Source organism: Trichomycterus rosablanca, chromosome 12, assembly GCF_030014385.1.
Source record: "Trichomycterus rosablanca isolate fTriRos1 chromosome 12, fTriRos1.hap1, whole genome shotgun sequence".
Lineage (NCBI taxonomy): Eukaryota > Metazoa > Chordata > Actinopteri > Siluriformes > Trichomycteridae > Trichomycterus > Trichomycterus rosablanca.
In genome coordinates, this window is record NC_085999.1 from 711,884 (window position 1) to 772,831 (window position 60,948).

The window sequence follows — 60,948 nt, forward strand, 5'->3', positions numbered from 1 at the left end:
AGCATGTACTCGTGGAACACGATGATGAGCTCAGGTAATTTAAATGAAACCAGGATGAGTGTGGAATTATTGTGACAGAGGTTATAACAGCTCATAATAACTGGGTTCATTTTATTATGAGCTGCTCAGGGTCTCAGATTTAGGGCAGTGATTGTAATTAGGTTTGGGCGCCGCAAATCACCGCAAGAGGCGTCTGGGATGGTAATTCAAACCATGGTGCTGAGGGTACAGCTGACACAACACCGGGCTCTCTGGGACCCCAAAGTAAAGTCAGTCAAGAGAACACGAGGGTTAATCTGTTTGGTTTTATTTATAGCCACTTCATCAAGCTAATCTAGTACTGATGCCTTAATGGTTTAGGATGACATTTGAAGAACAGCAGCACTAACGTTCCTTAATTCTTGATCATTTGTCAAAAACGCAAAGCTTAGGATCTGCAACACCCTCATAAAGCTTTACGTGTCTCTACAACTGTTCTTTCGGGGTTCTTTATTGAGCATGGTGTGGACATAACTATAAAAAAAGACTTTTATTAAAAAGAAAAGGCTTCGACTCATCTGTTATGAGGATTAAATGAGGATCTGGCAACATTTAATGATTCAAAAAGGTTCACAAATATTTTCTTGCATGTTAACATTTAACTAAAAACTATGAATTTTTATTTGTAAATCAGTCACTGAGAAAAAGAAAACGTTTACTAATGCGTTAGAAGACTTTGTTTTTAGTGCACTGTGTAATAAAATTAACATTTAGGCTTCAGAGACGCTCGTTATGTTAACGGATTAATCACGCCGTGCTGCAGCTGATCATTTATACTGTATTTAAGCATGAAAACCTGCTTGAGAAACAGTAATATTTGCTACAGATGTGACCTATAAGCATTAAGTAAAACAGAATGATATAAATTATGGTGTAAAACATGGACTTGTCCATCATTCTGTGAGTTTTAGCTTCTCCTGCTCCAGGCTTTTCAGATTCTGTATTCTGGCTCTTCACTCTGACATTAATGTTCCTGAACGAGTTTCTGGATTATCGAGAGCCAGTGGACAGAAATACGGGACAGTTCTGCAGGCGAGCAGTGATAAACTCTGCTTACGGGTTATTTTTAATTAAAATACACATTTAGATTATTGTTAGATTTGTGTAGAAGCTTTCTCATGTATACAAAGTGAAAATACCTGTTTGAATTATAAATCAAATTTTTTTATGCTACCAAACAAGATCCACGTTCAGTCCTATTGGTCTGGAGAACGTGATGTGTTCTACTGGCCCTCGTACCTTCAAGAACTTCAAGAAGTTCATCTGTCCAAGATGCAAAAGCTGCAGACTTCAGGTATAAAGTGCACACATAGATGTTTTTAGTTTGTTTCTGGACTGAGACTCTGCAGATTCCCTGAATCTTTCCACAATATCATGTACAGTAGATGGTAAAAGACTAAATTATTTATAATCCTGCAATAAGAAATGTTCTTTTTGAACTGACTGATTCTCTGATGAACTTTGGAACACGGTGGTGAGCCACGCCCCATCGCTGCTTGTACAGACTGATCCTGATCCAGGTGGATCCTTTCATACTGTGGAACAAACACTGGAACTTCAACATTCCATCAACTTTTCACTTTTATTCTGCCTCTGTCCCAACTTTTTTTGGAGTCTGTTACAGCATTAAATTCTAAACGTGTTTCTATTTACAAACTACAGTAGAATGAAGTTGATCAGTGAAACATTAATAAATATTTTCTTTCTACGTTTATCAGTTAAATAAAGACTAAAGAGAATTACCACGTCACACATTCTTCTTTTTACTGCCTTTTACTAAACGTGCCAACTTTTTTGGAAATGGCGTTTGTATTTGGACATGCTATTGCAATATTCTAATGATACAAATTCGATGTATGGGTTTTAATTTTCACTCTGAATTAAATGCCGATACCAACAAACTGGTTTAATCCTGTATTATCAAAAAGCAATTACACTGTAATAAATCATTTATTGTCCTATCGGGACACAGAAATTAGTTTTATTCTTGACTTCCCGGGCGTTTTTGTGGTGAAGTGCTGGAGCATCTGTCAGGACCTTTAGTTCCATATAAGAGTGGACGGTATTTATAAAGCTGGAACTATATTTGTGTTCTTCTGAGCTCCTATAGACTTTGTTTCAACCTTCATCCTGACTAGACTTGTAGGGCAAGCTATACCTCAGCGGTTAAGGTATTGGATTAGTAATCAGAAGGTTACTGGTTCAAGCCCCTCCACTGCCAGGTTGCCACTGTTGGGCCCTTGAGCAAGGCCCTTAACCCTCAGTTGCTCAGACTGTACACTGTCACAGTACTGTAAGACGCTTTTGGATAAATGCGTCTGCTGAATGCTGAGAATGTAAACGTAATTCATTCGTACGAATCCATGTGTGTATTTTTAGGAAGAATCTTAACATTTATTTTTTGTTACTATTAACATTTTGTGTCTTCATCTCTTTATCATCTATATTCATTTACATGTTCAGCATTTAGTGGACGCTTTTCTCTGAAGCGACTTACAGTACTGTGACAGTAAACAGTCTGAGCAATTAAGAGCCTTGCTCAAGGGCCCAACAGTGGCGACATGGCAGTGGTGAGGCTTAAACCAGCGACCTTTCGATTACTAATCCAGTACCTAAACCACAAGGCTACACCTGCATTACATAAAAATACTTTATAAAAATGTATGGCAGACCTGTTTTTGGATTTATGTCTGACCAAATATATATAATGAACAGGGCCAGGGTCCTTTGTGTGAAGTTTTGCATGTTCTCTGTGTGGGTTTCCTTCGGGAGCTCCGGTTTCCTCCCACAGTACAAAGATGTTCAGTTTGGGTCACTGGAGATACTAGAAATTACACAGTGAAAGTGTGTGTGTGTGTGTGTGTGTGTGTGTGTGTGTTTGGCCTGTGATGGACTGACGACCTGTCCGTGGTGCTTCCTACTTTTTACCTAATAAATCAGACCCACTGTGACCCTGACCAGGGTGAAGCGGTGGTAACACACACAATGAATGAATGAACACAAGTGTAGAACTTCATACAAACAGGGTGTGAATGAGCGCAGTCAAAGATTCACTCGCCTAAATAATATGAACGATTGGAAAATAAGCAGTTTATTTAAAATACCATGTAGTGACTGATAATAAATATTATAAAGTGTTTTAGAATTATATAAAGGTTATTAAAGTGCACCAGTGGAGTGGACTACAAACCTGATTTGTAGTCAGTAAATATGATTTATAAGCCATTAGAGCTTTTAGAAACGTTCAACATCAGCATATACAAGCGCAGTTATAATGATGTATAATGAGCGTGGGCTTTATTGAAGGACTTAGCGGCCGACGCTTTTAGCTTTCAGGATCTTCAGGATTTAATAAGGATTCATAATTTATGAATAAATTGAAGCGGTCTGAAGCGACTCCACCAATTACCTGCTTCGTTTTCACTTTTATTTTTAAAAGCTCGACTGATGATTCCAGGAATCTCGTTAATTATGCAGAAATGTGGTATAAATTACTGACGCTTAATATTTATTTCCAAGCTACGTCTGAATTCTGTGTGCGCTAATCTTTACTTGGACGCGATGTTTCTAAAATGGTGTTTAGATTAAAAACTGCCGGGGGAGGACGAGGAAACGGGAGCGTCTGACTGCATCGACCTCCGAGTGTTTTCATTTTGGATTGTTATCACGTATTAAATCTATAAAACAGAAATATAAACACGTCTCACTCTGTTAGCTTGTATTAATTAAAATTCCAGTCTGCAGCGCTCTGGGTGAACGCTAATGCTAATGCTAATGCACGGCGCTGTGGGATACGAGTCTAACGCCGGCCTGCAGGACCACGGAACTGACCTCCGTCCTCCAGTCCTGACATTTAGATTTACACCTCAGGTATGAGGCGCTGACGTCAGGACCGGGCAGCCCTGCGCTCCCCATCATGGCTCATAAATCGCCAAGGCTACAAGCGTGACATCCCATAATGGCATTAATATTGCGCCAAGGCACCGGCGGGTCACTAATTGACTTCCAGTTATCACGGCGCATGAGTTAGGACGAGACGTGTCCGAGTCCCATCCTAACCCTGGGTTGGGAACACACGAACACACAAAGATAAATCATACTGGCTCTCATAGGTCCACCTCGGGGCCTGGCACCCTGAACGCACATGAAAATGGAAGCGCTGGCACCTCTGTGGTGCCCGAGGTCCCATCAGACAGTCTGAAGCGCCTGGAGTGAAGCGATAATGGGAACAGCGGTCAGGGAGAGCTCGGCCCGCCGAGTATAAAAGCAATTACCTTTCAGCGTCAATGTTGTGCAACAATCGCTTACGAAGCTTCGTAAAGCTCGAGAGAGAAATGATATGTATGTATGTATGTATTTATTTATTTGTTTGTTTTTATTTATTTATTTATTTATTTATTGTTTTTATTTATTTATTATTTTCTTTTTATTTATTTATTTATTTTTATTATTTATTTATTATTTATTATTTATTTATTTATTAGTATTTTATCATGATGTTTTACACTTTGGTTCCATTCATGACAGGAACGGTAGTTACTCATTACACAAGATTCATCAGTTCAGGTTTAATATCAAACACAGTCATGAACTATTTAGTATCTCCAGTTCACCTGACTGCATGTTTTTGGACTGTGGGAGGAAACCGGAGCTCCCAGAGGAAACCCACACAGAAAGGACCTGGACCACTCCACCTGAGAATCAAACCTTTTGGCTGTGAGGCCACAGTGCTACCCACCAAGCCGCTGTGCCACGCCATGTGCTCTAGATTGTTATTATAATAACTTCAGGCTCAGAGGACTACGTGGCTATGATAAACTGGAAGGAGAAAATGCATCAATAAAATTAGCAAAATAATAATAATCATAATAAAACTTCCACGACAAACACGTCCCTCAAAAGTACCTGTGAAATTTTGGCCTTTATTATTATTCACTGTACGTTTCCTCTCCAGATCTCACAGACGACCTGCTGATCGTTCTCTAAAGTGTAAATGAAATGAAGCACCGCTCATCTGGGATCATCAGATCACGAAGGATATAAATCAGCCAGACCGGGGAGACAGGACGGTCGCAGCAGAGGTGATAATTTATAGAGAGTAATAGAGAGCTCTGCAAGCACCTCGTCTCCTGCAGGGGAACCCGGGAGAGACGCTTTATCACTCATCCCCAGACGCCGCGCCTCGGCTCGAACCGACTGTTCCACTGCGGTGTGTGTTAGTGACGAGGATGATGGGAAATACCACTGCTCCTGTGGGGCCGGCGAGGAGCAGAAGTGCACTTTACTGACGTTACCAGTTCCCCTTTTGCTTTTAGCAAACTGCTGAACACAGATAATTAAACCAAGTGCTGAGCGGTGGATCCAGCAGAGGGGATTTTACAGGATATTCATTAATGCGTTAAAGCTGCTTATGAGTGTATTTATGCTTCCTTATAATAACTGGAGGAGCTGATTAACTACAGGAAGCTGGAAAACCTAAAGTGACACTATTAATATTACAATTCATGCAATATCATTAAATAAACATCAGCAGTGCAATATTTACTGAAGAATATTACAGTGTCATACTAACTATCCTTTAATATACACCGATCAGCCATAACATTGAAACCACCTCCTTGTTTCTACACTCACTGTCCATGTTATCAGCTCCACTTACCATATAGAAGCACTTTGTAGTTCTAAAATTACTGACTGTAGTCCATCTGTTTCTCTACATGCTTTGCTACCCCCTTTCACCCTGTTCTTCAATGGTCAGGACCGCCACAGGACCCCCACAGAGCAGGTCTCAGCACTGCAGTGACACTGACATGGTGGTGGTGTGTTAGTGTGTGTTGTGCTGGTTGAGTTTTTAAACACCGTGTCCACTCACTGTCCACTCTATTAGACACTCCTACCTAGTTGGTCCACCTTGAAGTCAGAGGCGATCGCTCATCTATTGCTGCTGTTTGAGTCGCTCATCTTCTAGACCTTCATCGGTGGTCACAGGACGCTGCACACGGGGCGCTGTTGGCTGGATATTTTTGGTTGGTGGACGATTCCACTATATGAAACACATCACAGATTCTTTTTTTTTTACTGTGTTTAACTAAACATCCCAACTTTTCTGGAAATAGGGTGTGCACAGAAAATATTGCACCCTAGAAATGTGGACATTCCGATCATTTTCTGCTGTAGTTTGTAAGGTAGTTAAAGCTGTCTGAGCTTGTTGGCTTGCCGGTCACGTCTTTTGTCTCTGACTTCTCTGGAATTTCTGAAAACATTTTTGTAAGATGTAAAACTTCCCCCCTATAAATAATAATCCATGACAAACATTTCATCCTGTGTGATTGATTTCTTTTGTTTCTCGTCTTGAATTAATGGAGATGTTGCACTGCTGAATTTCTCACTATAATCTACAGCGACTGTGTGCTGGCTGAGATGTTCTGCAGGAATTTGCACTAATAAAGCATGAAATTGCAGTGGAATATTAAATCTTCAGCAATATGCATGTGTGTATATTTGCATTTTTGTAATTTAGCTCCTGTTTTCTGTAAACAGCTTAAAATTGACTCGGCTCACCCACACTTTTATAGTCTGGATCCAGTTAACCCGTAGCACCATTTCTCCCCCCAAATCTGAGGTGCTGCACAAAAAACTAATTCCTAAACATAACTGATCTCTATCTCCCTGATCTGGGTTGTTGGTGCGATGCTGGTTTATATTAGTATTTAAATATTAAGTAGAAATGTTGGTTTCTGATACAGTTACTGACTGTAATAAATCATAACGGAGTTCAGCTCATTTTACAGGTTACAAGGTTTCCCTCTAGTGGTGCTCAGTGGTGCTGCATTTTACTGACCAAACATCAGGCCGGTCAAGTTTATTAAATTAACTTTTAATTTACATTCCTTCTTTAGCAACTTCATTATACAATCCACGTTTTTCAAAAAAAGATGGGACATTTTGTAAAATACAATACTAAAAATCTGTGAGTTGTTTATTCTCTTGGTCTTTTATTAAACTGACTAAAGTATTAAGGTCCATAAAAAGAAAAAGATAAAATTGTAATCATATTTAAATGTTTTCCAAATAAGTATTGTATAAGAGTATTTTATTCTTGTTATTGTATATTATTATCATCATTATTATTTATATAACCTGTTGCAGTAAAGGCTAGTATAGATAAGGGTTTTTTCAAACCCTGCCGTGGCCCTTTAATTAATAATAATTAAATAAACTAATTTAAACAGGCACATAAACACAAAATGAACTTGTACATGAGCGCCCCCTTGTGAAGGCTTTACGTTACATCTTGTAAACTACAAGGGGACCAGATTGCCACCAATTTTATTAATTAAGTTTATTTCGTTTTGTGTTCCATTTCGATGAATTGTTTGTGTTGCCTGGCACGAAAAATGTGGGTCGCTTACAAGAAACTGACCATTACTGGTAAATTACTAGGGTAATTTAAGGTAGTAGAATCCAAGCCTAACAAAATATCATATAAAAAAAACATTAGCATAGTTGATAAAAATTATAATGATGGCATTTATTAATTAAGCCAACATAGCTGAGCAGCTGGAGTCTCATATCGAGCAAGAACGGAGATAAATTCCACTCACAAACCTGCAACCATTAAAGTCCTCAGTTCCACACACATTAAACAGTAGAAATTAATAAGAACATTGATGGAACACAGGGGGGACACAGGAGGGAACACGCCCCCGTCCTGACGTTGGTCCACACCAGATGACTGAGTTTATCTACAGTTTAATATGTTGAAGGTAGCCTGAAGGTAAAGCAACACCAGAGCTTGTGGAAGTAGTCCAGTTATGAATGTGAAACTAAATCTGACATTATTGAAATTTTATGGTGCTTGTGACCCAGGATTTCTCTCCTGTTAACATGCACAGTAGTTTCATTATATAAACATGTTTCTCAGTCTTGGTCTTCATGCAGCCCTGCTAGTTTTTATTGCTCATTAATGTTATTTCAGCTCTTCAGCTAACAGACCTGATTTGCTTGACGTGGGTGATGACATTCTCTATCTCCTATTTATATAGTCTCTGATCTATTGCATAAATGCACTGAAATTTAATTGAATGTGCTTTAGATGTGCTTCACCAAGGTCAGAATGGAGCGGTAATATTCTTTAAAAACCCATCATAAAAACCCTGATGATAAAATGGTTGGCATTTTTAATTATCTGTAAGTAATGTCAGGATAGATCATGTACAGCTGATACTAAAATAATTCCTGTTAGAAAAAAAGACACAAACATGCGGCTGATGAAATGAACCTATTCAACCCACAAGGCAAATATCATGAGGTTCCATAAAGAGAAACAGAAATGTGTGTGAACAGTGATGGACTACACAGTGTCTATCATTGTCTATCATTTATAGACAAGCAATTTCCATGCAGGGTTATTTTTAAGAGGAACACGTGTCTCATTTGTGGGCAAATTGGGTTTTCATACACCCTGTAGATACTAGCTCAGGATCAGAGATGCCCACACAGACGCTGAGCGGTCAGCAGTTTGGGCGACGAGGAGAAAAGTCACTGCGGGTGTGAATCTAATGTAAGGCCTCAAACTTTTCTCCACACTGCTGATCTTGTGTTTCTCAGTAGTCCTAGAAAAATAATCAATATTGTCTTTATATTTAGGAAGGTAAATAGAACGAGCAGGAAATAATGATGAGTTTGCACATGGTGTGTACTGTATGTCCTGTGCTGCTGTCCTGCCAAGAGACGATGTTCCAACTTCCAGCATCAATGAATCTCATTGTTCTGCTTTAATAACGTCCCACAGGATCATACAGCAGTCGTGTGTGATTAATCGGCTTTATTAAGAAAATCGTTTAGTGTGCAGAACCAGCATTAATCAATAATGTATGGACAGATACTTCTTAGATCACTGGGACACCCCTTATCATTTTAAATGTGTGCTTAAGTCACAAGAGTTGGTAAGAGGTAATAAATCAGTTATATGAAGGAAATGGTATGGTTCTGATTGTGCGGAGTCTTGACCTCAACCCCATTTAACAGCTCTGGGATGAACCAGAATACCTACTGCTCAATCAGCGCCCAGCCATACAAACACTGCCATCTTCTGACTGAACAGGCACAAATTCCCACACACAGACACACTTTAAAGACATAAAGGGGACTCGATAGCATTTAATAGCATTTGTTTTGGAAATGGGACGCCCAACAAGCTCACGGTCAGGCGTCCAATTAGATAAGGGTCATTCCTGGGATTTGGTTCCTTTTGGACATTAAAACTTGATGAAAATAAAATTGTTTTTATGTGTTTTTCATGTTTTATTATGAAACTAAAACTAATACTGGTCGAGCTAAATCACACATGAACCTCATATACACTGTGACGTCCAGCCTGTTACGTATTAGGTGATAACAGGGTGGACCATAACAGGGTGGACATTCTGACATAATATTAGCCATTAGTTAGCGAGTGAGCAAAACCATGCTAGTATAAAAGTGAAATCAGACACAGAAGCCTTGGCTTTTTAGTGTGATTATTTTTGAAATGATCAAATCTTTTTGCTTTTTGTCATATATCCCGTAACAGGGTGGACATGTTATGGTCGAGCATATAAGACTTTAAGGATAAAATGTGGATAAAACAACATTAAAACGAGAAGTTTAATAAGTCACTAATCGTCCACACTTGTATTTACCTCCAGGAAATGATGTCAGGATGTAAAACAGCTCTTCATTTTAAGAGACAGTAGTAAGAAATAACAGGGTGGACGGTAACCTGAGGGACGTGTGAGGAAAAACCCTTAAAATCAGCAATAAAATCAAACTCATAAAGAAAATAAATCCAGGGTTTAGAGGGACGTAATCAAAGCTGTTAAACAGTACTGAAAGACTGAGATATTTTCATGATTAAAGCTCATAAGTTTGCGGACGACACAACAGTGGTGGGCCTTATCAGCAACGACGATGACCTACAGAGAGGAAGTAAACCAACTCGTTGTCTGGTGTGAAAATAACAACTTTTTTTAAATGTCAACAAAACAAAGGAAATCACTGTTGACTTCAGGAGGACACACATGGTACATGCTCCGCTTACAATCCATGGAAACGCTGTGGAGTCAGTCAGAAGCACCAAGTTTCTGGGGGTGCACCTCACAGACGACCTGACATGGACTACACACACCACCTCCCTTGTCAAGCGGGCACATCAACGTCTTCACTTCCTGCGACGGATGAGAAGAGCAAACCTCCCCCCTCCGATCCTCACAACTTTCTATAAAAGTGCTATAGAGAACATTCTCACCAACAGCCTCCCAGTCTGGTATGGAAATTGTACAGCCTCAGACCACAAATCCCTTCAGAGAGTAGTGAGGACAGCGGAGAAGATCATCAGAACCTCACTCCCTTCCATACAAGAACTATACCAGTCACGCTGCCTCAGAAGAGCCACCAAGATAGTTGGTGACCCCACACACCCGACCTATGGACTGTTCAGTCTCTTGCCCTCTGGCAAACGCTACCGCAGCATGCCATGCAGGACCGCCAGACTCAGCAAGAGCTTTTTTCCACAAGCCACCAGATTACTCAACTCCCTATAACAGCACACACAGCATACCTGCTCACAATTACTTTTTTTACTTAATGTATATCTTTTTTAAAAATGTAATGTATATTTTGTCTTGTATATGCTCTTTTTTTTCATATTCTGCACACTGGAGCTTGAGAAACGCAATCTGGTTCAGCTGTGCACTCCTAGCTGTATAGTCTGAATGACAATAAAGTTCACTTTGACTTTGGTATATATTCTCTATATCGGAATGTACAGCACTGGGGACATGGAAGAACCTGCTATCTAACAGATAATAGCAGTATGTATACAGTAGTTTTATGGGGGGGGGGGGGGGGGTAGAAAACATTGTGTTTAGTATTTGAAAGTGTTAATTATTTCAGTAAGATGTTTAGAAAATTTTATTGTTTCAAATGTACTTCATAAATACAATCATCAGTACTGGGGACACAAATAATAGACAGGGTTAAGGGCCTTGCTCAATCACCCAACAGTGGCTGCAGAGCAAAGCCTGGATTTGAACCACCAATCTTCCGGTTGATAGCCCAAAGCTCGACCCACTAGGCTCCCACTGTCCCTATAGCTAATAAAAGTTTTTAATTCTCACACAGGTTTATTCTGAATAACAGTAATAAAGGATTCAGTGATTCAGGTTTGAGTAAATGTGTCTCAGCCTGCACTGCTCTGGCCCGGGGGTTTCCTCTTAGGGTTGCCAGATTCCTTTCAGAAATCCCACCCGTTTACCTTAAATTAATTTGATGACCAAATAGATCCGTTTGTATGGAATTAAATTCTGGACACTCCGAGTTCGAATCTCAGCTGTGCTACCTACCGGTCGGCTGGGCGCCTCCTAACAGGCACAATTAACAACTCCTGCAACAAACAGAATTAGCAACTATCTGCTGGGTGGGAAAAGAACGGACTAAAAAGTGGGCGCCGTGTAAGGACCCTGGTTAGTACCCTGAGGGGCCCGTACAGAAGTGGAGGAACGTGGAGTTGAGCGCGTGACTCTCCGTGTGAGAGACCGAACTCACGATGATCCACCGAAGTACAGGCAAATAAAGAGACGAATATACCCTCCCTGGATGCCATTGGGATCCCCAGCAGCAGAAGACTAATTGGCTATGCTAAAAATTGGGAGAAAAGACAGAAAATGCAGAAATAAAAATGGAAAAATAGAAATCATATCAAATCCGTAACATAATGAAGTCAACTAGGTCATCTGACGTGGAAAGTTGGCTAGTGGAATCAATAAGTAAGCAAATTTCAGCAATGCAAATAAACTACAGCTTACACGGGACATTGCACACCAACTCTCATGATCTGAAAACGAATGTATATAATATTTAAAGATAATGTTGATGTCCTGTTATACACAGCCACCAACATCAGAAACCAGCACAAAATAATTCTGCTCCAAATTTCCCCAACTTTGAAAAGCTGCACAACTGGGCGGGATAACAGCAGAACTGGCAACCCTAGTTCTGACGTCTATTTCCTTAAAGTGAAAGCCGGCTTTCAAGCGCGAAATTAGGAATAAAACTCAGTTCTGACGGTGAGTTACTGCAGAATAAAACTTTATAAGTGTGAGATGTATTTATTATTATTGTTATTAAGTAAGATATAATGATCATTCACATCATTAATGTTGCACGTTGTGAAGCAGCCTGCAGTATGTACACATGTACAGTAGGAACAACTTTGTTGGGGTGAATTATAGCACTATAAGTTTGGACTTTTATATTTGACACTTAAATATGATATTTTCTGCACAATGTCTATTCATGAGCTACATTAGACCATCGCGGTAGTTTTATATCGGACAATCAGTTCACCAGACTGCGGTGATTTGTGTGGGGTTAAATACTAAAGGTGCCATAACTTCATCAGCTAATTATCACGTGTTTTGGTAAATAATAATAAAAATAATAAATAAAATATATTTGAGGATGTTTATACTGATACTGGTGAAGTACACAAACAGCGAAACTGCGCATGCGCAAGTCAATGTGCCTTAAAGTACTGTCAGTAAGTCCAAATAGCGACTGGTTTATAATACTAATTACTTCCATAATTACATTAAAATAACCTTTTTTGGCAGTATTTTGTGCATTTTAAGACAGTACTTTTAACCTTATACGTCATTGTGTATAACATCATCCTAAACCTAAAGTGTTCACACCAATTAAGAAACATTCAAACACCATCCCTGTTACTATTCAGATTACTTCTCATAAATAGACATTAAAAAGTGTTATTAAACATACAAAAGGTGCACTGTTCTTACTTCTATATTCTATCCAGCATTAGCTTTGTAGTTTTGCTATTATTAGTTATTTAATGCAAGTACCTGTGATTATTACCTACCCTACTCATTACTTATCTGTTGGTCTGCATCTTCAACTTTAGGAACAATGGAAATAATCAAGGCGAATAAACCAAAGCTCATCAGGTGGTTACGCGGGGACGAGTTAATTTTGCAGCATGTCCAGTCCAGGAATCTAATTACTGCGAATGAGTACGATATGGTGAACAGTATCCCAGATCCTAGTCAGAAAACTACAAAAATCTTGGATCTGATGTTGGGAAAAGGTGACGGGATTTGTCGGGCCTTCCTGGAAATGTTAAAAGATGATGATGTGAATGAATCCAGCCCAGAGCTCAAGAAATGGATAGCTACAGTAGATACCTCCTCATCCGCCCACTCATCCGCCTGCTCCTCCTCAGGTACAGATTTTGGTAATACTCGGTAACAGCCATGGTTGAATTACAAGGTTTATCAGGTTTTAGGCAAAAATTGTTAGCATACATCAATATGCTGTTGACATAATCTAACTAAGAAGCTCAGACAGCATTAAAGTTTATTAAATAAGCTATATAGCTACTTACATTAATATACAGTGGCTTCACTGGCTTACACAACTGCAACCTCAGTAAAGATGCGACCAATAATAATAGTGAAGGTAGGCAGATGAGACGAGACATACCCAATTGTCCCAATTGTCACTGAATAATTAGGATACTGGTAACAGCTTTAAAATGAATAATGAGTGTGGTGGTGCATCGTACTACTGTACAGCATTGGTCACTAAAATATGACAAGTACATAAAAAGGTCAACCAAAGACTTTTTAATAATATTGTGGATTGAAGGGGGGGGGGGGTTATTGTAGTATAGAGTACCCTGCCAACTGTTAAACATGAGGGTGGATCTATTATGCTTTGACAGCCAGTGACAGTGGTACAGGATTTGCATTGGCATTAATGTATTTTAAAGATTTGAACTGTTTTTAGATCATTATTACATAAACCATACTTTTCTATTCATGCAACTGAATTGTTCACTCTATACAGTAGCCGAAAAAGCTTTATAAAATTAAGAGAACAATAGTTTAGGTGCTTACATATGGAACATTGCATATAACACCACAGGCACTTATAAGTATAGTGCAGAGTTAAAATAATCAATATTTTTTCAGTGATCACAGTTTAACCTTTTACATTTACGTTGTGTCTTCGTTTCTCTTTCCTCTATAAACAGTGGCAGTTCCAAACAACACTGGCCAAAGCACAAGTAAGTACCGGACCTCACACTGATGTTATTATACTTAATGTAGTCACAAATACTTTAAGGTAATTAGCCATCCCAATTTAGATGTTTAAAGTTTTATTCAATAATAATAATACCTGTTTGTGAGCATATGTATGAGGGTTACCAAATGAAAACTGCTGTTCTCTCTCCACAGGTACTACAGTGAATATCCAAGCACATGGTGGCAGCAACGTTAATGCTCCTGTAATGTGTAGCAACAACATAAAAACCCTCAACACCAATATAAATATGAATCCAACTTCCCAAACATCGCTGGATGACAAACTGATTAGTGGTAAATAATGCACTTCAATTATATCGAATGTTATGCCGACTTTGTTCATTTACATCTTAAACACCGTAGCAACTTACTCTAGTACAGGGGGTTTCAACCTGGGGGGGTGCAAGTACCTGTCCAGGGGGTGTGACATTACAAGCTTTGAGCTTTGCCTGATCTGACCCTGGATTTTATATAAAAAATGTAGGATCTGTTATCTGGGTAGGGCACATCACCCTGGTAATTGGCACTGCCAGTCTAAAACTGTCACCAGATCAGTTTCAGCTCACATAGAATCATTACCTGTTAGACCACAGTAGCTTTTATTAACCAAAATATGTTTAGATGGACACTTCATAAGAAAAGAGTGTTTAGAAGTTATTTTGGCTTCCATACTGCAAATGTAAAGCATATTCAGCAATGCACTGTCATTCAGCAGATTTAGAAATGAAAAGGATGATAGTTTTATATTAAAACTTAATTTAATCAATAACATATTGCAGTATCAGTACCATCAGATAAATCCAAATGCATTCGGTATCAATAAAATGTTATCTTATCTCTTAAACAACCATAAAATATATTTAACCATTTTACACGGTATTAGATTGAGCAGTGCTTTTTGAATAGAACCTACAAATTCCAATCAGCTGTTTATCTTTAGCCCAGTTTAGTTAGTATCTTTTATATTTAGTAAATGTCATGTTTACTTGTGTTCACTTCTGTATGTACAAGGAATAGCTGTAGCATTTGCATTGTGACTCAAGTAGGAACAGCATCCTAGACCATACAGCCGCGTGCACAAACATAAAAACCCAGATTCACATACTCAGATGTTTACAGTAAGAACTAAATATCTTAATGAAACTATATTGTGTAAATGCGGTAATAAAGTCGGTTCCTCTCTTTCCCTCTTCTACCCACTTTTCCTTTCACAGACAGCGAAGAGTTTTTGAGAAAGAACCAATATAACCTCGTTCAGAGAGTAAAAAATGTGGCCGAAATCGTCGATCAGCTCAACTTCAGGAGAGAGATGATGGCAAACGTGCAGGCCGAGCCAACAGACCAAAAGAAAATGAGAAACGTTTTGGAGTACACCAACAGCAGGACCGCTAGTGATCTTCTGATCGAGGTCTTGATGAAACATGATCCTGATCTGATGAAGGAACTGACCAGCACCTAACAACCTTATTCAGATATTTTTAAACTGTAAATGATACACAGCTCTCGGGTATGAACTGGTACAGATAGAAATGTAAATCATGTCAAATGTCAAGTGCATTATTATCACATTATTATTATCGGTGCTAATATGTAGATCAGGTACATGGTAAAATTTTACATGGTTTTACTCAGGCATATCAAAATCATTTTTTTACTTTTTAAAATTATTAATTTACTTAATAAACTGGGTGAAATTTTGCATGAAAATCTTTTTATACAGATAAATTGTATTTTCTTAATTTTATGAAAAATTAAATAAATGAATAAATAAAACTCATAATAAATCTTATTTGCCTAAAACAAAAACAAAAATTAGCTATCCTTGTGATATGTGTTTGTGTGTTTACATACAAAGAAATGGAGGGTGAGGGTGGGGGGGTCACCTTTTACAAATCTGGCTAAAAATGCTGAACAGGAACAGCTGAGGACATGGATGGCAGGAGCTTCAGTCAGAAGGTTTAGAGGTTCAGTCATTTTAGAGCATGTAAGGTTTACCTAAATCAAATGTTATGGATCTAAATATTGCTCTATTAACTGGTTACCTATTTGTATAGTGACACAAAACATACAACAATGAATGGTTCATTTCCTAAGCACTACACATATAAACACAAACTGTATATACAATCATGTATGTATGTCCTATGATCCTGGGTTACACACTAAACTGTTGGCTGTATAGAGCGACCTACCGACCGCTTACATTCAAGAGTTTTACTGGCTCATGCACAGTAAACAGTACATGCAGTTACACTGTACATCATTTATTTACACCAAGTATAAAAACTTTGATATACAGTTAACATAATTAAACTCGAGAACTAAAGATACAGGTAAAAGGCATATACAGAGCTAGATATAACAGGTGGGTTATTCTGTAAGCATTGCTGTTCAGTACTGTGAGAGGAGAACAGCAGTAAAGTTACTAGAGCAATATTGTGCAACATGTGGCGCCACATAGTGCACTGTGCAAACACTAGTATAGATGCACCAACAAGGGTAAGTGTGTGCATGGAGTTGAGTACCATGTGATTTAACCAATCAGATTTTAAATTGTGTGACACGTGTAAGTCCTTATATCAAGTGTAACCCCACCCCAAACCCAGAAAGGAAGTAAACCACCTCATTGTCTGGTGTGAAAATAACATGTCACTAAATGTCATTTAAATACCTACATCATGCTGCTACTCTTCTATTATATTCTGTGCAATATATAAGTGTTTAACACCAGGCATTTTATTTATTTATTACACCGGCACCTCATCACTGCAAATTATGTGCAATATTTCTTACTTAATGCGTTTATATTTTTTACTTCACTTAACGTGTATTTTATGTCTGTCTGTAATGTCTGTGCAATATAAATATATTATTTTTTTTTACTTAATGTATATCTTTTTTAAAAACGTAATTTTATAGAAGAGAATAAAGCAATCTGGTTCAGCTGTGCACTCCTAGCTGTATAATCTGAATGACAATAAAGTTCACTTTGACTTTGACTTTGATATATCATCACTAAATCAGAATGTACAGCACTGGGGATCACGGTGCTGATATCTAACAGATAATAGCAGTATGTATACAGTAGTTTTATTGTGGGGGAAAAAACATTGTGTTTAGTTTTTGAAAGTGTTAATTGTTTCAGTAAGATGTTTAGAAAATTGTATTGTTTCCAATGTACTTAATAAATACAATCATCAGTACTGGGGACACAAAAGATAGACAGGGTTAAGGGCCTTGCTCAAGGACCCAACAGTGGCTGCATAGCAAAGCCTGGATCTGAACCGCCAATCTTACGGTTGATAGCCCAAAGCTCCACTAGGTTACCACTGTTCCTATAGCTAATAAATGCTTTTATAATAAAGGATTCAGTGATTCAGGTTTGAGTAAATGTGTCTGAACCTGTACTGCTCTGGCCCGGGGGTTTCTGTGGTACCAGACCAACAGCCACATTAATGAGGATGAAGGAATAAATGCTGAAAAACATAAATTCATGCTGTTAACTGGCAATAAAACTAATAGATCATGTGTGTTGTTATGATCAGGGCTTTAAAGTCAGAATTATTTACATTTCTGTTATATTATTTATCTCAGAAACTTAATATTCTCTCAGTTTCACTGTGACTTCCTTCTGTTATGGGGGGGGTTTCAGGTGAACCCGTAGCAGAGGGGAACCCAAACAATAGATGCACAAAAAGGTCAGAACCACAAGTAGGTAATGGGGCTTTTATTGGAATTAACAAAACGAAAGATAATACTAAATGAACCAAACAACGGAGAACACTGGGGAAGCGGCTGGGGCGGTACTGATGGTAGAAGGCGCAGGGTGTCTGAGAGGTGAACAGGGGGAGCCGTGGTGTTCATCCGGGTGTGCAGGAAGGTGTCCCAAGCAGTCCAGGGTCTGGAGGAACACGAAGAGGCAGGTAGGAGTGGAACCAGGACACAAGGAGCGAAGGAGCCAAATCCAGGAGACGATAGGTAAGCCGGGAAGCCAGGTGGTGTGGGGATCGCTGGGCTGCAGACAGCAGAGGAAAAAACAACAAGGTTTAAAGGCTTGAATAGCAACAAGGTACTAAACTCACAGAGTAATGTGTAGTTCAGGAGTCAGACGTCACGGTACCGCGGTGGCAAGCAGACAATCTGGCGAAGAGCAGAGGAAAAGCCGGCGTTTATATGCAGTGGTTGATGAGGTGGTAAACGAGGCACAGGTGAGTAGAGTCCGCCCTCCAGCGATCTATTGGCTGGCTTCCGCAGCGAACTCCGGGAACAGTACCGCTCCAAGCCGCTAGGGGGAGAAGGGAGCCAAACAGGAAAAACCAACGCAAACACTAACAAGAACAAAAACCCGACCGGACTAACGGGGAATAAATAAACGCGGATGAAAACAAAACGCCAAAACGGGGAAAAACGAAAGTAAAAAGGTAAGAGCTGGGCGAATCCTAACAGTACCCCCCCCTCAACGGCCGCCTCTAGGCGGCCTACTGGGTCTATCAGGGCGTAGGCGGTGGAATTCTCGGATCAGGTTGGAGTCGAGGATAGCAGATCGGGGGACCCAGGACCGTTCCTCTGGCCCGTAGCCCTCCCAATCCACCAAGTACTGGAGACCTCGGCCACGCCTACGAATGTCCAACAACCGGTGAACCGTGAATGCTGGGTGCCCGTCGACGAGCCGGGAGGGTGGTGGGGGGTCGGACGGAGGGTTCAATGTGGACAAAGCCACTGGTTTAAGCTGGGAGATGTGGAAGGTGGGGTGGATGCGCATGTGGCGAGGGAGTTTCAAGCGCACGGATGTGGGGTTTATGATGTTCTCGATGATGTAGGGACCAATGTAGCGGGGGGAGAGTTTCTTGGATTCAGAGCGCAGGGGGATATTAGTGGTGGACAGCCACACGGCCTGACCAGGAGCATAGGTGGGGCCAGGTCTCCGATGGCGGTCTGCCGAACGCCGGTTGATGTCCCGTGTACGGAGGAGGGCTGCCCGGGTGGTCTTCCAGAGCCTTCGGCACCTACGGAGATGGTGCCCAACCGAGGGAACTGCCACATCAGCCTCTTGCTCGGGGAATAGTGGGGGTTGATAACCTAGGGAGGCCTCAAATGGAGATATGCCTGTGGCGGAAGAAATCAGGGAATTGTGGGCGTACTCGACCCAGGCAAGGTGAGCGCTCCAGCCCCTGGGGTTGCGGGCGGCCATGCATCGTAGGGCGGCCTCCAGGCCCTGATTTGCTCTCTCCGCCTGCCCATTGGACTGTGGGTGGAAGCCGGACGAGAGACTGACAGTCGCTCCCAAGGCTTTGCAAAAAGTCCTCCACACCTGGGAGGTAAATTGGGGTCCACGGTCTGACACGATGTCTGCAGGGATCCCATGCACACGGAACACCAGATTGATTAGCATCTCGGCCGTTTGGAAGGCTGTAGGAAGCTTGGGCAGGGCCGCAAAATGCACAGCCTTGGAGAACCGGTCCACCATGGTTAAGATTACCCTATTTCCATTAGATTCCGGTAGACCAGTGACGAAATCCAGGGCTATGTGTGACCATGGGCGACTTGGGACCGGAAGTGGGTGTAGAAGCCCCGCAGGAGGTTGGTGGGAGGCCTTATTACGTGCACAGGTGGTACAGGCAGCCACAAACTCCTTAACGTCCGTCTCCATGGATGGCCACCAATAATGTCTTTTTAAGAGCGACAGTGTGCGACCACTTCCAGGATGGCAGGCGATGCGAGATCCATGGGCCCATTGTAGGACGGAAGAGCGAGCTGTGGCTGGGACGAAGAGACGGGTTTGGGGTCCCGTCCTGGGATCTGGCTCCTGTGCCTGGGCCTCGGTGACGACCCGGCGAATGTCCCACGTGAGTAACCCAACGACTCGACTGGGCGGAAGGATAGTTCCAGGGCAGGTTGGGGCTTCTTCTGTGGAGAACTGGCGAGAGAGAGCGTCCGGTTTGACATTACGCGACCCAGGCCGGTAGGTCATCGTGAAGTCAAACCGGCCAAAGAAAAGAGCCCATCTAGCCTGCCGAGAGTTCAGCCTCTTTGCCGCCTGGACGTAAGACAGATTCTTATGATCCGTCCAGACAACAAAGGGCTGAGCGGCCCCCTCCAGCCAGTGCCTCCACTCCTCCAAAGCCAGTTTCACAGCCAGCAGCTCACGGTCGCCGACGTCATAGTTGGTCTCGGCTGGGGATAGGCGACGGGAGAAGAAGGCACAGGGGTGCAACCGGTTATCGGGCCCCGCCCGCTGGGATAGGACTGCCCCTATCCCAGTATCAGACGCATCAACCTCCACAATAAACTGCCCGTCGGGGTCCGGTTGAATGAGAATGGGGGCAGATGTAAACAGTGCCTTGAGCCGAGAGAAGGCTTCTTCGGCCTCTGGGGGCCAGGTAAAGGGGATCTTGGTGGAGGTAAGGCGAGTGATGGGTGCCGCGACCTGGCTGTAATTGCGGATAAACCGCCTATAGAAGTTGGCGAACCCGAGGAAACGTTGGAGCTCCTTGCGCGAGGTGGGAGTTGGCCACTCGGTCACCGCACAAATCTTGTGGGGGTCGGCCCTGACCCGGCCACTCTCGAGAATCACCCCCAGGAATTCCACAGTGTCAGCGTGAAACTCACACTTCTCCGTCTTCACGAATAGTCTATTCTCCAAGAGCCGCGAGAGGACTTGGCGGACATGTGCTCCGTGTTCTTCCTGAGACCTGGAAAAGATTAGAATGTCATCTATGTACACAAACACAAACCGGTTGAGGTAGTCCCTGAGCACGTCGTTCACCAGCGCTTGAAATACCCCAGGAGCATTGCACAACCCAAATGGCATCACAAGGTACTCGAAGTGGCCCAAAGGGGTGTTGAATGCTGTCTTCCACTCATCGCCCTCCCGGATCCGCACCAGATGATAAGCGTTGCGTAGATCGAGCTTGGTGAACACTGTGGCCCCCTGCAGGGGTTCAAAAGCAGAGGAAATCAGGGGCAGAGGGTAACGGTTCTTAATGGTGATTTGATTAAGACCCCTATAATCAATACAAGGCCGCAGGGTCTTGTCCTTTTTCTCCACGAAGAAGAACCCCGCCCCCAGGGGGGAGGACGATGGGCGGATGATCCCGGCGGCGAGGGACTCGGAAATGTAGCTCTCCATCGCACTCCTTTCGGCACGAGAGAGGTTGTACAGCCGACTGGTAGGCAGTGGGGCGCCAGCCAGCAAATCAATGGCGCAATCATAGGGTCGGTGAGGGGGTAGGGACTGGGCACGGTCTTTCCGGAAAACCTCACGGAGGTAATGGTACTCCAGGGGCACGTTGGATAGGTCAGTGGTTACTGCAGGAGGAATGGCGCGAGCCTTGTCCCCAGGCTGTGGAATGGCTGAGACCAAACAGTTGGCATGACAGAAATCGCTCCAAACCACCACTCGTCCTAGGGCCCAGTCGATATGGGGATTGTGGCGCGCCAACCAAGGGTAGCCCAGGACTAGGGGGGTCTGGGGGGCCTTGATAACAGCAAAAGAGAGAGTCTCCCGGTGGTTTCCCGAGAGGACAAGGGTTAAAGGCGTAGTGCGGTGGGTAACCCGGGCAATAATTTGCCCATCCAGGGCGCACGCGGTGACTGGGGGATCCAGGGGTTGTAGGGTGCACCCTGTCTGGGCCGCCAGCCCCTCATCGAGCAGGTTGTCTTCAGCACCCGAGTCTACTAAGGCCTGGAGAGGGACCGAACAACCGTGCCAACAAAGGGTGGCCTGAATGCGGAGGTGGAGTTGCCTGGGTGGTGGGGGTTGCTGAAAGTTGCCCGCTAGTACCCCCACGGCTACTGACGGGCCACCTCTTTTGGCCGAGCAGGGCACGTCCGCAGAATATGGCCCGCCTGACCGCAATAAAGACATTGCCCGGTCCTGAAGCGCTGAGCCCGCTCCTCGGGGGCTAGCCGGGCACGCCCCAACTGCATGGGTTCAGGCTGTGGTGTAAGGGATGAAGGGGTACAAACAGAGCCACCAGGGGGCTCCAGGGGACTGGGCAGAACAAGGGGTAAATGAGACACAGGACCGGGTCTGGTCGTCTTTTCACGGCGCCGGCCACGGAGGCGGTTGTCCACGCGGATCGCCAGAGCGACCAGGGAGTGAAGGTCAGGACTATCCTCCCTTACCGCCAACTCGTCCCTCAGGGGATCGATGAGGCCCCTCTGGAAAGCCTCCCGAAGAGCCTCCTCGTTCCACCCAGAGTCGGCAGCCAAGGTCCAAAACTCAATCGAGTATTCAGCTACGGACCGGGAACCCTGACGCAGGGAAAACAGACGAGCGGATGCGCTCCCCGAATGATCCGGGTGGTCAAACACAGTTTTGAATCGGGCAAGGAAGTCAGAGAACGACCCTGCCCGAGGGTCCACCTGCGACTGAACCGCCTCTGCCCAGGAGAGGGCTCTGCCCCTTAGGTGACCTATAATAAAAGCCACCTTACTGGCATCAGTAGCGAATGTGGTGGGGCGCTGACGGAAAATGGACTGGCACTGGAACAGGAAGCCTCGGCACCTATCCAGGTCCCCATGAAAAGGCTCAGGATTAGGGATAGGTGTCTCCAACGGGACCTCAGGGATCGCGGGGTCCGTCGAAGCCGCGGACGGTCCCATGAGGGCCTGAGGGTCAATGGAAGGAACTGGATTGGGAGGGTTTAGACGGGCAACCTGTTGGGTCAGGTCCGCGAGCCGCTGGTTGAGTGTCTCTAACATCTGATTGTGGCGGCTCAGGATCATTCCCACTGTAAGGTCCTCACCTGTTTGTGCATCTGAGGGTTCCATAGTGGCCAGATTGTACTGTTATGGGGGGGGTTTCAGGTGAACCCGTAGCAGAGGGGAACCCAAACAATAGATGCACAAAAAGGTCAGAACCACAAGTAGGTAATGGGGCTTTTATTGGAATTAACAAAACGAAAGATAATACTAAATGAACCAAACAACGGAGAACACTGGGGAAGCGGCTGGGGCGGTACTGATGGTAGAAGGCGCAGGGTGTCTGAGAGGTGAACAGGGGGAGCCGTGGTGTTCATCCGGGTGTGCAGGAAGGTGTCCCAAGCAGTCCAGGGTCTGGAGGAACACGAAGAGGCAGGTAGGAGTGGAACCAGGACACAAGGAGCGAAGGAGCCAAATCCAGGAGACGATAGGTAAGCCGGGAAGCCAGGTGGTGTGGGGATCGCTGGGCTGCAGACAGCAGAGGAAAAAACAACAAGGTTTAAAGGCTTGAATAGCAACAAGGTACTAAACTCACAGAGTAATGTGTAGTTCAGGAGTCAGACGTCACGGTACCGCGGTGGCAAGCAGACAATCTGGCGAAGAGCAGAGGAAAAGCCGGCGTTTATATGCAGTGGTTGATGAGGTGGTAAACGAGGCACAGGTGAGTAGAGTCCGCCCTCCAGCGATCTATTGGCTGGCTTCCGCAGCGAACTCCGGGAACAGTACCGCTCCAAGCCGCTAGGGGGAGAAGGGAGCCAAACAGGAAAAACCAACGCAAACACTAACAAGAACAAAAACCCGACCGGACTAACGGGGAATAAATAAACGCGGATGAAAACAAAACGCCAAAACGGGGAAAAACGAAAGTAAAAAGGTAAGAGCTGGGCGAATCCTAACACCTTCTAGGGTTGCCAGATTCCTTTCAGAAATCCCACCCGTTTACCTTAAATTTATTTGATGACTAAATAGTTTCAGTATATAAGGAATCAAACGTGATTACAACTGATACAACTAAGTGTTAATTAAACTAAAAAATGAAACACAGAAACCATATCCAGGGTGCACAGGTGGCGCAGCAGGATATTCCACTAGCGCACCAGCCCTGGGATTCTGGATTGTCCGAGTTCGAATCTCAGCTGTGCTACCTACCGGTCGGCTGGGCGCCCCCTAACAGGCACAACTAACAGCGCCTGCAACAGACAAAATTGCCAACTAGTCTGCTGGGTGGGAAAAGAACGGACTAAAAAGTGGGCGCCGTGTAAGGACCCTGGTTAGTAGACGAGGCGCCTGTACAGAAGTAGAAGAACATGGAGATCAGCGCGTGACTCACGATGATCCACCGAAGTACAGGCGAAAACAGAGGGGTCGATAGATGGTGCAGACATCAAAGGGAGCATGGGGCAGACGAGCATATACCCTCCTCAGATGCCATTGTGATCCCCACTAATTGGCTACGCTACAAATTGGGAGAAAAGACAGAAAATGCAGAAATAAAAATGGAAATCTGTTGTGTCTTGGTACATGAACTGTAAAAGCAAGTTATTAAAATAATGCACACGACAGCAAGCTTGATCACTCTTCTTTATTCTCCGCCATACTCCTTCCTTTTCCTTTTCATCTCCTCTTTTCCTTTCTAACAGTGCCACCAACTGGTCAAACCAAGTAACAGTATTTATGAACATGTACTTTTCAGAATGTAACTCAATACATGAATACTGTATACAGAACACAACATTTTCCCCCTTTGTAAAAAATTAAAGTATGTATCATTTAAGCATTGTCATAACATAAACTAAATATGCAGTTTTGTTTTTTTTCTAACTCAGCACTGTAAACAACATAAAACAGGAACAACACACTGTTAAACAAAACCTGGTTCTTTACCACAACTTTCTATCATTTGTATTATTACTTTGGGTTCAGGTGTTATAGTCTTTTAACCAGGCTGGTGGTCTCCGTTTCCGCTGGTTTACTCTCCGGTTGTCTACTGCAGTCCTGGGAGATGAAACAGAACTGTGCTCCTCTGTTTGTGTAGGTATTTGATTAGGTAGCATTGCTAGGTGCACTGCATCCCACGAATGTCCATCACTTAAATTGTAGCTGTGTTTTCCTTTCTTTTCCAGGATCTTAAGTGGACCTGTGAATTTCGACTGTCCTTTGTTGACATGAGTCGGTTTTCTAACTCGAACCATATCACCTTCTTTAAACAACGGTGTTTTGGCACAATGTTTAATGTCTGTATAGGTTTTCATCTTTAGTTGTCTTTCCTCAACTCTGTGTCGCAGTTCATTATCTGCACAGCCAGTTTTGCTAAGGATGTTGAGCTTGGTTCTCATTTGTCTCCCAAAGAGAAGTTGAAAAGGGGACTTGCCTGTTGTGGCATGAGGTGTAGCTCGGTAATTCTGTAGGAATTCAGTCACAAAAGCTTTCCAAGGAACCTTCTCCCTCTCAGCTGTTAGGATAGTCTCTTTCAGCACTTTATTCCAACGCTCTACTGCACCATTTCCCTCTGGATGATATATAGTTGTACGGATATGTTTAACATTTCTTTCTTGCAGGAATTGTTGAAACTGTGAAGACCGAAATTGTGGGCCATTATCCGTTACTATCTCCACTGGGTTACCTTTTTGGCTGAAAACGGACCTTAGAAAGGACAGAACAGCATTAGTCGTCACTTGTGGTGCAAAAGCTACTTCAGGCCATTTTGAATAATAATCCACTAAGGTTAAGACAAATTTGCAATCGGTTGGTCCTGTTTGGAACGGGCCAACAATGTCCATGGCTATTTTCTGCCAAGGTCCATCAGGAAATGGAACAGGTGTCAGTGGTGCAGGTGCAGTTCTCGCTGTCTTATCATTTAGTTGGCATGTCACACACATTGTAATTATGGAATTAACCATTTCGTCCATTTTAGGCCACCAGTACAGTTCTCTTAGTCTTTGTTTGGTCCTTACGATACCTTGATGGGTCTCATGAGCAAGATTTACTACGTGTCTACGCAGATGTACAGGAACGAGCACCCTGTTACTTCCTCTCATTACACAAGCGCCATGAATGGAGAGTTCATCCCTCAACTTGAAATAAGGGATCATTTCAGCTGGTAAGGTTTTTGATGTTGCAGGCCATCCAGTCTCCATGTACGTCCGTAGTGTAGTTATCTCTGGGCAGGAAGAGCTAGCAGCAGTAAAATCAGACACTGGTATGGCAGCAAGAAACATGGTGACAGCAGCCACAGTCTCTGGTTCAGTATCTACAGTCGTATCATTGTGGTGAGGTAACGGTAAGCGAGATAGGCAATCAGCAGCACGATTATCTGCGCCTCTTCTGTACATGATGTCATAATTGAAACAAAGTAGCCTAGCTGACCAGCGTGCTACACGCAAACCCGCACGTCCCATGCCTTTGGATGTCAGCAGTGTAGTTAAGGCTTGGTGATCGGTCCGCAAGGTGAACTTTGTACCCCACAAATATGTCCTCCATCGTTCTACAGTCCAAACGCATGCTAGGGCCTCTTTTTCGACCACGGAGTACTTTCTTTCAGTAGTCGTGAGAGTACGTGATGCAAAAGCAACTGTCTTTTCCATGTTATTTGGGTGTATCTGTGTTAAAACACCACCTATTCCATAGTCCGAAGCATCTGTTGATACTATGGTAGGAAGGTTTGGATCGAACAGAGCCAGTGCAGAACTCTCAGTCATCAGGTCCTTTACTTTCTGAAAACTTGCTTGTGCAGCATCAGTCCATGTGTATGTAGTGTTCTCTCGAAGAACAGCTCGCATTGATTCAACCACAGTAGCATAATTGGGTATGAATTTAGCGTACCATGCTGTCAGACCTAGAAACGACCTGAGTGTAGTTGCGTCCAACGGTGCTGGAGCATCCCGAATAGCCTTAAGATGAGTATCATCAGGTAGTAGACCTTCTTTGCAAATCACGTGACCTAAGAAACTGAGTCTTTCTCTGTGAAATGTGCATTTTTCGTCATTTATGCGTAATCCTGTGTCTGCTAACGCCTGGAGTACTCTCTGAAGGTTTAGATCATGTTCCGCAGCTGAGCGACCATACACAATTATGTCGTCAAGGTAACATTGAACACCTGGAATGTTTCTCAGAACAGTAATCATAAGTTTTTGAAATGCTGATGGTGCTGAGGCTAGTCCATAGCAAACTCTTTTGTATCTAAACAGACCTTCATGGGTTATAAACGCCGTCAAGTCTCTACTATCTTCATGTAGTGGAACTTGGTGATAAGCATTTGCCAGGTCTATAGTAGAAAACATAGTGGCTCCCCTCAATAGTGAAAACAGTTCCTCAATGTGTGGAATTGGATAACTATCCATAATGACAGCTTTATTAGGCTCCCTGAGGTCCACGCACATCCTAATTCCACCAGACTTTTTCTGAGTGACCACTATTGGAGAAACCCAGGCTGACGCATCAATTCTCTCAATGATGTCAGCTTCTAGTAAGCAAGTCAATTCTTTGGATACTGCCTCTCTGACTGAAAAGGGTAGACGTCGTAGTTTTTGTTGCACAGGCGTAACATCCTGTCGTAGTTTTACTTTATGCACAAAATTCTTCGCACAGCCAAACACAGGCTTTTTGGAGACCTCGCTAACTGGTTGAACTGAAGAAAGTACTTTGTTGCCTGAAATGCAGATTTTTAGCGAAGTTATTAAATCCATACCAAGTAGGGGTGTTCCCATTCTTACAATATAGAATGTAGCAGGGACAGAACAGTCCTCATGTTTCACTTTTGTGTTGATGTGACCCAGTACAGGTAACTTATCTTGTGAGTATGTAACCAGTTGTATGTTGCTGGATAATAATGGAAGATCATCAAAGTATTTCTGGTAAATGTCCAGAGGCAGGAGTGACACAGATGATCCAGTATCAACCACCAGTTGGAGAAGCTGTGTACCCCTTTTTGTGTCTAACTCAATTGTACATGAAATCTTATTTGCAGCAGGGGCTGAATTGTTCATGTAGAGTACAGTCAGTTCTGGAACTTCTATTTCTCTAACCTGCTGTTTAGCAGATGAACGACACACCTTAGCAAAATGTCCAATTTTACCGCACAATTTACACGTTTTCTTAAGTGCAGGACACGTCGGTGAGTTAGCTAAATGATTATTTGAATCACATCTGTAACATTTACGTCCTGTCCATAAACCACTGTGAACATCAGATTTTCCTTGACTTGCTGTTCCTGCGTTTTTATGATTGCTCTTGGACGTTTGCTTAGCGTGTAATGCTTGTACTGCGTGCTCCATCGGCTGCTTAAACACGATAGCATTAGCTACAGCATTTTCCACTTGCGCAGCAATCTGTACAGTTTTTTCTAGAGTCAAATCTAATTCGAGCAACAAACGTTCACGAATGCGATGACTGCATGTTTTTTCCACAATCTGATCTCGTAACATCTCGTCTTCTTTATCTCCGAAATCACATAGAGATGTAATATCACGTAGGGCCGCTACATACTGTGCAATGGTTTCATCCGGCCGTTGCTCTCTCTGGCGAAATTTGTGCCGCTCGGCAATCACATTAACTTTTGGAATGAAATACGCTCTCAGAGCCGTAAGTGCAGTTGCATATGTCAAACCCGTATCTGGAAGAGTGTAGAAGAGCCTCTGTGCTTCGGTGCCAAGACAATGAAGTAAAGTTGCACGTTTTCGGGTGTCGGGCCAGTCATCTCCCTCCGCATTAACTACAATTAAGTAATTCTCGAACATCTTAATCCACATTGCAAAAGGTAATACGGGCTCACCCGGGCACTGAAGGAAAGGTGGAGGTAGAGGGACTGCCATCCTCGTCGCCAGTTTGTTGTGTCTTGGTACATGAACTGTAAAAGCAAGTTATTAAAATAATGCACACGACAGCAAGCTTGATCACTCTTCTTTATTCTCCGCCATACTCCTTCCTTTTCCTTTTCATCTCCTCTTTTCCTTTCTAACAGTGCCACCAACTGGTCAAACCAAGTAACAGTATTTATGAACATGTACTTTTCAGAATGTAACTCAATACATGAATACTGTATACAGAACACAACAAAATCTCAAATCCGTAACATAATGAAGTCAACAAGGTCATGTGACGTGGAAAGTTGAAAGACCAGAAACCAGCACAAAAAATTCGCAACTGCGCAGGATAACATCGAAACTGGCAACCCGGCTCTGCCATCTATTTCCTTAAGTGAAAGCGCCTCTCTGGGACAGCCGGGCTTCAAGCGCGAAATTCGGAATAAAACTAAATTCTGACGGTGAGTTACTGCAGAATAAAACTTTATAAGTGTGAGATGTATTTATTATTATTGTTGTTGTTATTAAGTAAGATATAATGATCATTCACATCATTAATGTTGACTTTAATGTGTTTAGTGCAGCAACACATGAACATCAGACCATCGCGGTAGTTTCAGACTCAGACTCAACTTTATTGTCATTCAAAACCATGTACATGATCAGAACGAAATGCAGTTACTCAGGTCCTCGGTGTGTGTAACATAATGAAATATGAATAACAAATAACTATGTTAAGTATAAATAAAACATAAAACAGCCAATCCGGGGCCCTCAATTATTCGGGGCCCCTGGGCTGAAGCCCAGGTAAGCCCTTGCATTAAATCACCCCTGCTCATCAAGCTCGAAGCGCTTCATGGTGACAGGAGTGAGTGCAGTGGGTCAGTAATCGTTGAGACACGTTGCTGAAGAGGACTTTGGTACTGGGATGATTGTGGATGTCTTGAGGCATACTGGAACTCTGGCCTGGGACAGTGAGATGTTAAATATATCCATCAGGACCTCAGACAGTTTGTATGCACAGTCCCTCAGAACTCTACCTGGAATTCCATCAGGGCCGGGGACCTTTCGGGGGTTGACTTTCAGCAGTGTTCTTCTCATGGCTGGGAGTTTGTCCGAGGAGGGTGTGAGACAGGAGGGAGAGGTGGTGTTAGACACCTCAAAGCATGCATAAAAGGTGTTTAGGGTGTCGGGGAGAGCTGGGTCCTGTTTGACAATCACTTCACCAGACCGCAGTGATTTGTGTGGGGTTAAATATTAAAGGTGCCATAACTTCATCAGCTAAAGTTAATAACCTGTTTTGGTAAATAATAATAATCATAATAAATAAAAGATATTTGAGGACACTCAAAGGGCGATATTGGTCAAAGTACGCAAAAAAGTCACTGTGCCTTAAACTACTGTCAGCTCAAATAGTGACTGATTTTATACTGATTACTTCCATAATTACATTAAAATAACCTTTACTGGTACAGTACTTTTAACCTTTATACGTCATCGTGTATAATAGTTTAAAAAACCAAGCTTGCATTTCAAACTAGGACTTTTGAAAACACATTTCAATACCTGCATCACTGACCAACACCTAAAATTCTAGCGTTCCAAAATCAATCAACATTTAAACACCTAAAATCCTAAAGTTCCAAAATCAATCAACATTTAAACACCTTCAATTCTAAAGTATTTACATAAATCAAACTCTCCTCTTCTGCTGCTTTTCTTTATGTGCTATGTATAAATGCTTGTTTAGTATTTTTTACAACAAGTGTTAAAGAACATACAAAAGACACATTTTTAGTAAAAATAGTTTTATTGATCGGCATGATTAATATACAGGTAAGTAATATTGGTAAATGCACAAAACACTGTTCTTACTTTAATCTTCTGCTAGTCCAGCTTTATTAGTGATTTGATGCAAGTACCTGTGATTATTAACTAATTACTTATCTGTTGGTCTGCATCTTCAACTTTAGGAACAATGGAAATAATCAAGGCGAATAAACCAAAGCTCATCAGGTGGTTACGCGGGGACGAGTTAATTTTGCAGCATGTCCAGTCCAAGGATCTAATTACTAAGGATGAGTACGCTAAGGTGAACAGTATCCAAGATCCTAGTCAGAAAACTATTGAAATCTTGGATCTGATGTTGGGGAAAGGTGACGAGATTTGTCGGGCCTTCCTGGAAATGTTGAAAGATGATGATGTGAATGAATCCAGCCCAGAGCTCAAGACATGGATAGATACAGTAGATACCTCCTCATCCTCATCCGCCTGCTCCTCATCCTTATCAGCATCCTCCATCCCAGGTACAGACTTTGGTAATATTCGGTAACAGCCATGGTTGAATTACAAGGTTTATCAGGTTTCAGGCAAAAATTGTTAGCATACATCAATATGCTGTTGACACAATCTAACTAAGAAGCTCAGACAGCATTAAAGTTTATTAAATAAGCTATATAGCTACTTGGCTTCACTGGCTTACACAACTGCAACCTTAGTAAAGACACAACCAATAATAAGAGTGAAGGTAGGCAGATGAGAGAAGACATACTTTAGGGGTTGACCCAGACCCCCACCCCCCGCCCGCCACCCCCAGTGTCTCTGAATAATTAGGATACTGGTAACAGCTTAACATTAATAATACACCATTATATACTGGCTGGAAGGGCCAGGCTCCTGGAGTTTGGGGTGTGGTTACACTAACACGTGTCACCCAACTTAAAATTTGATTGGTTAAATCAAACCGGTGATTTGATCTGTAATAAGTAACTCTTAATCGTGCTTTACCATGATAACGCTGGAATTAAATAATGTTGAGCCCTGTGAGACACGGCAAAATGGTATGTACATTTAAAATATTTTAAAAAGCACCAAAAGTTTTGAGGTTTGGTCAGGACGGTGCAGACACATTTAATGGGACTGCGCTAAAGTTGGTTTCATATTCGCATATTCGGATTTCTTTCTTCAATAGCTTTTAAAGTATTCGTCATATTGCTCCAAAACAATTTGTATTTTGTCAAGTGTAACCCTTACATACTACTCTATATACTCTACATACTACTACTACTACTACTATATATACTGACACTCACCAATTATACAACTTGTTTTGGAGCAATATGACGAATACTTGAATACTTGCTATTGAAGTTATTAATAAAAATCTGATTTTATTATGTAATAAAAGGTAAAAGTGTCAGTATAAGAGTTGTAGTATGTAATGTGGGTTACACTTGATAAAATACAACTTTGGAGCAATATTACCACTGGTTTTATAGTTACTGAATTGTCTTCTGGCTTCTGAAGTTCAACTTGTTGTGGAGAGTTTTGAAGAATTGTTTGGAAGGTATTGATTTTTTTAGGTTTTTATTATTTTATTCTGTCAGCTTAATAAGGCAGTAATTAAGTTGCCAGTTAAAAAGGTGATGTATGTCATGTTGGTTCCATGTGATTAACTTATTTTTCAGAACATTTATTCAAAAGCCACTGAAATGATTTCATTAAAAAAAAAACTCAAAAACCTCTGCTGACGCTCCCTGGGCTCTCGGAGCAGTTACGGCACATTGAAAGCAGAAATGTATTGTTTACATCCCCAGTAGCATTATACATCAAATACACACTATAAAAATGACAACAATATAAATTCTAAAACAGCACAAACATAACCAAGTACCCTGACCTGAGTTTTACATATATTGCATAACTACAGAGAAGTTATTAATGATGAGGATGGATTGAGTGTAAATAAACAAAATAAACAAATGGAATGGAATTAAAAAGTGCAGGAAGGTTCAGATCCAAGTATACAGTACATGGTATAGATTAAATATAGATTAAATATTAAATATAAAGTGATAAAGCCGCTCAGGTGGCGCAGCGGTAAAAAAGACGCGTTGCAACCAGGGCTGGATTCTGAGTACGTATCGAATCCAGCTTTGCTTTACCGGTTTGAAGCTGAGTGGCTATATGAGCAACGATTGGCCGGTTGCTCATATGGGGGGTGGGACAAAGAACCGGATGTGGGTCTCTCTCTGTCAGAATGCGATTACGTTCTCTGCCGGCTGATTGGAGGCGCTTGCACAGAGATGGGAGGGGGTGCCCTTAGGGTGTGTCTCTCCGCATGCAACGCTAGGTGGCGCCAAACTCATTAATGTGTGAGTGGCAAAGATGCATCCGGCTGCTGCTTGTGTTTCGGAGGGAATACGGGTTAGCTTCAATCACCTCCGTCAGGGCAGGGTTCGGCATAGACAGAGAGGAAGCACGATGCTAATTGAACAATTGGATGCACTAAAAGGGGAGAAAAAGGGGTAAAAAAAAAAAAATATATATATATATATATATATAAAGTGATAAGTAATGAGTATTGCACATTGAATTGGGACAGCTCAGTGTGACTGCTCATTACTGCTGGCAGGGCTCAAGATTTAGCTTCTTTAAAGTTTTTTGACTTAATTCACACTTTAATAATATTGTTCACAAATATTAATAAGTCCTGGCCGTGCATTAGGATCTCGTTCCCACATGTTAACAGAGCGTGAGCACACATTCATATTGATAAGGTCACCAGCAGGTCTCTGTAGGGTTGTTTCCTGACACACTGTTTGCTGTACAGGCTCCATGGCAGAACTCAGTGCAGAGCGTTTTCTGAAGAAACACTGGGCGGAACTTATCAAAAAGACAAGAAATCCAATACGTCTGGCTGATGTCCTGCGTGGGAATGACATTATTTCTGCTAACATGTATTCTACCATCAAAAACCAGAAAACCAGACAGAAACAAATGAGAGAATTATATGAGCATCTGAACAGGGAGAAAGGCTATCAGTGTGTTTATGATTGGCTAAAAGAGAAAGAGTCTGATTTAATAAAAGCCTGACTTTTAGAATTTTGTTTTAAAATCACACATTAATAAAACTCTATTAATTGCTTCTGTGCTTTTGTTCCAGCTGACGACTGTGTTTTAGATAAATACTTTTATGGTCATTAGTTGATGGTAACCAGTAACTGATGGGCATATATAGCGATTCATCAAAATATTAAACACATCACTGAGTTTGAGGTCAACAAGTCTTCATGCTTTATTGAATTAAAAACCAGCCCAACGTAACAAACATGGCAACAAAAGAATAAACTCCAAAGAACTTGGTTATTTTTCATCTGATCCCAGTTTATCATTTTACTGGTGTAGGCTGATAACAAGTATTGTAGAGAACTCATTCGCTAAGGGAGCCGAATATCAACTGTTAGCTGTAAGAAATGACAGAATCATGATCATTGGTTTGTTGGTCGATTTATTAACATTTCTAATGTTTTTTTTATTTCTGCAGAAGACAGAAATGAGGTTGACAATGCCGAACCACAGAGTAAGTTACAGTAAAACTAGATCCTATAGGGCGGAGGTCCCCAATCTTTTTTGCACCATGGACCGGTTTTATTTAAGATATAATGTCATGGAGTGGCAGGGTGGGAGGATTTAAAATAGAATAACTATACTACTCACAATGATGGAAAATCAGCTTTTTCGCTACAACAAGACACTGTTCCCACCTAGTGGTGACAGGAGGCAATAACGCCTGAAGTGTGTTGGAAATTGCCACAGTGTTTTTAGTGCTATTGTAGCGTCTCTAATTATTTATTCTTTCTGTGCGGCCCGGTAATAAATGACCCACAGACTGGTAGCGGTCTGCGGCCCAGTGGCTGGGGACCACCGCTATAAGGCAACATTAGGCCACAAGTTTGTGGACACTCGACCATGAGATTATTGGACTGATTACAGGCACTGATGTTGAACAAGAGGGTCTCAGTGTTCCAGTGCATCTCAAAGGTGTTCAGTGGGGTTAGGGACAGGGCTCTGTACAGGCCACTGGAGTCGTACACAGCAAACACAGATATGCTGGAAGAGTAATGAGTCTGCTCCAGACATCATTAATTTCATATAATTGATTTTTACACTTGTTAGCAGTGTGGCTGAAACACTTGAAGTAAATCATTAAAATACATTTTGTTATTTTTAGATATATTAAGGTCTTGTGTGATAATTTGAAGGTATTTGTGATTTGTGTGTGTGTTCATGTGTGTGTACTTATTTTCCTCATGTTTACGCAGGGAAGAGGTTTAAAATGCAAACAGAGGAAGTCGTGGTTAAACGGGATAACCGTCTTAATAATTCACTGGGTAAGTAAAAATAAATTCTTACTAAAACACTAAAATCTATGAATGCTTTAATGTCCTTATCCAGTCCAGGGTATTAGCATTTAGCGTCATATCAGCGTTAGCATTTCTATTAATGAGACTTTTTAATGCGTCGGGAACTGAGGACACTGTTTGTTGCAGTGATTCTAGTGGATCTGGACTGTAGGCAGGCTGGTCAAGCACACGCACTCTGTGTCTAGGAAACCGCACTGTTGTAGTGCAGACAGAATGAGGCCTGGTATCACCGTGCTAAAATAACTACGGACTTCCCAAGAAAAGATGCCTTGATGGTAGCTTGTGTCTTTGTTAAATCCCAACACCCTTCTCCACTTCAACATTCTGTAACTTTTATTGGAATGTGTTGCAGGCTTCAAATTCAAGGTTTGGGTTTCAATAATTTGGTCAAAGAAAAGAAACCATTGCAGAAAATGATTTAAAGTGTAGTACTGTCATGATATGTGTGCTGTGACAAATTATTGACCTCTTGTCTTATATTACATTATATTACACTTTTTAAAAGGTGCAAAAATAATATATAGAATAAAACAAAAATTTCTTTTTACGATAATGTGTTCCATACAAGTGTTTGCAAAGCTTTGACCTTCAGCTGCAGTAGCCAGTGTACAAATGAAAATCTGATATGCTGTGTAAACAACCACGTTATCTACATTTCAACAGATCTCAAGACCTCATCCACCATGGCCAAACTGGAAGAATGGGTATCTCATCCTAAAAACAACCAGAAACTGATTGATGACCTGGAGAAGAAGCTCGATCATGGTGAAATGGAGGGTCTGAAGGATTATCTGAAGGATAAAAAACTAAAAAAGAGTCTGTGTCTCACTGCTAAAGAGATCAATGAGATCAGAAAGAGAAATGATCTTTGTTCGTTTCTTAAAGAGATTAAAGCAGCCACATTTCTCGGCCACTTTTTTGAGAAGGTCAGAAGTAAAGCCTCAACAGCCAAGAAAAACCCTGAACAAGACAGGGATACTGACGACTCCACAAAACATAAGGCAAAGTTAAGTTTTAATGCAGATCAGATTCAACAAGCTCAACAAGTCAGAACCAGCGGAGCAACTGAGGAATCTAAAGAAAAGCAGGAAATGAACGACACAGTGCAAAATTCTGACCAAGCCTACTGTCCTCCTCAAACAAAGCTTGAAGATGTTCCCCCTAATAGTTTGAGACAAGACATTCAACTACAGTCTGAGAACAGTGGACAGCTTGAAGACACACAAATGAACACGGGTGAAGAGCTTAAGAAAGATAGCTTCTGCAGCACATCTTCATCAAAGAACCCAGAATTAAAAAAAAAGAAGAGGAGGAACGTGGAAGGACAGCCGAACAGAAAAATCGAGCAGTCCAGCGCTGTGCTTCGTGACTGGTTAATGAATCAATGTGGTGGCAGTGAGGAGGAGTTCAAGAAATTATTCGACCGTATCTCAGTAAAAAACATAGTAGAACACAGTGAGTACCCGTTCTTCATAGCTGAAAACGTCATGGTGTTTGAGAACCCACAAATGAGTGAAGAACAGATCATCGTCGTAAAGGATGAGAAGAAGAACGCCAAGGAGACGACAAGTCTGATCCATTATCAGATGTTTGTGTGTGACATTCTGAAAACTGTCCTCTTAGGTTCTAAAGAGTCCAAAGAGCAGCAGATCAGCTTCGATGAGTCCAAGGTTCATGTAAAATGCTGCCTGAGGAGCATCCTGGAGGTGTTTGTTCCTGCTCTCGCGGTGTTTAAAAATATTCAGAGAAAAGAAAGGCTGGACTCGTATCTGAAAACGATCGAAGGGTTTAAAGAAAATCCTCGTTAGTGTATTTGTGGAGGATCAGAGAACAGCACATGGAACAGGAGTCTTTTGCCAAGGTTGCAAACCCAAACTGTCATCTTACGCTGGGAAAATACGTCCATTAGTTCTGATATAATTCAATCTTTAACGTTCACAGCTTCACACTGCAGCCCTGATCATGAATGTTTTTTAATTTGTGCTGAAAATACCCAAAAAAATAAACATTTACTGTTTTTATTGATTTTATTAATTTTTAAAACAATACCAGAGCTGTGGAATGTCTTCTCTTTTTGAATATTTGTCACACAGAAGTTTCAAATCAAACTACTTTTAATATCAGACAGACTGGAGTAATCATTCCAACCTTCTGAGACCGCATTCCAACAGAAGAACATCGTTTTTTTAATCACACACGACTCCTACATACAGGAGCAGCAGAAAGAAGAAAAGAAATCTCATTGTTTAGGGTTTTTTAGGTTTGATAGGACAGTGGTAGCTCAGTAGTAAAGATACTACACAGTTAATCAAAAGGTCGCTGGTTTAAGCCCCACCACTGCCAAGCCGCCACTGTGTGCTTCGGTGTCCTGCACAGAAAACTGAAGCTGAACATTTTAAAGTTTATGTTCCACTAATTCGGTCACTGTATAAGGTCAGCTGTATATATTAATAAAATACCAAGAATAAAACTGAGCATTTTATTTGGATTTGATCGGTGTGTTTTCTTCTGAAAGCTTTATCACTCGTGTCATGATATGATTCCAGTAGTTTTCAGTAGTTGTGGACTTTGCCTCATTATGACGTCCACACACTTTATTATTCCAACCCCAGTGAGGGTCACAAGAACCTCGGTAAACTAACACAGAGCTCCACAATCCAACCACCACAAAGGTAAGTGAAGATTTACCACAAACAACAGCTTCTAAAATCAGAACTTTGTGCTTTTAAAGCGCTACAGGTTTAATAATGAAGTTTATTTTAGGTTTACTTACTTACATCAGGTAGAAAGGAAAATAACAATTCTGTATAGTTTGGAAATACAATTAGCTGGAAAACTTCACTTTCACTGTTAATCTTTTTTTTTAAGTTTTTGTGTTGATTCTGTCGCCAATGTGTAAATAAAACAAATAAAAAGAATGTGGACGTCTGAAACTAATTATTGACTTTTTTGACGTTAAATAGATTTGAAAATAGTAAAACTTTAAAGCAGGGGTGGGGAGATAAATAATTACATATCTGGTCACGGGCCTTTATTCTACAATGATGCAACAAATAATACAGGCTTTATAAATACATGATGCTGATGGTAGTGTTTATATTTGATCTCAGACTTACCTTATCATAATTTCATCGTGACGGTTGTGAATGTTTGGTTTTGACCAACTGTGGATATCTGGGTGCAATGACGTCGTAGCAACACGTAACTGGTTCTCCAACCTGTTAGTCTTGAACACAGTTGGTTTTTTGTGAGTGACAGCCTTGAGAAGAACTGTTCACAGTGGTATGTGGTTCCAAACAGTGATGCCATCTTAAGTGCTGTTTTCTTAAATTTGAAATTCCTGAGCACTTATGTTTTGCTTGTACATGTAGAATTCTAGCAGGTCCATGTTGCTGTGCCTGGCATGTAACTGACAGTTATTTTGAAGTTCAGTGACCTCTAGCTGCATGCACTCTGGTACATCAGCTGCATTTACATTGAATGGTGTTGCAAAAACGTTAAGATCTTGTTCTTTTGCTTTTACTTCTTGAAATCGTTGGGAAAACACCTGTAGCAAATGAGCACATTCCTTTGCATATTCTGTTGTTCTCTCAGGCACAGGATTGATCATGAAGAGTAGGGAGATGCCCAGTGTTTCCCTTTTCGAGTTGCATTTGCCACACCTTTAATTTGGCTTCAAATGACTTTACATGAGAAAGGAGTGTGACCAGAAGCCAGACAAATAGCTTGTGATGTCAACCATGAATGCCAAATCACAGGGCCACTTGACATCACATATTTCCACATATTTCCTTTTGATTTCCATATAACTTTTCACAGCATCTCTGAGTTCATAAAATTGCTTCAACATGTTCGCCCTGCTTAGCCATCGCACCTCACAGTAGTAAACCAAATCTTCATAGTCTGTTTTTAGGCTTTTCAAGAATTCCTTAAATTGTCCGTTATTTAGCCCTCTACTATTAATGAAGTTCACACAGGAAACAACCGTCACCATCACATGATAAAATAAAGTAAAATCCTCTCTTGTCTCAAAATCCGCCATAATTCCACGTACAAAAATTGCCAATTGGCTGGTATTTGTTACGTCTGTTGTCTCGTCTAAAGCCAGCGAGTAAAACTCGAAATCTGTGATAGAATCTTTCAGAGAGTTTTTATCCTCTGCTGTATCACCGATATGGTCAGACACTGTCCGACGGGAAAGGCTGATGTTCTGAAACTGTTTTAACTTTTCTGGAACTAATATTTTAGCACTCCTTCATAAACTCGCCATCAGAATAAGGCTTCAGTCGTTTTGCGATCAGTTCACCCAGCACATAACTCACATAAGTGAACTTGAACTTGAACCTCAGTCAGACTGTCCAGTTCCTTTCTGAGTCGTGTGAAAGATGTTTGCTGTGCAATGGAATTATTTTTGAGCACCTTTATTTTCTCCGCTTGTCCTTGTCCTTGCAGAGTGGTAATACTTTGCATGTTTGGTGGCATGATGTCTTTCAATATTATTTTTCTTGAAAACAGCGAGAGATTCTCCACAAATTAAACATACTGGCGTTCCTTTCACTTCAACAAAAAAGAAATCCACTGTCCATTTTAATCTGAAAGACGCAACATTCATCATCAACTTACCTGCGCTTCGACATTTTTACAAGCTTGAACAGACCTCGTCACCAGAAAGATGCGGCTGACTGGATATGGCAGGCCTTTCTAACATTAAATGGCTTTCATCTGATTATCTGTAATGAGTTTTGACTAGTAACAATTACATTTTGACGATCCAGAATGGCAATTCAAGACATCTGCATTTACAATCTGACTAGTAAGAAGAACTATTCAAGATATCTTCAAGTACATTTTAAAGGGTCTTTAAAGATATCTCAAATGACGATACTGGATTTGTCATTTGAGGGGTTACACATTCGTAATTACAATTCAAGATATCTCTAACGTAATTATAACTAGTCAAAATGACATTTTCAGATATCTGAATTATAGAAATTTTGTGCATTAGGCTCCTTTGTGATGCCACTGAGCCGTCCAGACTGTTGCCTGCTGAATTTTGGGATTGGGACTGCGGTAAAGTTAGTTTAAGGCTACATACTACAAAAACTATACATGTATTTATTTAAAGAAAAAATTAAACCAATGATCGAGCTCCCACTTCAGCTAACGCGTTACAGACCGTCATAAAATTAACAGAGAAACGTAGGAAACATTTACTCTGCACTTATTACAGAGAAATAAATCCATTAAAGTCTTGTAATGTATTGATGAATTAATGTCAAACTATTTTTATACAAACACATTAATGTTTCTCATCTACTACAAACCCTATATTTTTTTTAAGTTAATATTTATTTTATATTAATTTTAAATGAAGATCAGTAAAACTGTGATAATTTTATATTATCTTAAATCTATAAATGTCTCAAGAAATGTTTAGCATTCTCATATGCAAACAATCAACGTTCATCACCTTTAAAGTCTGATATGGTTTGATGAATTAATGCCAAACTATTTTTATAAACACACATTAATGTCCCTCACATCCTACAAACCTTGTTTTATAGAAACTACTTTTATATTTTATTTTAATTTATAGTTACGATCAATAAATCCATAATACTTTTATAATGGAGATAAATAAATCTATTAAAGTCTGATATGATCACAGATCACACATTCATTTCTCTCACCTACTACAAACCTTATTTTTTAAATGCATTTTATATATTTATTTACAGTGAAGATTAATAAATGTGATAATTGTACAGTGCTCATAAATAAATCTTTTAAAACCTTGTGTGAATTTTTTTATTGATGAAAAACCATTTTATACATGTTGCCTAATTCCTGTCGAGCACGAGCTGCAGCACTAAAAATGAGAATGTAAGTTCGACTGGCCTGACATCACATGCAGACCACTGATTAGCAAATGCAAACAATGCCAAAATGCTTCATAAACTTGGCACTAAAATGCTACGTAACTCTGGGACAGAATGATCATTCAAGATATCTACAAACACGTTCTGACTATTCAGAATGATAATTCAAGATAACAGATACACAAGATTGTTGTTTTTTATGTACCATGGATTCAGAAGTTTTCAGTGCAGGTCCCAAGTCTGGGTAGAACTAGGAGGGTTATGTCAGTATTTGAGAAAAACATTTCTTTTATTTATTCTGTGTGGAAACTGATCAAATCCTTAAATTTTCTTCACAGATCTTTATATTTTATCAACAAAAGAAAGAGACACCGGATTCATACTGATTAGGCTATGACTGCAATAAGTAAGTTCTAAAATATTATAAATAATATCTGGACTTCTGTCGTGGCTCAAAACCTCAAAACTTCATTAAGAATTGCAAGTCAAAAAGAATATTTTTCAATGTTGTTTCATTAACTAAAATCATTCAGTGTGACTAACGTACAGCAACTGAGGCTATTAAAATGTTTTTACAGCACTGTAGGTGTAAATGTACATTAGGAACATTAAATCCATACTGTTTGCTTTAGTCTTTTTTTATTTATTTTATGTTTTGTATTGATGGTTTTTCACTACTTGAAAATTGTCTAAATTTGAAACAGATCTCAGGACTGTATCCACCACTGCCAAACTGGAAGACTAAGTCTCTGATCTCAAAGCCAGAAACTGATTGATGACCTGGAGAAGAAGCTCGCTCAGGGTGAGGAGGGTCTGGAGGATTATCTGAAGGACAAGAAGCTGAAAAAGAGTCTGTGTATTACTGCTGATGATGTTGATAAGATTAGAAACATTGATGAACTTGGGTGGTTCCTTGATGTAATGAACGACTCGGAAGTCCCTAAAAGTTTACTGGATTTGTTTTTTTCAGAGGAACACAGACTACAACCCATCGAATCATTTACAGGCGTGTGAGGTGGGAGAAGAACCCTCAGCCAGTACTTCTGCACCTTCAGCTACAAACAAGGACAATGAAAAGCTTAGAAGAAAGGAAGCGCAGGACCGAGTTCTTCTGGGTTGGGCAATGAAACAATGGGATGGGAGTGAGAAAGAGTTAAACAAGGTTCTTAAGAACATCTCAATTAAAAACGTGGTAGAACACAGTGAGTACCCTTTTCTTGTAGCTGAAAATGTCATGGTGTACAACAAATCACTAACTCAAGAACAAAAAAACCTCATCACGTACAAGAGGGTACAAATTGACGAACGCAAAATCCTGGTCCTCACTGATAAGAAGAGAAACTCGGTAAATATGACGAATCTGCTTCATTATCAGATGTTTGTGAGCAACATTCACACAACATTCCTGTTAAGTTCTGAAGAACCTAAAGAGCAGCACATCAAGTATAACGAGACTCTGGTTCCTACCAGTCTGTGTCTGAGGTGCATTTCAGAGGTTTTCCTCCCCGCTCTGGCCGGAAAAGAGAAGTTTTTACATCTGAAAACAAACGAGTAATAATAAACCTCAGTGATCTTAGTTAATCTCAGTGCACGTGGAACATCATTCTGTCCACTCATTTATGTTTTATAGAATAAAAGTTCATTTTCTGATTGTGACCTGCAGCAAATGTACTATCTTCAAAATGCTTTGCTGAATTTTACTTTTAGTGAAGATGTTCTCTACATTACTGTTTATCACCTATGTAACATGATTTATGTGCAAAAATGATAAATGTGATATTTTCTTTTGTCTTCTTACAATAAAGTAAAAACACACCGCTCATTATTTACCTGTTCTTGTTGTTGAGAGAAAAGTGGACAGTTCTGGAAAACTTAACATGATTAAAGCACAAAGCTAGTCAAAAATACACCAGTGTGTTTTTTAAAGCTTTACCACTCATGTTGAACCAGGGTTCCTGTGGTTGTGTGAACCTCACTGTGGTTCGATTTAAATAAGGGTGTGGATAATAGAATAAGGAAGAGTTACTTCGGAGCTCTACAATCCAGCCACTTGAAAGGTAAATGAAGATTTACCACAAACAACAGCTTCTAAAATCAGAACTTTGCAGGTTTAATAATAAAGATTATTTTAGTGTTTTAAGTTTACCTACTTTCATCAGACGGAAAGTAAAAACTCTGTTTAGTCAAGAAATATGATTAGCTGTAATATTTACAGTTTTATGTTTATACTTTCCATCTTTAAGTTTTTTGGTTCACACTACACGACTTTTGCCCTGATTTTCGTTCGCCGACTGGTCAGCGCTCGGGAGCAACTCGCAATCGCCAAAGTGAGATTTCTAGTACGTCAGATATCTGGATCTGAGTCGCCCGACTGGCAATGAGTTCTATGTCGAACAGCCAACAGCCACTGTCCCACTCTCTAGGGACAGTGGGAGCCTAGTGGGTAGAGCTTTGGGCTATCAACCGGAGGATTAATGGTTCAAATCCAGGCTCTGCTATGAAGCCTCTGTTGGGTCCTTGAGCAAGGCCCTTAACCCTGTCTGCTCCAGGGGCGCCGTACGATGGCTGACCCTGCGCTCTGACCCCAACTTCCAAACAAGCTGGGATATGCGAAGAAAGAATTTAATTGTACTGTACACCTGTATATGTATGTATGACAAATAAAGTATATCTTCTTCTATATCTTCAGTGAGAACATAAGATACGGTGTGAGGGGAAACGCAGGGGAGGAGTGTAAACAGGTGGTACAGGGTTGTAATATAGTTTATATCAGAATACATCAGCACACACACACAAGTTTTACAGTATTTCTGACCTGATCGTTCTCTACAAAACACCCACGCTGCATTGTTAAAATATTTATTAACCTCCAACTCACTACAGAACAATCCAAGCTGCTCGCGTTGCCAAATCCACTCAGATTAATTTATCTTATTCATTTATCTCTCGCTACTTGTTGACGTGCATTTTTGGACGTGGTATCATTAAACCCCTCATCACTTCTCACGACAGAAAGTAGTTTGGGAGACCAGAGAAGCTCGCCTGCGATTTCAGTTGGTGATAGGTGGTGAAGTGTGAAACCAGCTATCACTCATCAGTTGTGTAGTGTGAAACAAGGTTATAACAGTTTTGGATTTTTTTGATAGCTCAGTGGTTAAGGTACTGGACTAGTAAGCACAAGGTTGCCGGTTCAAGCCCCGCCACCACCAAGTTGTCACCGTTGGGTCCCTGAGCAAGGCCCTTAACCCTCAATTGCTCATTGTGTTCAGCTCATTGTGTAAGTCGCTTTGGATAAAAGCGTCTGCTAAATGCTGAAAATGTAAATGTTTTAGAGTGGGTTTGCTAGGTTTTTATTAGTTATTATTTTTTAATGCTTAGTTTTAGTTTAGTTTTCATTTGTTCTAGTATTAGTTTTAGTTTTTTCATACTTTGGGTTATTTTTCAGGTGCAGGATTCAAAAAGGTCAGAGTAAGTATTGTGTAATAAAAACTCAACAAAAGATACCATTTAAAAAATGTATTCAATTACTGTTGAACAACCAACTGTCCACAAAAACTGTAACAGTCCACAAGATAGCAGCCTTAAGTGCAAAATGTGTGTAACACTGCTGCTGAAAATAGTCAATAGACTAAGGACACACATGAACATAATAATATAAACTTATTCATGAGACACATCAGGGAGCTCAGTCTGAGAAAAACAAACTCAAAAACACAATGAACCAACAGCTTTTTGGCATATCAGTGCAGTAGAACTAACAATACTGCGTTAAGGGGTTTGAAATTGGAACCACAATGCGAACTCAACCACAGAGACTGAAACAGGGTTTAAATGGTTTATTAAGCATCACAGTCCAAACAGAGAACCAGGGAACGAGGGTGAAGGCGAGGGTACCAGGGGGTTGAAGGGTGACAGGGACCCCAGGTGGCAGGTGGATGAGAGATCCAGGGACCAGGCAGAGAAGGCAGGAACACAGGAACACAGGAACAGATAGCAGGTGCAAAGGGAACCAGGCAGTGTGCAGGGCAAACAGCAACTGACAATCTGGTCATGACTGGGAAGAAACCAAGGGTTTAAAACAGTAGGCTGATGAGGAGTAGATTGGAGACAGGTGTGCCTAATTAGGCAAAGGAGCGATCTATTGGCTGGAAAATGGAGGTGAAGTACCTCCAGCCACCACCAGATGTCGCCAAACTGCCCACAAAGGGAGTCTAGTGAACAACAGCCCCTGAGAAACTCCTAACATACTGTACCTCGCATGTTGTATATAACATCAGAAAGAAAGAGAGAGAGAGAGAGAGAGAGAGAGAGAGAGAGATATGGGTGTACTTCAGTCAATCAACAATTTCTTGTTGATTTTGAGGAAAACATGCTGCTCCAGAGATGTGCTTGTTCTGTTTCCACTACAAGACACTTGCAGTCATATTCAAAGAAATCCCATATAGGACTCTGGTGCTTTCTCCCAACTTCTGCTGTCATCATTTTGCAGGCTAGCGGGGTGAGAAGAAACGGACTGTAAACAAGAAGTGCCGTCAGGGACCATGAGGTACTGTACGGTGCCGGCAGCTAACATAAAACTGCTCGAGTGGAAAAAATCGATTTCTACGACGGCGTTTTAGGGCCACTGTAAAAATATTTTTAGGTTTCGATTTTGAGATTAAAGTCAAAATATTATGAGATTAAAGTCGAAATGATTATGAGAATAAAGTGGAAATATTATGGTTATAGAGTGTGCAGCCATCGTAGGTTTGTCAGTTCAGAGAAGCTCGGGTCTCAGTACCTGGATCGGCACGCAAACACTGAGGGCCGCTTACAATGCATACCTGTCAAGTTTTGGATTTAAAAATAAGGGAAATTTTCCGCCGCGCGCTTTGAGTCGTCCCACCAGCCCAACCGAGGTTCAGTATCCCTTACATTTTAAGACAGGTTTACAAGAAATCTAAAATAACCACCTGTGAACCACTTACAAACTACAATTAGATGATCAGAATCTGATAGGCCTACCTTTGCATAACTCTGCCCCATCCTGCTCCTCTTTAGAAAGGTAAATTCGATGTCCCGTTTCTCTAGATATTTACATGCAGTCTTTACTTTTTTGGCAGGAATGCCCTCTCTCTCCTTGCATCCATCCATCTCTCCCTGTTCCAGGTTTGTTCCCGCTGTCCACACTTGCAGCAGCCTGGGTGGCAGTTCTCGCGAGGTTAGTGACTATTCTGCCCCTGCTCGTGTGTGTGGCTACAAGTTCGACAGATAGATAACAGTTTCCCAAGAAAAGAAACTGTAAACTGTAAAGCAGACATACAAAATGTGTCTTAGTTACATTTGTTTCCTGAGTGCATTTACGTGACACTGTACATTAAAATAAATAGAACCGAATAATTAGCTTAAAGCTAACTTTTATAGAAAAAACCATATAGATGCTAGCGGTTAGCATTTACAAATTACTCAAGTGATTTAGAACTTATTTTCATACATTAACCAAGGTTTACATCAGAGATAGTCTAAAAATAAAGTTATACAGTAACTAAACATAAAAATACTCACAGGCAAATGTTTTCCTGGCCATATAATGCCGAGTAAGAAAACCGCAACTGATTAGTTACCTCATACAGTCCAAACTACCCACTGGAACAGTAAAGGCACAAATGAACGCCAGGGGAATCACTTTGCCCAATGTAAATAACAGAACATCACAGTGACATTTCAGTTTGGAGAGGCACAGGAGTGTTTTTTGAAATTATAGTATAATACGGGAAATTTACGGGAAAATACTAATACGGGAGGACGGCGGGAAAGAGGGGTAAAATACGGTAGTTTCCCGGCCAAAACGGGAGACTTGACAGGTATGTACAATGAGTGTTATTGTACGTAGTTATCCAGTAACCCGTGATTATTTTTGGGTGGCTGTTTGTATTGTACACTTCCACCCACATGACATGAAGACTATACATATCAATGCAATCATTTATAGCGACGCCATACAGCTTTAGTTTATTGTACGAGTCCATGAGGCTCGGTTGAGGTACCAGCAACGACGCAGACGTGAGTGCACCGGTGCTGCATGTTCTTCTAAATAAACCCAGTTTATCGCAAAGCCGTTTCAGTGTCCTTACACTACTAACACGCTGGTGCTGATGTGCAGGAGATTGAGGATTTCTTTATTTGTGAAACTGATATGAAAGTATAACAAATCATGAACATCCTGTATTATTTCAACACAAGGAGGTTGCTATGGCTATAATGTTTTGACTTTAATCTCGTAATATTTTGACTTTATTCTCAAAATCAAAACTTAAAAAAAACAAAAATAATTTAAGTGGCCCTAACACGCCGTCGTAGATTTCATATCAGTTCACAAGGCTTATAAATAAATTGACAAACACGAAAACAAAGGTTATTCTATCTATAACTTTAGTACATTTTGGTTAGTTTTGTAAACGCATAATACAGTTCCAGTTAGTTATTGTTTTTCTTTTAATTACCGTTTTTATTTATCTCAGTTAACGAAAATGTTTTTTCAATTTCAGTTTTCGTTATTTCATTCATTTTTGTTAACGATAACAACCCTGGTTACTCGTTACTCAAGATTCATCAGTTCAAGTTTAATATCTGCTGGAGTTTTTAAACACCGTGTCCACTCACTGTCCACTCTATTAGACACTCCTACCTAGTCGGTCCACCTTGTAGATGTAAAGTCAGAGACGATCGCTCATCTATTGCTGCTGTTTGAGTCGGTCATCTTCTAGACCTTCATCAGTGGTTGTAACTGTCTCAAAGACATGTTTAGTTTTATGTTTAATGTTTGTTTCATAATTGTATAAATTACTAATGTGTGATGTAAGTGTAAAAAGAAGTTAAAAGTTTTTGTGTAAAAAGGTACCCCTTTGAAATCATTTGGGGATAAAAGTTAGTGAAACTGTTTGTTAATGTCAAGTGTAATGAGTCACATGACCTGAGTTATAACCGTGGCATTGTGGGTCAGACACATGGCTCCAACTAACTTAATTCTGCACATGGTTTAAGAGGCACACACGGTCATTATATTTAATATATTGTTGTATTTGTACATAATGTTGTGTTTGTGTATTTTTATGGACAATGATAAACATTTTTGAGCAACTTTACTTGGTTTCACATTTGGTTATGCTCGTGTGGAAAGGTCTAATCAATGGACGCTAATTTAAAAGACTTTAAAGGACTCAAATGCATGTGAACTTTATAAGTATTTTTATTTCTGTGTAGTTTGCACGGTGTTTGCTGAAGAGAGAGCGCGAGAGAAAGAGAGAGAGAGAGAGAGAGAGAGAGAAATAAAAAATCTTCAAAAAACATCTGTACGAAGCGTGGCCATTCTTTCATTAAACCGGTGCAGCTACAGTGGTCACAGGACGCTGCCTGGATATTTTTGGTTGGTGGACGATTCTCAGTCCAGCAGTGACAGTGAGGTGTTTAAAAACTCCAGCAGCGCTGCTGTGTCTGATCCACTCATACCAGCACAACACACACTAACACACCACCACCATGTCAGTGTCACTGCAGTGCTGAGAATCATCCACCACCTAAATAATACCTGCTCTGTGGTGGTCCTGTGGGGGTCCTGACCATTGAAGAACAGCATGAAAGGGGGTAACAAAGCATGTAGAGAAACAGATGTACTACAGTCAGTAATTGTAGAACTACAAAGTGCTTCTATATGGTTAGTGGAGCTGATAACATGGACAGTGAGTGTTATGGCTGGTCGGTGTACATGTATATAAAAATAAGGAAAGGTAGATGTTACTTTAAATGCTTTTAATCGAAAGCAGCAAGGTGGTGCAGCTGGAAGTTTTGCATGTTCTTACACGTTTCCTCTGAATCGCGTTTCTCTTTCCCTTTCAAAAACCTACAGAAAGTGAACTGGTTGTAATAAAGGATTCAGTGATTCAGGTTTGAGTAAATGTGTCTGAACCTGCACTGCTCTGGCCCGGGGGTTTCTGTGGTACCAGACCAACAGCCACATTAATGAGGATGAAGGAATAAATGCTGAAATAAATCAATTCATGCTGTTAATTGACAATAAAACTAATAAATCATGTGTGTTGTTATGATCAGGGCTTTAAAGTCAGGATTATTTACATTTCGGTTATATTATTTATCTCAGAAACTTAATATTCTCTCAGTTTCACTGTGACTTCCTTTTAGGGTTGCCAGATTCCTTTTAGAAATCCCACCCATTTACCTTAAATTTATTTGATGACTAAATAGTTTCAGTATATAAGGAATCAAACGTGATTACAACTGATACAACTAAGTGTTAATAAAACTAAAAAATGAAACACAGAAACCATATCCAGGGTGCACAGGTGGCGCAGCGGGATATTCCACTAGCGCACCAGCCCTGGGATTCTGGATTGTCAGAGTTAGAATCTCAGCTGTGCTACCTACCGGTCGGCTGGGCGCCTCCTAACAGGCACAACTAACAGCGCCTGCAACAGACAAAATTGCCAACTAGTCTGCTGGGTGGGAAAAGAACGGACTAAAAAGTGGGCGCCGTGTAAGGACCCTGGTTAGTACCCTGAGGGGCCTGTACAGAAGTGGAGGAACGTGGAGATCAGCGCTTGACTCACGATGATCCACCGAAGTACAGGCGACTACAGAGGGGTCGATAGATGGTGCAGACATCAAAGGGAGCATGGGGCAGACGAGTATACCCTCCTCAGATGCCATTGTGATCCCCACTAATTGGCTACGCTACAAATTGGGAGAAAAGACAGAAAATGCAGAAATAAAAATGGAAATCTCAAATCCGTAACATAATGAAGTCAACAAGGTCATGTGACGTGGAAAGTTGGCTAGTGGAATCCATAAATAAGCACATTTCAGCTATGCAAATAAACCACAGCTTACACGGGACATTGAACACCAACTCTCATGTTTTGAAAACAAAAACAGATCATATTTAAAGATAATGTTGATGTCCTGTTATACACAGCCACCAACATCAGAAACCAGCACAAAATAATTCTGCTCCAAATTTCCCCAACCAACAACTGGGCGGGATAACAGCAGAACTGGCAACCCGGCTCTGTTATCTATTTCCTTATAGTGAAAGCGCCTCTCTGGGACAGCCGGGTTTCAAGCGCGACATTAGGAATACAACGGTGAGTTACTGCAGAATAAAACTTTATAAGTGTGAGATGTATTTATTATTATTGTTATTAAGTAAGATATAATGATCATTTACATAATTCATGTTTATGCAGCAACACATGGACATTAGAACAGTTTCATATTGGACCAGCACTTCACCACACTGCGGTGATTTGTGTGGGGTTAAATATTAAATGTGCTAAAGTTAATAACGTGTTTTGGTAAATAATAATAATCATAATAAATAAAAGATATTTGAGGACGCTGATTTTTTAGCGATAGTACGCAAAAAGCTAAACTGCGCATGCGCAAGTCACTGTGCCTTAAACTACTGTCAGCTCCAATAGTGACTGATTTTATACTGATTACTTTCATAATTACTTTAAAATAACCTTTATAGGTACAGTACTTTAACCTTTATACGTCATCGTGTATAATAGTTTAAAAAAACATTTTTTATAGACTTTTGAAAACACATTTCAATACCTGCATCACTGACCAACACTAAAATCCTAGTGTTCCAAAATTAATCAACATTTAAACACCTAAAATTCTAGTGTTCCAAAATTAATCAACTTTTAAATATCTTTGATTCTTTGATTCTAAAGTATAAACAAGTACAAACTCTCCTCTTCTGCTGCTTTTCTTTATGTACTGCTCATAAATGCTTGTTTAGTATATATTTTTTTATTTGCAAGTGTTAAAGAACATACAAAAGACACATTAAAATGAAAATAGTTTTATTGATCGATGTAATTAATATACTGGTAAGTAATATTGGTAAACGCACAAAACACTGTTCTTACTTTAATCTTCTACTAGTCCAGCTTTACCTCCACAGTTGCTATTATTAGTGATTTGATGCAAGTACCTGTGATTATTAACTAAGTACTAATAACTATTACTTATCTGTTGGTCTGCATCTTCAACTTTAGGAACAATGGACATAATCAAGACGAATAAACCAAAGCTCATCAGGTGGTTACGCGGGGACGAGTTATTTTTGCAGAATGTTGAGTCCAGGAATCTAATTACTAAGGATGAGTACGATATGGTGAACAGTATCCCAGATCCTAGTCAGAAAATTATAAAAATCTTAGATCTGATGGTGAGAAAGGGTGACGGGATTTGCCGGGCCTTCCTGGAAATGTTGAAAGATAATGAAGTGAATGAATCCAGCCCAGAGCTCAGAGCATGGATAGCTACAGTGAATACCTCCTCATCCGCCTCCTCATCCTCATCCTCCATCCCAGGTACAGATTTTGGTAATATTCGGTAACAGCCATGGTTGGAATTACAAGGTTTATCAGGTTTCAGGCAAAAATTGTTAGCATACATCAATCTAACTAAGAAGCTCAGACAGCATTAAAGTTTATTAAATAAGCTATATAGCTACTTACATTCATATACAGTGGCTTCACTGGCTTACACAACTGCAACCTCAGTAAAGATGCGACCAATAATAATAGTGAAGGTAGGCAGATGAGACGAGACATACTTTATGGGTTGACCCCCCTCTACCCCCACCCCAATTGTCTCAGAATAATTAACATACTGGTAACAGCTTAAAATTAATAATACACTATTATATACTGGCTGGAAGGGCCTGAGCAGAGATAAGCACGAGTGTGGTGGTGCATCGTACTACTGTACAGCATTGGTCACTAAAATATGATCTACGGTCATCAAAAGAAAACAGAACTTGCAACCTATCACAACAGTCAATGTCTACAGCATGAACAAGTACATAAAATCTATTTTAGATAAACCAAAGGCTTATTAAAAACAATTATTGTGGACTGAAGAAGTAAAACTGGAGTGGAACTATGGGCACATTCAATATTTTTTTAATATTTTTCTAATGTGTAGCAACAACATAAAAACCCTCAACACCAATATAAAAATGAATCCAGCTTCCCAAAACTCGCTGGATGAACTGTTTAGTGGTAAATAATGCACTTCAATTATATCGAATGTTATGGCGACTTATTCATCTACATCTTTAAGATCCCTCGTAGAGGACATTAAACAGAGCAGTGCTTTTTGAATCAGACCTACTCATTTCAGTCAGCTGTTTATATTTAGCACTGTTTATAATCTACATAGTGAGGATCCTTCATATTTAATCTTGCTCCTCCATTGTCAGACTGTAGTTTTCTCTCGTCCTGTCCCGTGATTGGCTGTTTACAACAATCACCACACTTCTGTATGTACAAGGAATAGCCGTAGCATTGTGACTCAAGTAGGAACAGCATCCTAGACCATGCAACTGTGTGCACTTATTTCATTTGCTACAAGTGTTATAGTACAAACATAAAAACACAGATTCACATACTCAGATGTTTACAGTAAGAACTGAAAGTCGGTTCCTCTCTTCCTCTCTTCTACCCACTTTTCCTTTCACAGACAGCGAAGAGTTTTTGAGAAAGAACCGAAATAACCTCATTCAGAGAGTGAAAGATGTGACCGAAATCGTTGATCAGCTCAACTTCAGGAGCGAGATGATGGCAAACGTGCAGGCTCAGCCAACAGAACCAATGAAAATGAGAAAAGTTTTGGACTACACCAACAGCAGGACCGCTCGAGAACGTCTGATCGAGGTCTTGATGAAACATGATCCTGATCTGATGGAGGAACTGACCAGCAACTAACAACCTTATTCAGATATTTGAAAATGTTAAGGGCATTTTTATCACATTATTATTATCGGTGCTAATAGGTAGATCAGGTGCATGGTAAAAGTTTACATGGTTTTAGGCTCAGTTATATCAAAATTATTTTTTTTTACTTTTTTTTTTTAATTATTAATTTACTTAATAAACTGGGTGAAATGGTGCATGAAAATCTTCTTATACAGAGAAATTGTATTTTCTTAATTTTATAAAAATTAAATAAATAAATAAAACTCAAATCTTATTTGCCTAAAATAAAGCATTATTGGTTATTGTTGGATGTGTTTGTGTGTTTACATACAAAAAGGGGGGGGGGGGGTCACTTTTCACAAATCTAGCTAAAAACCCAGAGGTATCTCAAATGCTGAACAGGAACAGCTGAGGACATGGATGTCAGGAGCTTCAGTCAGAAGGTTTAGAGGTTCAGTCATTTTAGAGCATGTAAGGTTTACCTAAATCAAATGTTATGGATCTAAATATTGCTCTATTAACTGGTTACCTATTTGTATAGTGACACAAAACATACAACAATGAATGGTTCATTTCCTAAGCACTACACACATAAACACATACTGTATATACAATCATGTATGTATGTCCTATGATCCTGGGTTACACACTAAACTGTTGGCTGTATAGAGCGACCTACCGACCTCTTACATTCAAGAGTTTTACTGGCTCATGCAGAGTAAACAGTACATGCAGTTACACTGTACATCATTTATTTACATATTTAGTATAAAAACTATGATATACAGTTAACATTAAACTCGAGAACTAAAGATAGAGGTAAAAGGCATATACAGAGCTAGATATAACAGGTGGGTTATTCTGTAAACATTGTTCAGTACTGTGAGAGGAGAACAGCAGTAAAGTTACTAGTGCAATATTGTGCAACATGTGGCGCCACATAGTGCACTGTGCAAACACTAGTATAGATGCACCAACAAAGGTCAGTGTGTGCATGGAGTTGAGTTTAATAATGATTCAACAATGACAGGAGGTCAAGAACATGCAAAACTCCACAGGCAGTATGAAGCAAAGTCATGTCACAGTGTGGCACTTTACCAAGCTCGTCATCACACTGCTCTTAACATGGACTCGCATGGTTTTGCATGTGTACCGAATTAGTTCTGAGAATCGATACCAAGGAGTCGATTCTATGATTCAATAAACTAAGTAAAATGAGCTGACCTTTTGGGGTTATTTCATGAAAATGATTAGGCTTAATTAATAAATTAATCTAAAACAATTAGCTTTATCATGGCACTGTAACCGCCCCTTAAAACAGCGGTTGGTTTCATATTCTGATTTCTTTCTTCAATAGCTTTTAAAAGATGCGTCCAAAAAGGATAATCTGTGTAACTGCTCATTGTTGGCAATCAAGACAATCAACTACATCTCAGTTTACTACAGTAATAGATGCTTTTCACAATGTAAACAATAAATTATTACTTTCAATGTGGCGTAACCACTCGGAGAGCTCAGGGAGTCTAAACCAGGGGTCACCAACCTATTCAAGAGAGCTACTTCAAGGGTACTGAATAATACGAAGGGTTTGATACAAACTTCCTGAATAACAAAGTTGCACGGTTCACCTTTAATGACATTATTATTATTATTATTATTATTATTATTATTATTATTATTATTATTATTATTATTCATATATGAAGAGACTGTCTGATCATATGTTAATGATTCCTCAGAAAAATGATTTACCATGGTAGAAAACACAGATTACATTATTTACATTAACAGTATTTATCTCTATTATTCTAAATCTGTTTCAATATTTGAAAGTCTGAGCGATCATCACATCTCTGATATTTTTGTAAATATTGTTCCTGACAGTTTGGTATAAATGAGCACATTTGAAGCATTTTGATCAAAATCACACCATTCTTTGTTCACAAATGATCACTTCTGTAGCATTTTTAGGAAATCATTAACAGTCACATCTTCAAATCATGTCCAGTTTGTACTTATCACTATCTTTACAACATTGTAGAACAAATCATGAACTCAGTCTCATGTTTGTACGTATGATCAGTTATGTAGGATTGAATAAAAGCTGCGATGTACATGGAAGTTTGTGTAACACGTACTGAAGTGGATGAACAGTTGGATATGCGTGTGCAGGTTGTTTGTGGAGCCTGCTCGATATGAAATTTTAACTTTGCACGATACTCTAGTTTCAGTTTTTTCTCCGCTACATTCAGTACGTTCCTCCCGTTTTATCCAAAAGTAGATGAGTGTGAGTGCACAAACACCGCTCCTTCACATCTAACATGCCAGGGGCGTAACTACCGAGGGTGCAGGGGGGGCAGGTGCACTGGGGCCCACGGCTGGGGGGGGCCCTCCATGACATGAACTCAACCCCACACCACACTGCCTCCCCATTGGCTGCACTCGCCAGGTCGTTAGTATTATGTTACAATATTGTAGCGGCGATATGTGAGCGACATTCAGCTCAGCCAATCAGAATGCAGCACCTGGTTTATACGTGAGCGTTCGGACGTTTTGCAGTTAGTTTAGTTTTGTATATGAGACTCGGCGTATGGCCCCAGAATTGAAGTTCGGGTTCTGGAGCTAGGCGGTCTAAAGTGCTGTATCACTCAAGTCCTGACTAAACAGTTAAAGTGACCCTACCCTGTCGTGTACCTTAGCAAAGTAAAAGTAAAAACATGACAATGTTTTCGTTAAGTAAAATATAAAAATAACTAAAAGACAATGAAATATCAGAATACATGTAATCAAAATACACAGTCAGTGCACCGCAAGGGATTTTGGGAATCTGTATAACCTGCTTAACGTCACTAGACCTATATATATACAGTATATACAGTGTATCACAAAAGTGAGTACACCCCTCACATTTCTGCAAATATTTCATTATATCTTTTCATGGGACAACACTATAGAAATGAAACTTGGATATAACTTAGAGTAGTCAGTGTACAGCTTGTATAGCAGTGTAGATTTACTGTCTTCTGAAAATAACTTAACACACAGCCATTAATGTCTAAATAGCTGGTAACATAAGTGAGTACACCCCACAGTGAACATGTCCAAATTGTGCCCAAATGTGTCGTTGTCCCTCCCTGGTGTCATGTGTCAAGGTCCCAGGTGTAAATGGGGAGCAGGGCTGTTAAATTTGGTGTTTTGGGTACAATTCTCTCATACTGGCCACTGGATATTCAACATGGCACCTCATGGCAAAGAACTCTCTCAGGATGTGAGAAATAGAATTGTTGCTCTCCACAAAGATGGCCTGGGCTATAAGAAGATTGCTAACACCCTGAAACTGAGCTACAGCATGGTGGCCAAGGTCATACAGCGGTTTTCCAGGACAGGTTCCACTCGGAACAGGCTTCGCCAGGGTCGACCAAAGAAGTCGAGTCCACGTGTTCGGCGTCATATCCAGAGGTTGGCTTTAAAAAATAGACACATGAGTGCTGCCAGCATTGCTGCAGAGGTTGAAGACGTGGGAGGTCAGCCTGTCAGTGCTCAGACCATACGCCGCACACTGCATCAACTCGGTCTGCATGGTCGTCATCCCAGAAGGAAGCTGACGCACAAGAAAGCCAGCAAACAGTTTGCTGAAAACAAGCAGTCCAAGAACATGGATTACTGGAATGCCCTGTGGTCTGACGAGACCAAGATAAACTTGTTTGGCTCAGATGGTGTCCAGCATGTGTGGCGGCGCCCTGGTGAGAAGTACCAAGACAACTGTATCTTGCCTACAGTCAAGCATGGTGGTGGTAGCATCATGGTCTTGGGCTGCATGAGTGTTGCTGGCACTGGGGAACTGCAGTTCATTGAGGGAAACATGAATTCCAACATGTACTGTGACATTCTGAAACAGAGCATGATCCCCTCCCTTCGAAAACCGGGCCTCATGGCAGTTTTCCAACAGGATAATGACCCCAAACACAACCTCCAAGATGACAACTGCCTTGCTGAGGAAGCTGAAGGTAAAGGTGATGGACTAAACCCAATTGAGCACCTGTGGCGCATCCTCAAGTGGAAGGTGGAGGAGTTCAAGGTGTCTAACATCCACCAGCTCCGTGATGTCATCATGGAGGAGTGGAAGAGGATTCCAGTAGCAACCTGTGCAGCTCTGGTGAATTCCATGCCCAGGAGGGTTAAGGCAGTGATAATAATGGTGGTCACACAAAATATTGACACTTTGGGCACAATTTGGACATGTTCACTGTGGGGTGTACTCACTTATGTTGCCAGCCATTTAGACATTAATGGCTGTGTGTTGAGTTATTTTCAGAAGACAGTAAATCTACACTACTATACAAGTTGTACACTGACTACTCTAAGTTATATCCAAGTTTCATGTCTATAGTGTCGTCCCATGAAAAGATATAATAAAATATTTGCAGAAATGTGAGAGGTGTACTCACTTTTGTGATACACTGTATATATATATGAAATTTTTTGCACTGGGGCCCATGAGCTCCTAGTTACGCCACTGTCATGTGACTACGCGACACAGAGAAAATACACACAGCAGTGAGAGGCAGAGAGAGAAAGTGGAGATTTTCATCAGTAAATTAATTTAGTTAATTTTAAAACATTTGTTCTTCAGTTATTATGTTGTACTTTGTTTTAAGTCAGAAAAGAAGTGGAGTGAGAGCGTGGCAAGCTGTAGCTTAGTGGTTAAGGTACAGGGTAATCCAAAGGTTGCTGGTTCAAGCCCCACCACTGCTAGGTTGCTGCTATTGGGCCCTTGAGCAAGGCCCTTAACCCTCAATTGCTCAGACAGTATACTCTAACTGTAATGTAAGTCGCTTTGGATAAAGGCGTCTGCTAAATGCCGTAAATGTAAATGTTTAGTTTTATTATATTATTGTTTATGAACAAAAATCTTTCACTGAAAAAAGAATTGACGTTCTTTAATATGTTTGTGTACTTTATTTTACAAAAAGCCAGTGTGCAATGAGAGGGGGAGTTATGTTTTCTTATTATATAAAAAATAATAAACTTTTAATTCACCTAAAAACTGTAGTGGGTTTTCACTAGTGGTGTGCGATACTGCAAAATTCGGTATCAATCCGATACCAAGTAAATACAGGGCCAGTATCGCCGATATCGATCTGATACCGATTCTTTTTAACAATTAAGGTAGATGCATCATCAAATTGCTAAATCTGAATACATTTTCATCACCTTTAGGTGTATTATTGTAATACATTTCTGTAAGTAGCTGCTCTCAGTAGGATTGTAAATACAGTGTATCACAAAAGTGAGTACACCCCTCACATTTCTGCAAATATTTTATTATATCTTTTCATGGGACAACACTATAGACATGAAACTTGGATATAACTTAGAGTAGTCAGTGTACAGCTTGTATAGCAGTGTAGATTTACTGTCTTCTGAAAATAACTCAACACACAGCCATTAATGTCTAAATAGCTGCAACATAAGTGAGTACACCCCACAGTGAACATTGTGCCCAAAGTGTCAATATTTTGTGTGACCACCATTATTATCCAGCACTGCCTTAACCCTCCTGGGCATGGAATTCACCAGAGCTGCACAGGTTGCTACTGGAATCCTCTTCCACTCCTCCATGATGACATCACGGAGCTGGTGGATGTTAGACACCTTGAACTCCTCCACCTTCCACTTGAGGATGCGCCACAGGTGCTCAGTTGGGTTTAGTCCATCACCTTTACCTTCAGCTTCCTCAGCAAGGCAGTTGTCATCTTGGAGGTTGTGTTTGGGGTCGTTATCCTGTTGGAAAACTGCCATGAGTTTTCGAAGGGAGGGGATCATGCTCTGTTTCAGAATGTCACAGTACATGTTGGAATTCATGTTTCCCTCAATGAACTGCAGCTCCCCAGTGCCAGCAGCACTCATGCAGCCCAAGACCATGATGCTACCACCACCATGCTTGACTGTAGGCAAGATACAGTTGTCTTGGTACTTCTCACCAGGGCGCCGCCACACATGCTGGACACCATCTGAGCCAAACAAGTTTATCTTGGTCTCGTCAGACCACAGGGCATTCCAGTAATCCATGTTCTTGGACTGCTTGTCTTCAGCAAACTGTTTGCTGCCTTTCTTGTGCGTCAGCTTCCTTCTGGGAAGACGACCATGAAGACCGAGTTGATGCAGTGTGCGGCGTATGGTCTGAGCACTGACAGGCTGACCTCCCACGTCTTCAACCTCTGCAGCAATGCTGGCAGCACTCATGTGTCTATTTTTTAAAGCCAACCTCTGGATATGACGCCGAACACGTGGACTCGACTTCTTTGGTCGACCCTGGCGAAGCCTGTTCCGAGTGGAACCTGTCCTGGAAAACCGCTGTATGACCTTGGCCACCATGCTGTAGCTCAGTTTCAGGGTGTTAGCAATCTTCTTATAGCCCAGGCCATCTTTGTGGAGAGCAACAATTCTATTTCTCACATCCTCAGAGAGTTCTTTGCCATGAGGTGCCATGTTGAATATCCAGTGGCCAGTATGAGAGAATTGTACCAAAAACACCAAATTTAACAGCCCTGCTCCCCATTTACACCTGGGACCTTGACACATGACACCAGGGAGGGACAACGACACATTTGGGCACAATTTGGACATGTTCACTGTGGGGTGTACTCACTTATGTTGCAGCTATTTAGACATTAATGGCTGTGTGTTGAGTTATTTTCAGAAGACAGTAAATCTACACTGCTATACAAGTTGTACACTGACTACTCTAAGTTATATCCAAGTTTTATGTCTATAGTGTTGTCCCATGAAAAGATATAATGAAATATTTGCAGAAATGTGAGGGGTGTACTCACTTTTGTGATACACTGTAAATTCAGATGTTTAAAGCTCAGATTTCTTGTTTCTGGTGCTTTACTTTCTCACAACGTTACCATCATGCCGTATCACCACCAAGCAGCTAACGCATATTGTGTTTGCTGAGTGAATAAATTTGTAAATTTTTAATAGTGACCGAATACACGTGTCCTTGTTAATTAAAAAAAAAATCGATGCTATTCTGTTTACATTAATAAGCACAAAGTCAAAAGAAAAGAGCACTAATTCACCAAAACACAAACTAACAGGCTCACTGCACATGTTCCGATTCATGTGCGTACGCTGCGCAAAGTATCGATCCCATCACACTAGTATTGATCCGATACCAATACCAATGTTGATATCAATAACATCGATATTTGGATCGATCCGCCCACGATGCCCATGATTAACTAATTAAGACAAAATTATGTATTAGTCGAATCATACTGATAATACATTCACCTCATTAATCATGACACACTGCTCTTCCCTACATGAAAATAAATAAGCTGCTTTATAAGTAAAAAGTATCGGTATCGGTACTGGCCCTGTATTTACTTGGTATCGGATCGAAAACTTTTGCAGTATCGCACATCACTAGTGTGTGTGTGTGTGTGTGTGTGTGTGAGTGTGTGTGACCCCTCCTCTCCTGCTCAGTGTACACACACAATCACGTGCAGCTTTAACAGAAAAAAAACCGGAAAAGAACCGAATCGGCTCCCAATAAAGAACCGGATCCGCTGTTCACTTTAAAAAGCCGCATCATCCGCGACCCACCATCACTGACATCTCTCACCTACAGCACCTCTGTCTGGGACAACCGGGATTCAAGCGCGACATTAGGAATAAAACTCAGTTGTGACGGTGAGTTACTGCAGAATAAAACTTTATAAGTGTGAGATGTATTTATTATTATTGTTATTAAGTAAGATATAATGATCATTCACATCATTAATGTTGATTTTAATGTGTTTAGTGCAGCAACACCTGTACATCAGAACAGTTTCATATTGGACAATCACATCACCAGACTGCGGTGATTTGTGTGGGGTTAAATATTAAAGGTGCTAAAGTTAATAATGTGTTTTGGTAAATAATAATAATCATAATAAATAAAAGATTTAAAATATTTAAACACCTTAAATTCTAAAGTGTTCCAAAATGAATCAACATTTAAACACCTAAAGTCCCAAAGTCAATCACTCCTCAAACTCTCCTCTTCTGCTGCTTTTCTTTATGTACTATGTATAAATGCTTGTTTAGTATTGTTTACATTTGCAAGTGTTAAAGAACATACAAAAGACACATTTTTAGTGAAAATAGATTTATTGATCGGTGTAATTAATATACAGGTAAGTAATATTGGTAAACTTACAAAACACTGTTCTTACTTTAATCTTCTACTAGTCCAGCTTTACCTGCACAGTTACTATTATTAGTGAGTTTATGCAAGTACCTGTGATTATTAACTAATTACTAATAACTAATTACTTATCTGTTGGTCTGCATCTTCAACTTTAGGAACAATGGACATAATCAAGGCGAATAAACCAAAGCTCATCAGG

General features: G+C 40.7%; 3 protein-coding genes and 1 long non-coding RNA gene across 5 annotated transcripts; 3 read left to right on the top strand and 1 right to left on the bottom strand.

Annotated features, from left to right (window-relative positions):
- Positions 1–12,108: 12,108 nt before the first annotated feature.
- On the top strand, positions 12,109–15,807 carry si:dkey-10c21.1 (uncharacterized). Its single transcript, XM_063006582.1, has 5 exons — positions 12,109–12,146; positions 13,001–13,318; positions 14,132–14,164; positions 14,337–14,477; positions 15,398–15,807. Exons 2-5 carry the CDS (start codon positions 13,006–13,008, stop codon positions 15,640–15,642), a joined length of 732 nt encoding a protein of 243 aa, XP_062862652.1. The 5' UTR covers positions 12,109–12,146; positions 13,001–13,005; the 3' UTR covers positions 15,643–15,807.
- Positions 15,808–37,469: 21,662 nt separating this feature from the next.
- LOC134324316 (uncharacterized) lies at positions 37,470–42,595 on the top strand. Of its 2 annotated transcripts, XR_010014168.1 has the most exons (4): positions 37,470–37,568; positions 41,114–41,181; positions 41,480–41,625; positions 41,746–42,595. XR_010014168.1 is itself a non-coding variant. In XM_063006111.1 (2 exons), the coding sequence occupies exons 1-2, from the start codon at positions 41,551–41,553 to the stop codon at positions 42,328–42,330; spliced, it is 612 nt and encodes a 203-aa protein (XP_062862181.1). In that variant the 5' UTR covers positions 41,217–41,550; the 3' UTR covers positions 42,331–42,595. The 2 variants fall into 2 exon arrangements, 1 of the variants encoding a protein (XP_062862181.1); XM_063006111.1 differs by lacking the exons at positions 37,470–37,568; positions 41,114–41,181 and having other exon boundaries at positions 41,217–41,577.
- A 2,001-nt stretch (positions 42,596–44,596) lies between these two features.
- LOC134324605 (uncharacterized) lies at positions 44,597–46,388 on the bottom strand. Its single transcript, XR_010014198.1, has 3 exons — positions 46,320–46,388; positions 45,780–46,060; positions 44,597–45,265 (listed from the first exon to the last, which is right to left on the bottom strand). It is a non-coding gene; the product is annotated as an uncharacterized LOC134324605 (long non-coding RNA).
- A 3,468-nt stretch (positions 46,389–49,856) lies between these two features.
- Positions 49,857–52,755, top strand: LOC134324629 (apoptosis-associated speck-like protein containing a CARD). The gene is made up of 3 exons (XM_063006530.1): positions 49,857–49,912; positions 50,837–51,154; positions 52,308–52,755. Exons 2-3 carry the CDS (start codon positions 50,842–50,844, stop codon positions 52,550–52,552), a joined length of 558 nt encoding a protein of 185 aa, XP_062862600.1. The 5' UTR covers positions 49,857–49,912; positions 50,837–50,841; the 3' UTR covers positions 52,553–52,755.
- Positions 52,756–60,948: the final 8,193 nt, after the last annotated feature.

Bases quoted from the DNA above. Each gene is read 5' to 3' on its own strand.
- LOC134324629 (XM_063006530.1), top strand. From the start codon at position 50,842: ATGGACATAATCAAGACGAATAAACCAAAGCTCATCAGGTGGTTACGC. The intron at 51,155-52,307 runs GTACAGATTTTG...TTCCTTTCACAG, and splicing joins ATCCTCATCCTCCATCCCAG to ACAGCGAAGAGTTTTTGAGA.
- si:dkey-10c21.1 (XM_063006582.1), top strand. From the start codon at position 13,006: ATGGAAATAATCAAGGCGAATAAACCAAAGCTCATCAGGTGGTTACGC. The intron at 13,319-14,131 runs GTACAGATTTTG...CTCTATAAACAG, and splicing joins ATCCGCCTGCTCCTCCTCAG to TGGCAGTTCCAAACAACACT. The intron at 14,165-14,336 runs GTAAGTACCGGA...CTCTCTCCACAG, and splicing joins CAACACTGGCCAAAGCACAA to GTACTACAGTGAATATCCAA.
- LOC134324316 (XM_063006111.1), top strand. From the start codon at position 41,551: ATGACCTGGAGAAGAAGCTCGCTCAGG. The intron at 41,578-41,745 runs GTGAGGAGGGTC...TGTTTTTTTCAG, and splicing joins GGAGAAGAAGCTCGCTCAGG to AGGAACACAGACTACAACCC.